At 41.8% G+C, this 72,089-nt stretch overlaps 1 protein-coding gene, 1 long non-coding RNA gene, 1 other non-coding gene and 1 pseudogene across 3 annotated transcripts; 1 reads left to right on the forward strand and 3 right to left on the reverse strand.

Annotated features, from left to right (window-relative positions):
* Positions 1 to 7,991: 7,991 nt before the first annotated feature.
* Positions 7,992 to 9,008, reverse strand: LOC101417704 (olfactory receptor 2C1-like; annotated as a pseudogene).
* A 22,751-nt stretch (positions 9,009 to 31,759) lies between these two features.
* Positions 31,760 to 31,832, reverse strand: LOC111759800 (small nucleolar RNA SNORD113/SNORD114 family). The gene has a single exon (XR_002793687.1). It is a non-coding gene; the product is annotated as a small nucleolar RNA SNORD113/SNORD114 family (small nucleolar RNA).
* Positions 31,833 to 42,705: 10,873 nt separating this feature from the next.
* LOC101446799 (olfactory receptor 2C1-like) lies at positions 42,706 to 43,638 on the forward strand. Its single transcript, XM_004475846.1, has one exon. The coding sequence runs from the start codon at positions 42,706 to 42,708 to the stop codon at positions 43,636 to 43,638; it is 933 nt and encodes a 310-aa protein (XP_004475903.1).
* A 729-nt stretch (positions 43,639 to 44,367) lies between these two features.
* On the reverse strand, positions 44,368 to 45,906 carry LOC131275637 (uncharacterized). Its single transcript, XR_011647234.1, has 2 exons — positions 45,857 to 45,906; positions 44,368 to 45,002 (listed from the first exon to the last, which is right to left on the reverse strand). It is a non-coding gene; the product is annotated as an uncharacterized lncRNA (long non-coding RNA).
* Between the last annotated feature and the right edge of the window lie 26,183 nt (positions 45,907 to 72,089).

Below are 72,089 nucleotides of genomic sequence, written 5' to 3' on the forward strand. Positions count from 1 at the left end.
CTGAACAAATATATTCAAATTCTAATCAACAATACCTGTAACTATGACCTCATTTTGGAAGTAGGGTGTTCACAGAGGTAACTGAGTTAAAATGAGAACATATGTGGGTTATGGCAGGATATATAATGTCCTGCATCTGTCCCTGCAATATCATTTAGGACAACTCCAAGTCCCAGAAATGCCCCCACATCTCATCTCTTCTTCCCTCTCTCTGCCCACAGCAACTACTGTGGCCACTTTCTCCAGATCAATGCTAGTTTCTTCCATTACTAGTCACAATAGTTCTATTGTAGAGTGCCAGTAAGTTCACTCTAATCCATATTTTATTCATCCACCCTGTGGACCTGGGATGGTGATGTCCACTCCATGCTATGTCAAGAGGAGGCTTAAATCTCACATGGCTGATGGATGCGATTCTCCAGATTGGAGGTGTAGGCATGCTCAGATCTCTGGTGTTGTGGTTGACCATCTTCACCTCCCTCTTAGCTGACCTGGGTAAGTCCAACAAACCGGAGAGTAGGAGTTGTAATTCTGCTGAGGCTCAGAGTCCAGCTCGCACATGGCCAGTCCAGAGATTCAAGTCTCCTGGGTATACAACAACCCCAGCTCCAACCACAGGTTCAGTAAAAGTGACAGAAGAGGCTTGTGTAGAAAGGTCACATCTGAGTCCAAGCCCATCACACTCAGGAATGCAAATTCCAATGTAGGGCCCACTGACAGGGCACTGAACTCCAGATGCAACTGCCATGACCATAGAACCTGTGTGTCTCTGGAGCCCTCAGGAGCACCAGGACCTGGGGTTGTGCCTACTTTGGCTGTCTCTGGGTCCTAAATGATATTGCAGGGACAGATGCTGGACATTATATATCCTGCCATAACCCACTGAATGGACTAGGGGAGAGTGTAAACCACAAGGTAAACTATAATCCATGCAGGGTAGCAGTGCTCCAAAATGTATTCACCAAATGCAATGAATGTGCCACACTGATGAAAGAGGTTGTTGATGTGGGAGGAGTGGGGGTGATGGGGCGTGGGGTATGTGGGAACCTCTTATATTTTTTCATGTAACATATTTTGTGATCTATGTATCTTAAAAAAAAATAAAGACAATTTAGTTAAAAAAAAGAGACCATACGGAGTTAGGGTGTACCCTAATCCAAAACCTGGAATCCTTATAGAAAGAGGAAAAGTTTGGACACAGAGACAAGGGTCAGGCCATGTGATGATGGAGGCAGAGACTGGGGTGATTATCCTACAAGCCAAGGAAAGCCAAGGATTGCTGGCCACCACCGGGAGCTAGGAGAGAGGCATGGGGCAGATTCTCCCTCAAAACCTCCAGAGGAGCCAACCTGATGGCACCTTGATTTAGGATTTCTTCCTCCAGAACTTTGAGATGATCAATTTCTGCTCTTTTGAGTTATCCCGTCTGGTAATGTCTTTCAGCAGCCCTAGGAAGCACACCCAGCTCGTCAGTCGACAGAGCCGCAGGGCTGCCTGCCTGCGGAGCAATTCCTACTCCACCCGCCCCCCTGCGCATTCCTGACTGGATTAGGGACCATGAGAACAGGACTGGGGGCTGCAGGTCATTCTCAGCATGGCTTTCCCTGTAAGATGTAGATCCAGAAGCTGGCAACCTTCTCATGGCTGCATCACGCACAGAGTAAAGGTCTTTTTTTTTTTTTTTTTAAGATTTTTAATTTATTTTTCTCCCCTTCTCCCCCTCCCTCCAGTTGTCTGCTCTCTGTGTCCATTCACTGTGTATTCTACTGTGTCCACTTGTACTTCTGTGAGCACACTGGGAATATGCAGTTCTTTTTGTTGTGTCATCTTGCTGCATCAGCTCTCCATGTGTGTGGCACCACTCCTGGGCAGGCTGCACAGGGCACAGGGCAGCTCTCCTTTCGGGGCTCACTCCTTGCACATGGGGCTCCCCTGTGCAGGCACGGCACTCCTAGTGCACATCAGCACTGTGTATGGATCAGCTCACCACACGGGTCAGGAGGCCCTGGGTTTGAACCCTGGACCCCCTTATGATAGGCAGACGCTCTATCAGTTGATCCAAATCTGCTTCCCCAAAGGTCTTTAGAGAGAGAAAAAAATGCAAACACAGTGACAGAAGTAGAGAGAAACTGGAGAAAGTCCTGATGGCTGTCAAGTTCAGGGTTCAAGCCCTTTTTTGATAAGTGGTTGCATTCTGGCCTCACTCACAGTTCTTAGTGACCAGAATCTACCTTATCAATCTAAGAAAAAAAAAGGCTCTTATGAAAATGATAATGAATGCCTTTCAGAATCACTGGGCAGCGAGAGAACTAAGCTACTAGTGCTGCAGCAAAGCCAGGAGTTGTGAACCGCAGAAAGACCCAAAACCACCACCCCAGAGAGATGGAGGAATAGATTTATTACGCGTGGGCCCAGAGGAGAGTACATCTCCAGATTCTGAGCCCCGTTTTTCAGTTTTCATAGGTTTATATAGGATTTCAGGTGGGATCGGCATAACTTTTGCTCGTTGGCTAATGCGTTGCTAGGCGAAATTTTGCAAGCAGGCGGGTTTCAGAGGCAGAATGCAGCTGCAAGGTTGCGGGCTGATTTACGGAAGCGGGGAGAGGGGGAAGTCACTCGTTTGATATCTTCTTACTAGGTCAAGATTTCACAGGCTGATTTACAGAAACAGGGGGCAGGAGTTATTTATTTGATATTCTCCTGCAAGGTCATGCCCTCACAGGTCGATCCACAGAAGTGGGGGCAGGAGTGACTCGTTAGATATTTTTGCAAAGTTATGCTTTTTATTCCTCAACACTAGGTTCAAAAGGCCACACAACCAACTACAATGTCCCCAAATCATGCTACAGAACTGCTCTGTTAGGACGTCAATGTTGCTGCTGCCACTAAACATAGATGTTGCAGTTCGTAGCTTTGCTACAGATCTCCCTGGACATGGGATACCGTCTCTAGCACTACTTCTATTTCTTCCCCAGGAATCCATTTTGCTGCAACTGCTGCCACTGCCAAAATACTTTCTTCTGGTCTCCCCTTTGTTGTGTCAAAGGCAGGGGTATGGAAATCTGATAAGCAGTCACATGACCACAACCAAGCTTCAAGGGAGGCGGGGCACGTAGATATCCTCTTCTATAGGGAGAGGTAGGTTCTTATCCCAACATGAATTATAAGGTAGGAAATTACCTAAACCTTGGAAGAGGTTACAGAAATTGGAAAGCCAAAGCGCATAAGGAAGTCAAATTGGATGTGGAGACACTAAAAGTTATGAGTGAAGGATTCTCAGAATTCTGTATGAATGGCCAAAGGACTGCTCTTCTAAGTACAAGATCTTGTGCTGCCCCACAGGGAATTTCCAGGGACTCTGTTTTTCCCCTTTACTAATATTATTCAGATTAGACATCAGGGTCCTCTTCATGATGAGCAATCAGAAAGGATATTCACAGCAGCGTGACTGCAGCACAGAATGTGCAGCAGAACCCCCCACCCTCACCCTGCTCAACCCTGGGCAACGTAAAGGAGGAAAAGTACCAACGACCGGATCCCACCTCAGAGACTCCCATTTAATTGTTGACTTTTCACCTAGCAGCAGTCTATTTTCAAAGTTCCCCAGGTGGTACTAACATAGAGCCGGGACTGAAAACCACTGCTTTAAATTCTGAGAGGATTTCCAAAAGCAAAGTGCAAATGTATTTGTTACATGTAGCTTTTGAAAGTGACCGTTTTTAAAGGAAAACCTCAGCCTTAATGGAAAATAATTTGAGGAATTTGAAGAATTAAAGCAAATATTACTCTCTACTTAAGAGGGCAGTGTTGTAGTTAAGTCAGAGTTAATTGATAAGTATCTATAGGGAGTATTTATTCTGTTTCTCACAGATACTTGTTTATCAATAAAAGGATTGCTTTTTATAGTGACTTGGCAAATATTTCTATGACTGGGAATGAGAGGTCCATGATACTTTCATCAGTAAGAACATGTCCTGCCCATCACTTTTCTCAGAGCCCCTTTCAGGTCCCTGTTCCTCAGGCTGTAGATGAAGGGGTTCAGCATGGGCGTGACCACTGTGTACGGCACAGTAGCTGCAGGGTCTTTCTCAGCTGAGTGCGAGGATGAAGGGTTGAAGTACACAGCAATGATGGTGCCATAGAAGACAGAAACCACTGTGAGGTGGGAGCCACAGGTGGAGGGACTCTTTGTGGATGGGACTCTCAGCACAGCACGGGTAATAGTGATTTGCGAAGCCAGGATATAAACAAACGGGTGATCGTTATCAGGGCAGCCTCAGTGAGCATCATCATCTCATTGGATAGAATACACCCAAGTGTCTACCAACAGTGTAATATATAAAGATGATGTGGTATATCTAGACAATGGAATGCTATTCAGTCATAAAAAGGAATGAAGTTATGATACAGTCTACACATGGATGAATCTTGAAATCTGTGTTGTATGAAAAAAGCCAGGCACAAAAGGGCAGCTGTTATATGATTCCACTTACTTGAGTTATCTAAAACAGTTAAATTCATAGAGCCAGAAAGTTAGAATAGAGATTACCAGGGGATGAAGTAAAGGGGGAGTTGGGAGTTATTGCTTGATCAGTACAGAATATCTATTTGGGGTTATGAAAATTTTGGAAATCATGATGATGGTGGCACAGTGTAATTAGTGCTGCTGAATTGTATACTTAAGATGGTTGAAAAGGAAAATTGTATGTTACATGTGTTTTACCACAATAAAAATATTCAAATACATATATCAATCATTCTGTGCCAGGTACACCCTTATCACATGCACTGCAGTGATACTGAGGCACAGCTCTGTCTTTTGTTTTTTTTCCTCATTAAATTTTGTTTTATTGGGTCTCAAAATTCTGTGACAGATTTTTGGTCAAGTTGTTTCCATTTAAAAAGTACTGATTTGCAGCTCTGTCTTTGAGGCACTCTCTAATTGGGATGTGGATGATGGTGAGAGATTAAGTAACAAATTAGTCAAAAATCAGTGTATTATGTAGAATTACTATTAGAGGAAATAATTTCTTATTTCTTCAGGACCATATGCCAAGGACTGTATATATCTAATCTTGTTTGATTCACACAATAGCCCTTCAAGGTACAAGACTTATTTTACTGCTGGACAGCATTTAGCAGACAGCAGAGCTAAGATTTGAACCCATCTCATCACTCCAAGCCCAGATTCTGCCCACTATACAGGGTTACTGGGGAAACAGCCCAGAGAACCAGAGAATGAACCTTTATCACATTAAGGTAAAAAACAACTTTGTAGAGTAGATGATGATGATTACCATAAGATTTAGTTTCCTGGGCTGCTCAAACAAGTACCATGCAAAAGGGTAACTTAAGCAATAGAAATTTTATGTCATTTTTCAATTTATATGAACCAGCTGGAGGATGTGACCATTCAGTTTCCTTGTAGTTACAATTCTCATAAATTACTAACTGGAATTCTGGTTTACACCTCAACTTTTAGGAGCTTGGCTAATGTGAGTCTACCTCCTAAGAATTATGTGATCTGAGTGCATTTATCAACCAAATTTTTGAGCCCGCGAGACTCTGGATTAGGACAAATTCACCAAGAGAATGGCACCAGTCGTCTGGTCCTGGAGACATACCTCAGTATTTTTGTGTAAGGAATTGAGAAAATAGAACATGGCATAGATGTGAAACTGAAAAAAGCAACCTATGGACAGGACAGTAAAATGTAATGTAATTAGGTGTCTTTAGAGAGCATTATGGAAATGTGGAGATGGGAAATTTGTCATTGCTTTTCATTGTTGTCCAAGGGACAGAATTAACCCAGACTGCCAATATGAAAACTGTCCATTTGACAAATTTAGTTGCAAGTGTGAAACAGCAGAGCCCATGAGACTGGTTTACTCAATTCGTTAAGCATTTATTGACTGTCTACTATGGATGAGGCATATGTTTATAGGTGTGGTGGGGAACACAAAGCTGAAGACCTTTTTGAAACTAGTCCTAAAACCTATTGATTTACTTTTCTCTGATAATGTAGTTGACAAGCAACTTTCTTATACTAACCTGGCTTCTCTGCCTGGGGAAATAGTAAATGAACTATGGCAGGTAGGGATTCCTTTGGGAATTCTAGTAATGCACAGAATCACAAGTTGGCATTCTGATTCTAATACCAGAGTTCCTTGAAGTGAGTCAGTGCATGCTGGACTGATCGCCGAGTTCCAGGAACTGTAAGATTGAGAGTCAAGATCTTGGAGTAGAGGATATACTTTATGGATGGATGATCCCTCTTGGGCTCTTAAACTTGCTTGATGAACCTCAGATCATTCCATAATCCACTGACCAAACTAGCATATTCCAATGCTTGTATCAAACATGAGGGCTGGGAATTTTAGGTGAGATAATTTAAACAAAACAATTCTCTTTGGCTAGAATTGAAAAGCAGATCGACTTTCCTGCCTTTTCTCATTAAATATTAGATGAGGCAGAAGGAAGAATGGGATGTGGACATAAGGGAGAGGATAAGCAAGATGATGGAGAGATGAATGGATGTTTGTATTCATAGACAGATTTATTGGAAAGAGGAGAAAAGAAAGGTGGAAGAAGATGTTGGATAGTGTATTAGTCAGCCAAAAGCGGCGTTGCTGCAAAGTACCAGGAATCTGTTGGTTTTAATAAAGGGTATTTATTTGGGGTAGAAGTTACAAGGCTCTAAAGAGTCTAACGCAAGGTACCATAAAGGTACTTCCTCACCCAAAGTCTGTTGCCACATATTGACATCTGTGAGGGTTCAGCCGTCCTCTTCCCTCTTAAGGCTCCATGGGTCCAGCTTCTTCCCATCTGAGCTGCAGGCTGGCATCAGGCTCGCCTCTCTTTCTGGGACTTGTTTCTTTCCAGGTCCAGCAGTTCTGGTCTCTTCACAAGATTAGCTGTAAACTGTTAAGCTCATCTCTTCCTGGGACTGCAGGATACCCTGTGTATCTCCTACTCTTTGTTGAGTGTCTGTTTTATCAGTCCACCAAGGGAACCAGGACTCCATGCTGAGTCGCACTGTAATGATATGGTTGAATCAAAGCCCTAATCTTAATTTAATCAAGTAAATGTAGCCTTTGAATTTAATACCATCACAGGGTATTCTGCCCAGAGGGACTGACCAATTTCAGATGAGCTGTGAGGGTCTTCATATGGGGTTAAGAATACCTGGCTTGATTTTGCGAAATTAGACTAATATTATAGAAGATACTGCAAGTGAAGGTGATTTCTTTAGAGAGTATAGAATTCTATAGAAATAAAGTATAATACCACATGGACACTGGAGACAGACACATGATGATAGGTCTCAGCTCTGTCAATAACCTCTGGGCATTGAACCACACATGCCAACCCTGTTGTCTGTGGTACACAATAGGTGTTTTGGTAAATATGTGTAAAACATTTTATTTTATTTAAAAATTTTTTTTTTTAATTTTAAGATTTATTTTATTTATTCTCTCCCCTTCCCTCCATTGTCTGCTTTCTTTCTTTCTTTTTTTATTTCTCTCCCCTTCCCTGCCCCCAGTTGTCTGTTCTCTGTCCATTCTCTGCGTGTTCTTCTTTGACCGCTTCTGTTGTCAGCGGCACGGGAATCTGTATTTCCCGCCGCTGTGCCATCTTGGGTCAGCTCTCCGTGTGTGAGTCACCATTCCTGGGCAGGCTACACATTCCCTCACGCTGGGTGGCTTTCCTTACGGGGTGCACTCCTTGCGGTGCGCACTCCTTGCACGTGGGGCTCCCCTACGCGGGGAAACCCCTGCGTGGCAGGGCACTCCCTGCGCGTATCAGCGCCGCGCGTGGGCCAGCTCCACATGGGTCAAGGAGGCCCAGGGCTTGAACCACGGACCTCCCATGTGGCAGACGGATGCCCCAACCACTGGGCCAAGTCCGCTTCCCGCGTGTAAAACATTTTAAATAAGACTAAGCATGTCCTGACACCTTAGGGTTCATGTCAGGGTCAGTTGGCCACATGTTCACCTGACCAGAGATATAATGAGAAAAAGTGTGTAGAGATGAAGATGCAATATATGATGGAGCAGTTCTTGCTTCTCTCAGTCTACTTCCCTTCCTTTCCTCAGAAGCCTTAGCACTGCCCCCTTCACCTCCTTGTTTCTCAGAGTGTAGATGAGGGGATTCACCATGGGCGACACCACGGAGTAGAAGAGGGAAATGAATTTGCCCTGGTCCTGATTGCTGGTCTTAGCTGGAAGCATATACCCATAGATTGCTGCTCCATAGAAGAGGAGAACCACCACCAGATGGGAGAGACAAGTGTTAAAGGCCTTCTGGCGTCCCTCTGCTGAGCGGATCTTCAGCACTGCCTGAGCAATGTTGCAATAGGAGATCAGGATGACGCTCAAGGGGACAGCCGTGAAGAAGGTGCAGACTCCATTGAGCACAGCCTCATTGAGACTCGTGTCTCCACAGGCCAGTTTGATCATGGCGGGCACCTCACACAGGAAATTGTCCACCTTCCGGTGCCCGCACAATGGGAGCTGCAGAGTGAATGTTGACTGAATCAAAGAGTTGCCCAAGCCACCCAACCAGGCAATGGCAGCCAGCAGCCAGCAAAGCCAGGGGTTCATGATGATGGTGTAGTGCAGAGGTCGGCAAACTGCCAAGTAGCGGTCAAATGCCATCATCACGAGCAGGATCCCCTCAGTAGCCTCTAGCCAAAGGAAGACATAGAGTTGGGTGACACAGCCACCATAGCTGATGGTCTTGTCTAGGCCCCATAAATTGATCAGCATTTGGGGTATGCAGCTAGTCGTGACGGCAAGGTCCATGGATGAGAGGTTGCTTAAGAAAAAGTACATGGGTGTGTGGAGTCGGGCATCTAGGTGGGAAAGCAGGATGATGCTGGAGTTCCCAAGTAGGGTCAGCAAGTAAGAAATGAGGAGAGCTACAAAAAAAATCATTTCCAGCTGGGGATGGTCAGATATACCCATCAGAATGAAAGCGTCTAAGGAACTGCTGTTGGCACCCTCCATCACTGGTTGCTTTCAGTGCCTTGAAGAGTCCGTCCAGGAAAAACTGCTGGGAGAAAAGGAAATGAAGAAGAAACTATGGATAAGGAGATTCTGCATCAGGGAATGTCTAATAGATCTCCAAGCTTCCTAGTTAAGCACCAGTTAAAATTTTATGATTGACAATGTTGGTTGCAATGCTTAATTGCTATCTGTTCCACAATAGATGGAAACTGTATTCCACCAGAATGACAAATATGAACTATCATGAAAATGAAGGCAGAGCTCAATGAAGATAGCACAGAAAGATCAGGGCTCTTCATATCAGAACAATGGTTTACAACATGGTGGAGGGATTTGACCATCAGGAATAGATACAGAAATTCTCAAAATATGCCTTTTTTCATATTTGAAATGTTTAGAGAAGGGGTAGAGAACATATTGTATTTTGGAAAGTTCCCCAGGAGTTTCTGGTACAGTTCAATCTCTCCCTTCTGTATCTTTCCCCTTCCAGTTGAAAACTGCTGATGAAGAGTGATGAAGTTTGAGGAAAACATGCAAGTATAAAATCATGTAAATAATGGAAAGAGTGAACATAGATGTAGGTCACCAAATACAGAATAGGAGAATATATGAGCTAAGAGGACATAAATGTATAAGAAGCAAAACTTCAGACAAGCCCAAATATACTTAGTTGGGAAAGGTGAAAGATATAAAAAGGTTTTATACAAAAAGGGGTAACATTAATGGGCATCCATAATTATTAAAAGAAACTAGAGAATTCCAGAGAGATCCCTGATTTTTGATGTGGGTGACTATGATGCCCACCTCTAAACCATGGGATAATTCTTAACATCTTGTGAGCACAAATAGTGTATATTAATATTGGGCCACTTACCTCTCCTCTTCTTGGCCAGGAGCTCAGCTCCTTTGAAGATCATCAACCAAGGCCTTGCCCAAGTATTTTACAACTCTTGACTAATAAATGAATCTGAGAACAAAACAGAAATAGTTCTTGGGTCACTTGGCCTTGACTGAACACTGAGGATTGGGAGGGAATGCTCTGCCTCTTTCTCTGGACCTTGATGTGCCCCACAGGATCCCTGGCAGCTGTACCCAAGGAGGAGGCTTGATGGGACGTGCTCCTCATGGAGAGTGAGCAGGTGTGCTCAGCTGGTTTTGTGCATGAGGCTGGGACATCATGGTCATATCACTTGGCCAAAGCTCCCAAGAACTGTTCTTTTCATCAGTAAGTAGCAGCAATATTAGAAGCCCTGACACTAGACCCCCCGGAATCAAGGAAGGAAATCTCTTCTAATTGTATGTTTCTATAGGTCAGCAACAGAGTCCTTCTATTGAGTCAGGGATGACAGGAATCTTAGAGGACTTTTCAACCTTCCTTCTTGCCTCTATCTCATACCTTAAGAAGAGGTGATGACTTATTATTTTCATGTAGACTTAAGGGAGCTGAGGAACTGAGCTACCACACTGATAACCAGCTCATCTTTCTGTTCAAAAGTTCTTCCTGATACCTGCCTTACTACCTCCTGCCATTTGAAGTGCACATCCTTTTGCATCCTCTTAGGGGGAAGAAACAGAGAGACAGACACTGTCTTCTTCCATGAATTGTTTGGTCTCTGGGTGGTGGCTGCTTTGCTGCTGCTCAGTGATGCTAAGAAGTCCAGAATTCTGTCCAGTCCCTGCTCTGGCCTTACTCAGCAATGTTTAGCCCAGGTAAGAATCAGCCAAGATGGGAAAGGAAAGGATATTCCTGGGGGAAACTGTTGACCCAAGGCATTCAGAAGGTCAGGAGGAAATACCAGACAAGCTAGATTCTTATCCTGAGCTTGACAAATGCCCCAAGCCAACACAACTTCAACTGCAAGTTGGTATTCAGCAGCCTGCCTCCTCTTCAGGGTTCTTTTCCTCTTTTGTAGGGTTTCCCTTTCTTCTCTCACAATCCGGGGATGTTAAATTAATTCAGGAGTACTTGAATTTTAGGAGGAACCTAGAGGGGACAATATTGATCTCAAAGGATGCACCAATTATAATGCAAATTAGACATGAGAGCATCTGAATGGAGAATTGTTTGGGGACATAAGGATTTACTAGGAATCATCCGTGTGTGATACATTGATGGTTCCCACCTCTGCCTGCCTGTAGGTTTGGTTTGGAAGTTTCGGATGATGAGAGAAGCAGCCAAGACTTGCTTCTTAAAGGAATTCTAGGTATTCTAATTGTCCACCTTTGCCCAGTTTCCTGCCCATTTCTCCCCTGAACTTCACAACTTTCAATTGGCCACCCATGGAAGAACCACAGCAGATCTGAAATCCTGGCTTTCTCCAATGCCAGAGATTGTTCTGAACAGCTGATGCTCTCCGTGTGGGATGCATGTTCTCAGAATTTAAGCCTTTCTTTAAATATTAGCACAAGCAAAACATCATTTGGAAATGGAATCACAAAAGCAAAAGAAAACAATGAACTAATCCTTCATTCTTGTACCCAGCAGAGAAGTTCTGTAGATATACTTTGTTTCATAATATTTTCTTTTTATTTTGGAGATGTTTGACAGCGATATTCCTGATGGTTCTCTTTGTGCCAGACTTTCTTGCACCTAAGTCCTAAGTGACCATTTTCCTTATGATTAGATCAGAGTTAGGGATGTGGTTTTCAAAGTAGGATGATACTGTGGTAGTATGGCAGGTATGAATGGAAAAAGAAGAAACAAAACAAAATGTAAATAAATAAATTTTGCCTAGGAGGGTAAAGGCAGAGGCAGAATGCAATCAAAATCTCTCAAATCATGAAGATTTAGGGTATTAGCTAAAGTGCACAGGGAGTCCCCCCTCCCAAACACTGGAATCCAAGAATTAGAGATAGAGTAGTTTGCATCAAAGTGTTAAGTTTAGGACTAATGAAAGAAAAAAATGCATAGCTGAAATAAACTTTTAAAATTATTCCTCCCAAGAGTCACCAAAGTCTAAAAATATTAAAATTTAAGTAACAAAGTTACAATGCCTCATTCAGGGAAGCCACGCTGTTAGGAGGGGAGCCTACACTTGACGTTAGCCTCAGGGAACCCACCCAGGCTCCTTGAGAACGTGTTCTCTGACTGGAGAAAGAATTCTGGCTGACTGGGCAGAGGGCTGAGCCAGGTGGCAATTCTGACGAGAAAAGGACTTACAAAATAAAAAAAAGGACTGAATGCATAGGGGTACATTTTAAACGTCCAAAAATTCAACACCACAAACTGCATGGTGAAAAGGCACAGACTTCAAGGTCGTGTCTCCCCACAAGCCCGGCAGCGGGGACCCGGGGCGCAAACCCTGGAGGAGTGGCTGGGGCAGGGCCTGAGCCGCTCCCTGCTTGGGGCTGCTGCTTCAGGCGAGGACTGCCTGCTCTGCCTGGCGCTTAGGGAAGGATCAGGGACGCGCTGATGTTTAGAGAAGAGGGACAGCAGGAAACAGACCTTGTGAATGCAGGGGAAGGCGTTAGTCGTCCTCAGAAAGCGAGGGCACGAGGAGGTGTGCTGCGTCGCCCCCTCCAGTTAATGTCCTCACTATAGGATGGGATTTTAAAGTCGAGAGGGAGCTGGTCAGGTGCCCTCCTTGTCTCTGAGAAACAAACATGGGCATAAGCAGGGGCAGGTGGGAGGAGGCCTCCAGGTTGGTAAAATACAGCTAAACTCTTCGGCAAGGGGAAAGGAAGGGGGTGGCTTCGAGACCTGCCTGGCGGGCTGGCTGTACCTCGGCCTTGGGGCTCCTTTCCTTTGGGCTTGGGGGTCTGTCCCCAGGACAGGGCTCCGGGCACAGGAGGTTCCTGCAGGTGAAGAATCCCAGGGCCCCTCCGGGACCATCCTAAGGGGATCTTTGTTAAAGGTGCTGCCCTCCTTGCTGGGGACCACCCCTGCCCTTGCAGTGGCTGTGCTGCCTCCTCTGCTCCCGCTGCAGGAAAGGCCTCTGGTCCCGCGGCTGGAGGACCGCCCACCTCCCCTGAAGGCAGCACCTGAAATCAGAGCCTTTCCAAGGCCCTGGCCACTGTCCCCATCTCTGCTGTTTCCTTCCCATCTTCCTCTCCTCTCTGCCCCTCTCTCCTCCACCCTGGATTCTCCAGAATAAAAGCCCATGAATTGCTGGTGGAAACGTACCTTTAGCTTCAGGATCCAACCCAAGGCGCCTTCCCTGTGCTGGGAGGTCAAGCTGGCAATCGGGAAAGGAGCTGGGCGGCCGCCTGCTCCAGGGCTGGGCCCGCAGGCTTTTATCCCCAGGGCGGGTCCTGGCCCCCTAAGGCCACCTGAAGCCGGGCTGGGCCTGGCTGAGCCTGAGGACCCAAAGGGGCCCCCGCCCCCCCAGGCAATTAGCACCAGTGGAGTGGCTGGAGCCCAGGAAGGCGGTCCCTGAAGGCTGCCTCTTTGTCTCCTGCACTCCTTCCCCAACGCAGATCCCTAATCAAGCAACGGTAATAACTGTGCTGCTGAAATAATTAGGACTTATTTAATTTTTTCTAACTTGCTTCTTCAACACGCAGAAGGGGAAGTGGTGCAGGTGGCTGGGTGCTCAGAGCTGTGACTTCAGCCACTGCTGCTCTCCCTGGACCAAGGCAGGGCTCCCTTAGTACCCTAGGGGGCTGGGCAGGGGGCCGCACCCCCACAGGCCCCACCCCCTCTTCATAACCTGTGAAGCGTAATTGTAGTGAATGAAAACCAAACAGGGTCCCTAATGCATAGGATGGCAGTATTGACCTCTTTTATGAAATGTCTTCTTTGAGGGTTTTTTTGGGGGGTGCAGGTGGGGGGCCCCCACTATTTCCGACTCTAACGTAAACCATAAAGTGGGGCTTGAACATTCGTGCCAGGCTGTGTGAAAAGCAGTAACTTACGGATGATCCTGAAGAAGCTCAGGAAGGGAGATTGGCACCCAGAGCCGGGTGCTGGCTGGGGGCCTCAGGGGCGGGCGAGGTCTGTCCCGCAGCCTCTCCTGCTCTCAGGTCGTGCAGCATCAGGACCCTCGTGCTCCCAGGTCACAAGCAGCATCGCGACTAGCGCACCAGGTCCATGTTATTATTCCCCTTTACAAGAGAGGACCTGAGGCCCAGAGGTGTCAAGTGGCTGCTGGAACCAGGCCTATTGCCTCCAAGGTCCATACATGGAAAACTGGAGAACTCAAATGTCATCAGTAGGGGAATTACGGAAATCGTGGCATCACTACAGAACATTAGGCAGCAGCTTGAATGAGCAGATCTGCTTGTCCAACAAGGAGGAATTTAGTCTTAGGAAGACGAAGTGAAAAGTTGCTGGACAATTTGTATAATATGTTCTCATTTTCGCAAAAAACCTCTACTTGTACACACATATACACACTTATTGACATACGTACATTAGCGTGCATTGAAGAATGTCTAGGAGAAACAGACAAATAAGCAGCTCATAGTGGAGTGGGAAAGTGGGCTGCGGAGGGGAGACCTTTCATTTTTTTTAAGTTTATATATGTGTGTTGTTTGAATATCTTAGAGTAACCTGCATTACCTTTAGAATTTAAAAAATGTAAAAGATGAATGGATATTTTAATTCAAAATTTTAAGCTACAAAGATTTTAAATTAAATTTTCTAAAAATACAGGCCATGAAGGACCTTGCCGGCCCCTGAGTGGTCCTGCTGTTTTTCCTGGGTGTGGGACTGTCAGAGGCCAAGGAGTGAGCGCTGATGGGGGCTTGGTCCACTAGAGCAGAGCAGAACTAGTGGTTGTATTTTGGATCAACTTTTCACATAGAGCTGATGGCTTGGTCATGGGGGTAAGAGAAAGCGGGGTTTGAAGTTGACTTGAGGGTTACTGAGCTAACGAGGGGAATGATGGAGCTAATTGTGGGAGCCCCACAATTTGGAGGACTGGGAATAGAGAGTTTTGACGTGTTACATTTGAGACGGTTGAATCAACTTGGGCCTGGGAGGCACAGGCTTTGGATGTGCATGACGGTAGCTCTGGCAGGACGTCTGCTTCGTGCCCATGATGCTCTGATCTTGAATCCGTCTGTTTTCTTACCTCGAATTCATACCTCTACCCTGGTGCAGTCCTAGACCAGAGGAAGATGTTCCACTCATGAAAAACAGAATTTTATTTAAAATTTCAAGTGAGCAGTAATTCTACTCAGTTCATTCCAAAGTGTTATCCTTAATCTGTGGAAGGCTTCTCTTATTCAATTAAACATTGTTTTATTTTATTTACTCTTCTCACTTTATTCCCAACCTCAACTTTCATTTCCCTACACTTTCCCACAGGTACTTATTCAATCTAATGTGTGTTTTATAGAAGTGTTTGGATATATGTGTATCCTTGTAAAACATAGTTTTGTGTATTTAAATGTTTTTAATTTTCATCGACTTGGTGTATATTGGGACAGCTATAGCTCTTTTTCTTACCTTTTAACTCCTTTTTCAGAATGTTTTTGTTATGTTTTTAAAGATAAATTCATGTTGTTATATATGCATTTAGTTTAAAGTTTCTAATGCTAAGTATGCATCGATCAAATTTTATTTATCCATTCCACTATGAATGAATTTATAGCTTGCCTTTAATTTCCCACTTTCACAAGCAATGCTACAATGAACCTGGAGAGAGTCTATGATATATATAGATACACAAACCCTATTTTAGGTTATAAGGATGCACATAGTAAGTACCAGCAGATTGCCCCAAAATGGCAGTAGCCATCTATACTCCCACTAGCTAAGAATGTCCTCCCTACCACCTTGGTATCATCAGATTTTCTAATTTTTGTCAAGCTGATAGGAATAAGAGAGTGTCTCATTTTATTTGGCCTTCATGGATTTCTAGCAAGGTTGAACTCTTTTTTATAACTGTATTAGCCAACTTTATTTTTCTTTCTGTGAATTGTCTATTTGTATCCTTTAAAAAAGTTTATTTTCATGTGCTTTCTTATTATATATTTTTTGTCTTTATTTTTTTAATGTTACATTAAAAAAATATGAGGTCCCCATATACCCCCCACCCCCCTCACCCCACTCCTCTCCCCATAACAACAACCTCCTCCATCATCATGAGACATTCATTGCATTTGGTGAATACACCTCTGAGCACCGCTGCACCTCATGGTCAATGGTCCACATCATAGACCTCAGTCCACCGAGTGGGCCATGGGAGGACCTACAATATCTGGTAACTGTCCCTGCAGCACCACCCAGGACAACTCCAAGTCCCGAAAATGCCCCCACATCACATCTCTTCCTCCCACTCCCTACCCCCAGCAGCCACCATGGCCACTTTATCCACACCAATGCCACATTTTCTTCGATTACTAATTACAATATCATGAATAGATATCATGAATAGAATATCAGTAAGTCCACTCTAATTCATACTCTGTTCCTCCATCCTGTGGACCACATCCTGATTGTGTCCACTTCACATCTATATCAAGAGGGGGCTTAGATTCCACATGGGTGCTGGATGCAATTCTCCTGCTTTCAGTTGTAGGCACTCTTGGCTCCCTGGTGTGGTGGTTGACCTTCTTTACCTCCATGTTAGCTGAGTGGGATAAGTCCAATAAACCAGAGTGTAGGAGTTGCAAGTCTGTTGAAGCTCAGGGCCTGGCTATCACATGGTCAGTCCAGAGATTCAGGTCCCTGGGTATACATTAAACCCCAGCAACAACTACAGTTCTCATAAAAGCAACAGGAGAGACTTGTGGACAAAGATCACATCTAAGATCACACAGAAACACAAACTCCAAAGTAGCACCAAGTGAGATGCACTGAACTCCATCTGCCGTGACCATAGAACCTGTGGGTCTCTGTAGCCCTCAGAAGAACCAATATCTGGGGTTGTATCTACTTTATCTGTCTCTGAGACTCCGCTCAGGAGTGCATAAGGGCAACCCCTCTGATAACCTACTGGCTCTTTTTGGAGATCATAGCCATATAAACTCATTTGTCCTTTCCATTTCTACCTTTTCTTCAGGTCGAAAAGCATTTTAACTCCTGATATTATATGTAGATTGAGATATTCTGCTGGTCCGAGTTGACCCTTTTACTCAAGGTCATTTTCTAGTTACATCATCAGCTGGTACTTGGTAGCAATCCCTCGGTGCCAGGGAGGCTCATCCCTGGGAGTCATGTCCCACACTGGGGGGAAGGCAACATATTTACATGCTGAGTTAGGCTTTGAGACTGGCCACATTTGAGCAACATGGAGGCTCTCAGGAGGTAACTCTTAGGCATCCTGTAGCTCTAGGCCTTTTTCTTATTTCAGGTGCACAGGCTCACAAGCATAGTCATTAGTATCGAGGGCTCATTGTTGGATCTTCCTTCTTTTTTGGTCTTTGCTGTTGCACTTGGGGGATTGTTGCTGTTCCTTTAGGGACTGTAATAGAGCTCCCCTGGCTAGGAACTCAGCACTCCATCAGTTGTTGTTTTTCATTGTAACCACTATGAAAATATCCAAACATTTTTATGTACCCTGTATATATGCCCTGGAGAACTCTCTGCCAACCATGTGTCCCCTGTCAATAACATCCCACACCAGTATTCCTCCCCTGCCATTGTTGAACCTCTCTGTGATCCCAAACTTCTTCAAAAGTGAAGCCCAATATATTGCCAGGTTCCATTAATAGTAAAATGGAATATAGTGATGAGTTTAAAGTTTAGATATAGAATACATATTAATTTAGAAAAATTAAGGTAAAAATAAATTGGGGTATCAAAAAATTTAAAAATGCAAAAGCTTTGTTTTTGATATTTTGCCTTCCATCACTGTAATAAGTGTTGCCTTGTATACAAATAGGCAAAGCAACTACTTCTGTCTTTTCCTCAGGGTCTATGTCCTATCTTTTCCTTTTTCTTTTTCCTAATTATTAAACTTATCTTCACAAAAGTTTTAGATCACAGTAATTCATATATACAATATACAGTACTCCCACATATCCAACATAAAACCTTTTTCCCTTCCACAGCAATAATCTTTTTACATATTCATACTAGATTTACTGAAACTGATGTACAGATATAGAGACAATAGCTTTCAAAGAAGGTAACATTTGGGTTTACATTGTGGTTTATATTTTAGACTTTAAAATTTTCTAAATTTTTAGTTATCATGTGTTTTACATTATGATTTACATTTTAGCCTATCAGCCCCTATATATTTTTGCTGTAATTTTACATGTCTTATATCCATCCTTGTGTAATCTTGTGGAACACTTCTATTGCCCACACAGTTACACTGGTTCCATCTATTCAATACCTCTTTCCACCTCCCCTAAGGGCCCACAGTGACAGTCAATCTTCATTGCTTGAAGGGCCATGTTCAGAGATACTTGCAACAGTGTTGAGGGCTTGACATGCTCAACTGCCCTAATGCACTGGGAGCCACCATCTCTTCAGAGATACAATTTCCTCTATTTGAGAACATCAGTCCTCCCCAGGATGTGGGTATACCTTCACTCTCATTATATGGGTCTCTATTCAATGATATAACCCACTATGGCAAAATGAGTATTCACATACTCCCTAGGAGCCTGTCCTGCATTGGAGTATCCCCTTTAAGCATTTTAAACAGGTAACCTTCCTTACTATATTTTTGAAAAAGTTTTCTCAGCATTATACTCTCAACCAAATACCTGACAATCTCCTATGTTTGTATGTTGCCCCACCCTCCCCCCAATTTCTTGGGCAATCCTCCCATCCCTAGCCCCCCTCAAGCCCACAAAGCCCCACCCAAAGGTAACCCTCTTCCCCCATTGTATTCCTTCCTTGTACAAACACTTACCTCCAGCTTATTATAGATTTCACCCATGTAGGTGTCAGCTTACCTCCTTCCTCTACTCCCCATTTTCCTTTAAGCCTGTCATCCAGTCTCTAGCTCTCTGAGGCAGCTTGGTTTACTTATTTCATATCATTGAGGTCATGTAGTATTTGTCCTTCAATGCCTGGGTTGCTTCACTCAACATGAGGTCCTCAAGATTTATCCATGTTATCATGTGTGTTTGTAGTGTATTCGTTCTTAAAGCTGAGTAGTATTCCATTGTATGTATATACCACATTTTATTTATCCATTCATCTTTTGATGGGCATTTGGGTTGATTCCAACTTTTGGCAATAGTGAACAATGCTGCTATGAACATTGGTGTGCATATATCGGATTGTGTCCTTGTTTTCAGTTCTACTGGGTATATACCCAGCAGTGGAATTGCTGGGTCATATGGCAAATCTATGGCTGGTTTTTTGAGAAACTGCCAAACTGTCCTCCAGAATAGCTGGATCCTTCTGCATTCCCACCAGCAGTGGATGAGTGTTCCCATTCCTCCACATCCTCTCCAGCATTTGTAGTCTTCTGTTTTTTGTCATAGCTGCCAACCTTATGGGAGTAGGATGGTATCTCATTGTAGTTTTGGTTTGCATTTCCCTGATAGCTAGAGATTTGGAGCATTTTTTCATGTGCTTTTTAGCCATTTGTATTTCTTCTTTGGGGAAGTGTCTGTTTAAATCTTTTTCCCATTTTTAAAATGGGTTGTTTGTCTGTTTATTTTTGAAATATAGGAGTTCTTTATATATGCAGGTTATAAGTCTCCTATCTGATATAGGGTTACCAAATATTTTCTCCCATAGTGTAGGCTCTCTTTTCACTTTCTTCACAAACTCCTTTGAGGTGCAGAAGGCTTTAATTTTGAGGAAGTCTCATTTATCTATTGTTCTTTTGCTGCTCGTGCTTTTGGTGTGAAGTTCATGAAGCCATTTCCTATTACAAGGTCTTGTATATGCTTCCCTGCAGTACTTTCCAAAGTCTTTATGGTCTTGGCTCTTATATTTAGGTCTTTGATCCATCTTGAGATGATTTTTGCATAAGGTATGAGAAGTTAATCCTCTTTCATTCTTTTACATATGGATATCCAGTTCTCCAGGCACCATTTGTTGAATAGGCCATTCTCTCCCAGTTGAGAGGGTTTGGTGGCTTTATTGAATATTATATAACTATATATGTGAGGATCTATATCAGAACTCTCAATTTGGTTCCATTCGTCTGTGTGCCTCTCCTTGTGCCAATACCATGCTGTTTTCACTACTGTAGCTTTGTAGTATGTTTTGAAGTCAGGTAGTGTGATTCCTCCAATTTCGTTTTTCTTTTTCAATATGTCTTTGGCTATTCGGGGCCTCTTTCCTTTCCAGATAAATTTCATAGCTAGTTTTTCTAGTTACTTAAAGAAGGCTGTGTTGATTTTTATTGGGATTGCATTGAATGTGTAGATCAGTTTTGGTAGGATAGACATCTTAATAATATTTAGTCTTCCTATCCATGAACAGGGAATATTCTTCCATTATTTAGGTCTTCTTTGATTTCCTTGAACAGTGTTGTGTAGTTCTCTGTGTATAAGTTTTTTACATCATTAGTTAAATTTATTCCTAGGTATTTGATTTTTTTATTGACTATTGTCAATGGTATTTGTTTCTTGATTTCCTCCTGAGCTTGATCATTATTGGTATACAGAAGTGCTACTGATTTTTGCGCATTGATATTATAACCTGTGACTTTACTAAACTCATTTATGAGTTCTAGAAGCTTTGTTGACATGTATAGGATCATGTCATCTGCAAATAATGAAATTTTGACTTCTTCCTTTCCAATTTGTATCCCTTTTATATCTGGTTCTCGCCTCAGTGCTCGAGCAAGTTCTTCTAAGACAATGTTAAATAGAAGAGGCGATAGTGAGCATCCCTGTCTTGTTCCTGATCTTAAAGGGAAAGATTTTAGGATTTCACCATTGTAAACGATGTTGGCTGTGGGTTTTTCATATATACTCTTTATCATGTTCAGAAAATTTCCTTGTATTCCAATCTTTTGCAGTATTTTTATCAAGAAAGGGTGCTGTATTTTGTCAAATGTTTTTTCTGCATCTATAATCATGTGATTTTTTTTCCCTTCAATCTGTTTATATGGTGTATTACATTGATTGATTTTCTTATGTTGAACCATCCTTGCATACCCGGAATGAATCCCACTTGGTCATGGTGTATAATTCATTTAATGTGTTGTTGAATATGGTTAGCAAGTATTTTGTTGAGGATTTTTGCATCTAGGTTCATTAGAGAAATTGGTCTGTAATTTTCCTTTCTTGTGGTATCTTTGTTTGGCTTTGGTACTAGGGTAATGTTGGCATCATAGAATGAGTTCAGTTATGTTCCTTCTGTTTCGATTTTTTGGAAGAGTTTCAGCAAGACTGGTGTTAGTTCTTTCCAGAATGTTTTGTAGAATTCACCTGTGAAGCCGTCTGTCCCAGGGCTCTTCTTAGTTGGGAGGTTTTAAATGACTGATTCTATCTCTTTACTTGCAATTGGTTTGTTGAGATCATCAATTTCTTCTTTCATCAATAGAGGCTGCTTATGTGTTTCTAGGAGTTTGTCTATTTCCTCTGAATTGTCATTTTTGTTGGAATGTAGTTTTCAAAGTATCCTCTTATGATAGTCTTTATGTCTGTGGGGTCAGTGTGATATCTCTTTTCTCATTTCTTATTTTGTGTATTTGCATCTTCTCTCTTTTTTTCTTTGTTAGTCTCACTAAGGGTTTGTCAATTTTATTGATCTTCTCAAAGAACCAGCTCTTGGTTTTGTTCATCTTTTCAAGTGCTTTCTTATTTTCTGTTTCATTTAATTCTGCTCTTATCTTTGTTCTTTCTTTCTTTCTTCTTCCTGTGGGGTTACTTTGTTGTTTTTTTTTACTAATTCCTCCAAATGTGTAGTTAGTTCTTCAATTTTTGCTCTTTCTTCTTTTTTGATATATCAATTTATGGCTATAAATTTCCCTCTCAGTACTGCTTTTGCTGCATCCCATAAATTTTGGTATGTTTTGTTATCATTTTCATTAGTTTCAAGGTAGTTAATTTCTTTTGAGATTTCCTCTTTGACCCAGTGTTTTTCTTAGAGTGTGCTGTTTAATTTCCATATCTTGGTGTGAAATCTGGGTCTCTGGCCCTTGCAGATTTCCAGCTTCACTCCACTGTGGTCAGAGATATTTTGTATGATTTTGATCTTTCTGAATTCACTGAGCCTTTCTTTGTGGCCTAGAATATGGTCTATCTTGGAGAATGGTCCATGTGCACTTGAGAAAAATGTATATCCTGCTGTATTTGGGTGTAATGATCTGTATATGTCTATTAGATCCAGCTCCTCCAATATACTGTTCAACGTTTTTGTTTCTTTATTGATTCTCTTTTGAGATGTTCTGTCCAAAGTTGATAGTGATGTGTTAAAGTCTCCCACTATAATTGCAGAGGCATCTATTCTTTCACTTAGTTTTTCCAGTGTTTGCCTCACGTATTTGGAGGCGCCCTTGTTAGGAGAATAAATATTTATGATTGTTCATTCTTCTTGAAAGATTATCCCTTTCACTAATATGTAGGATCCATCTTTGACTCTCACAATTGTTTTGCATTTAAAGTCTATTTTGTCTGATATTAATATAGCTACTCCTGCCTTTTTTTGGTTATTGTTTGCTTGTAAGATTGTTTTCCAGCCATTTCCTTTCAACCTCCATGAATCCCTGGGTCTAATTTGTGTTTCTTGTAGACAGCATATAGATGGGTCATATTTCCTTATCCAATCTTCCAGTTTGCATCTTTTGACAGGTGAGTTTAATTCATTGACATTCAGTGTTAATACTTTCAAGGAATTATTGATGTTAGCCATATTTTCTTTGGACTTGTGTTTGTCATATTTTGTTTCTTTGTTTTTTTTCCTTCTCTTTTTGTCTTTTTTGTTACTCTTACACTCTCTTCCAACTCTGCCTCTCATGTTTTTTTTTCATTCTTCCTGTAGAACTCCCTTTATTATTTCTTGAAGGGGAGGGTTCTTGTTGGCATACTCTTTCAATTTCTGTTTATCTGTGAATATGTTGAACTCGCCATCTTTTTGGAATGCTAGTTTAGCTGGGTAGAGTATTCTTCGTTGGAAATTTTTTTCTTTTAGTACCTTGACTATGTCATACCACTGCCTTCTTGCCTCCATGGTTTCAGATGAGAAATCAGCACTTAATCTCATGGAGCCTCCCTTGTATGTGATGGTTTTCTTTTCTCTTGCTGCTTTTAGAATTTTCTCTTTGTCTTGAGCATTGGGTAATTTGACAAGTATTTGTCTTGGGGTGGGTCTGTTGGAATTTATGGTGTTTGGGGTGCATTGTGCTCCTGGACATGTACATCCATCTCTCTCAGTAGATTTGGGAAGTTTCAGCCATTATTTCCTCCACCACCCCTTCTGTCCCCTTTCCCTTCTCTTCTCCTTCTGGGATGCCTATAATACGTATGTTTGTGCGTTTTGCATGGTCATTCAGGTCCCTAATTCCTAGCTGAATTTTTTCTATCTTTTTATCGATCAGTTCTACTATCTGTTTGATTTCAGATGTACTGTCTTCCACGTTGCTAATTCTCTCCTCTGCCTCTTCTAATCTGCTGCTATTTGCTGAGAGAGTATTTTTGATTTCTTGAACTGTGGTGTTCATCCCCATCATATCTGTTATCTTTTTGCTTATGCCTGCAATTTCCTCTCCAAGTGTTTTCTCCATATTGTTAATCTCTTTCTTTACTTCATTAAGTTGGTCTCTAATATATGTATTGAGATCTTTAATTACTTTTCCAATGTTCTGCTCCTCTTCCTGGTTTTTAGTTTGTTCATTGGATTCGGCCATGTTTTCCTGATTATTGGTTTGGTTTGTAGTTTTTTGTTGCTGTCTGGTCATCATTTTATCTTGACAGGTATAATCAATTCCTTAGCTTCTTTGTCTAGTCTCGGGGATTAATTAGTTGTTGTTTGTGTGTAAGTGTTATGTCTTCTCTTTGTCGTTTTGTTCTTCTTACTCTATTTTCTTGTTGCTGGCTAAGTTCACTTTGAAGGAAAATATTAGGGCCATGGAAAGCAAAATGAGTAAGAAAAGAAAATGTATAAAGTAGTATTGGTAATAAATGTTAACAGAGCAATAATGTGAGATCTAGGAGAATCTATATTAGAGTCATGTAAGTTGTGTAGAGTTATAGCAGTAAGTAGAGTACCTATAATGAGACAGTCAACTGCATATGGTGTGGAATATAGTATGAATTAAAAGGCCAGTGTTTTCATGAGAGAGGGAAAGAGAAAAGAAAGACAATAATTTCAAGAGTGGATAAAAGACAGAAAACAGAACAAAGGTATTAGAAATACAAAGTTAGACAATTTGGGGGCCAAAGAAAGGGAGGTAGAATGTAAGAGAAACAGCAGATGATGGAGGATAGAAAGATATGGGGGAAAGGGGATAGTTTAGGTGGCCCAAATCTATACACACAGAAAAGAGGAAATGGAGGAAGAGGAAACATAGCAAGTGTGAAGTGCTCCCTGTAGCACCTATTATATAAAGAAAAGAAAAGAAAATAAGAAGAAAAAGAGGGAAAAGAAAAAAAAAGAGAAGAGACAAAGTGGAGGGGGTAAAGAAAATGGAAAACGGGGGGGGGGGGGGACGGGGAACAGGCAAGAAAAAGAAAAAGAGAAAAAAACTAAATAAATGAAAAAGGACCTTGGGAGATAAAACAGAAGAAAAGACCAAGAGACAATGCAATATTAGCAACCACACCAAAAAAAAAAAAAAAAAAAGAACCAATGTTTCAAGCTAGGAATCCTCTTTGCAGTTAAATAATACACTCAGGGATCTGACCTTCCCTCTTTCTCCTTTCCTCACTTCTCTCTGTCCCAGGGCAGCAGAAAAGCTGCCTGAGAGTTTCGGTAGGAGATTCAAGTAGGTCATTGTTGAACCAACTCAACACAGAAGACTATGACTCTTTATTTCCTGTGTGAGAGCACCTACACCTCACCAGAAACCCCAAATATAATATTGGAAGCTTGGATAGCACCTCCTACAGTTCCTCCCCCTTAGGTGTGCTAGGAGAGGTCTAATTGATTTTCTGACTCCACCTTCTCCCAGACCAAGTTTCCTATCCCAGGACGTTTAGGTAAATTGGGCTTCTCAGCAGATTCACCTCTCCTTTCTTACCAGACTCTCCCCAAATCAGCTGGTACACTCCTCCAAGTTCAAGGAGGGGGAGAGAGAGAGAGAGAGAGAGAGAGAGAGAGAGAGAGAGAGAGAGAGAGAGAGAGAGAGAGAGAGAGAGAGAGAGAGAGAGAGAGAGAGAGAGAAACACAACACAAATGCCGAGGGCTAGGGTAATCAAGGTCCTCAGACGGACCTCAGGGCGCGGTGGATTTGGGAATGGAAAATCCGTGATATTGCAGACTCAGGGTATGTGAGTCTCTGGAGCGTGGGCCACCAGGGTTTAGGGGACACAGACCTGGGAATCACTCATCCGGTTAATACGGGGCCTGGGAACACCGCAGGACAGCAAAGCCTTCAGGGATCTCAGTGGCCGGGGTCCCGCCCACAACTTCTGATCTCCATGTCAGAAACCCAAAATTCCACCTTTCACAAGAATCTCTTCTGTCACTGTCTCACCAAATTGACATCCAGACACCTCCTGCCCTGCAAGCCCCAGAAACAGCCTGCTCAGGGTTTGGGAACACCCCACACAACAAAGATCCCAGGGATCCCCGTGGCCCAGCCGCCAGCCCTAGGGGGAGGGGCTCCACCCAGAACCTCTGACCTCTGTGTCAGAAACCCAAAATTCCACCTCTTGCAAGAATCTCCTCCATCACTGTCCCACCAAATCGACATCCAGACACCTCCTGCCCTGCAAACATCTGAAACAGCCCAGTCCAGCAGGACTCCAACCCTACTCAGCCACTTCTTTGCAGGAGAGATTATGAGGTACACTCACTCAGATGCCATCTTGACCACTCTATTTGTATCCTTTATCCAGTTTGGTTTTAGTTTTTGTGTATTTGTTTGCAACACTGTATATTAGTATAGTCTAGATAAACTTTTCCAGTTGTAGACAATACAAATCTTTTTGTCTAATTTAGTATATTCTGAACTTCATTAAACAGAAATCCTTAATTTTGAGGTAATCATATTAATACCTTTTCTGATTTAAAGTTTTTCTTGTTAAGAAATCCTTTCCTATGTCAAAGACACAAATACATTCCACTTCATTTTTATCTGATAATTTCATATTTCATAATAGGCTTTTAAAAACCAATCCATTTTATTGACATCTATTAACTAAGCATCCACTCATCCAACATTCATAGTCACATAGTGGTGCGTTCATCACTTCAATCATTATTAGAGCATTTTTATTATTTCAATAATAATATTAATAATTTTAAAAGCAGACAAAATTACAAAAAAAATTCACCCCATAATAGGCTTTTTCAAAAATTTATTTATTCATTTAAAGAAGTTTTTTTAAGATTTATTTTATTTCTTTCCTTTCCCCCTCCAATCTGCCGCCCCCCCTCCCCCCGTTGTCTGCTCTCTGTGTCCATTCTCTGCGTGTTCTTCTGCTACCGCTTGTGTTATCTGGCGGCACTGGGAAATTGCGTCTCCTTTTCATTGCGTCATCTTGCTGTGTCAACTCTCCGTGTGTGCTGCCACTCCTGGGCGTGCTGCGCTTTTTTCACATGGGGTGGCTCTCATTGCGGGATGCACTCTTACACATGGGGCACCCCTACGTGGGGGCACCCCTTTGTGGCATGAAACTTCTTGCACGTGGCAGCACTGCACGTGGGCCAGCTCACCACATGGGTCAGGAGGCCCTGGGGATCGAACCCTGGGCCCTCCATATTGTAGGTGGACACTCTTGTCAGTTGAGTCACGTCCACTTCCCCATAATAGGCTTTTAATTGTTCTGGAATTTATTGTACATAGTGTGAGGCACTGATCTAACTTAATTTTTTAAAAGGCAGATTGAAGGTTTATTTTTCCCTCACAAAAAAGTACAGAGATACTGTCCAGATCTAATGTGGCAGCAGCTCAACAGTCATCAACCCAGATTCCTTCTGTCTTTCGGCTCTGCCATCGTTAAGAAGACGTCTATCCTCAAGGCCATCTGTGGTCTAGGATGGTGGCTGGCACTCTAGCTGTCATGTCCATATTCCAAGCAGGAAGGCGGAAGCTCTTTGTGCTTCTCATAAGGAGCTGCCCAGAAGTCCCACCAAACAACCTCCCCTTATGTCTCATCTCGAGGATTTATTCATATGATCACACCTAATTGCAAAGGAGGCTGGGAAATGTACTTATTTAACTGTTCACAGTAATGATATTATCTCATATATCATATTTGTATCATTTCATATGTCATCTTTTGTCATATCATGTATCATATCATATATTATGCAGCCCATTAATATAAGTGTTGTATAGTAAGAAAGAAATGGGGAATGAAAATTGGGTAGCCAATTAATAGCTCCTGCCACAAGAAGATTATTAACTTATTTCGAAAAGGACTTCTGTAATGTTTGGCTAAATTTGAGAATGCATTCATTTTTAAAATCCAGTTAGGAAAATCTTTTGAAAATTATTTTTCATTTTAAAAAATATTTTATCGAGATAAATTTCATGTAAGAAAATTCACCATTTTAACTGTTTCAAAGTGTATGGTTCAGCTGCTTTTAGTACATTCACAATGTTGTGCAACTGTTGCTACTCTCTATTTCCAAGACCTTTTCATCATCCCCAAAGGAAAGCCCATACCTGTTAAGAAGTCTCTACCCTTTCCCCCTCCTGCCATCCCTTGTCCATCACCAATCTACTTTATGTCTCTATGAATTTTCCTATTCTGGATATTTTATATAAATGGAAACATGTATTGCATGGCCTTTTGCATATGGCTTTGTTCACTTGGCATGTTTTTACAGCTCATCCATTTTGTAGCATGTATTAGTACTTCATTCCTTTTATGGTTGAGTACTATTCCATTGTATGGACTTACCACATTCTGTTTATCCAGTCATCCGCTTTTGGGTTGATTTGGGTTGATTCCACTTTTTGACTATTGTGAATAGTACTGCTGTGAACATTCATTATAAGTTTTTGTTTGAACATCTGTTTTCAGTTCTTTGGGGTATATATCTAGGAGGGGAATTGCTGGGTCATATGGTAATTCTATGGTTAACTTTTTCAGGAACAGCCAAACTGTTTTCCACAGAAGCAGCACCCATTTTACATTCCCACAGTAATGTACTGGGGTTCCAATTTCTCCACATTCTACCAACACTTGCTATTTTTAAAAATTATTATTATATCCAACCTAGTAGGTACAAAGTGGTATCTCATTGTGTTCTTGACTTGCAATTTTACTAATGGTATTGGACATCCTTTCATGTACTTACTGATTATTTGTATATCCTCTTTTGAGAAATATCTATTCAAGTCCTTTGCTTATTTTTAAATTGGATTTTGTTGTTGTTGTTGTTGTTGTTCAATTGTAAGAGTTCTTTATCAGGAACATTATCAGATACTTTATTTGCAAATGTTTTCTTCCATTCTATTGGCTGTTTTTTTCATTTTCTTGATATTTCCATTTGTAGCAAAATTTTAAAAAATTTTTTGATGAGGTCCAATTTATCCATTTTTTTGTTGGTGTTTTTGTGTCACATATCACAAACCATTGTCAAGTCCGAGGTCATGAATATTACCCTAATGTTTTTCTGAGAATTTTATGCTTTTAGCTCTTACATTAGGTCTTTCATCCATTTTGAGTTAATTTTTGTATATGGTATGAGGTCAGAGTCCAACTTCACTCTTTCACATATACATACCAAGTTGTCCAGAAACATTTGTTGAAAAGACTGTTCTCTCCCCCACAAAGAGTCTTGGCACCCTTGCCAAAAACCTCTTCAACATATATGTGAGAGTTTGTTTTAGATTTCAATTATATTTCTTCTTTTGTTTGTTGTAGATCACAATTATATTTCATTGGTCTGTATGTCTGCCTTTATGCCAGTACCACATACTTTTGATTACTGTAGCTTTGGAGTAAGTTTTGAAATCAGAAATTGTGACTCCTCCAACTTTGTCCTTCTTTCTCAAAATCATTTTGTCCATTCAGTGTCCCTTGCAATTATCTATGAATTTTAGGATTGTTTTTTCCATTCCTTCAAAAAATGCCTTGGGACTTTGATAGAGATTTCATTGAATTGGTAGATTACTTGGAGAGTACTACCATTTTCACAGCATCAAATGGTCCAGTCCATGACCTAGTGACATCCTTCCATTCTTTTAGGTCTTCTTTAGTTTCTTACAGCAATTTTTTGTAGCTTTCAGTGTGCAAGTCTTGCACTTCCTTGGTTAAATTTATTCCTATGCATTTTATTATGTTTGATGCTGTTGTAAATGTAATTGTTTTTTAAATTTCATTTTTAATTGATCCTTGCTAGTGTATAGAAACACAACAGGTTTTTGTATGTTGATATTGCATTCTGTTCCTTTGATGAATTTATTTATTAGATCTAACAGATTTTTTTTGTGGATTCTTTAGCATTGTCTCTATATAAGATATGTCATCTGAAAATACAGTTTTACTTCCTTCTTTCCAATTTGGATTCCTTTTATTTCATTTTGTGCCCAATTGCTCTGGCTAGAACTTCCAGTACGTCAAACTTCCAGTGCAAGCAGGTTTCCTTATCTTGTTCCTGATACCAGAGCTAAAGCTTTTAATTTTCACCACTGAGAAGATGTCAACAGTGGGTTTTTCATAAATACCTTTATATTAGTCAGCCAAAGGGGTGCTGATGCAAAATACCAGAAATCTGTTGGCTTTTATAAAGGGTATTTATTAGGGGTAGATGTTTACAGTTACCAGGCCATAAAGTCTAAGTTACTCCCCTCACCAAAGTCTTTTCCCACCTGTTGGAGCTAAATGACTGCTGACATCTGCAGGGGTTCAGGATTCCACTTCCTATTAAGGCTCCGTGGTCCCTGCTTCAAGTCTCATCTCTCTCCTGGGGCTCATTTCTCTCCAGGTTCAGCTGCTCTGCTCTCTCCACAAGGGCAGCTGTAGACTATCAGGTGAACGGCTCGTCTTTCTTTCCCGGAGCACCTGCCATGTCTAGTGGAGCCTTCTCTCTTTCATCAGGTGTTTGCTTCTCTGTGTATTTACTTCCTGGGGCTCCACATCAAAGCTCCACTGCCTGCTCTGCCATGTGGCTTTCTCTGTGACCAGAGAAATGACCAGAGGAGCTTTCTCTGTGACCAGGTCCAAATGACCAGAGGAGCTTATAGTTTCCAGCAGGCAGGTCTGCATGGCACACTCTCCATCTGAGTCACTCATTTTGGTCCTTCCGTCTCCTGCCAGCTGCTGCCAGCAGCTGCCTCAGTCTAAGCAGAAGCTTACCTCTCCTCCCTGTTCCCACCTGCATGTCTGTGCTGAACTGCGATGATTTCCCTAAAATGCCATGTTCATCACTGAGTCCTCCGCTCAAGGGGCTGAGATGGATTCTCTACCTCCAAATGCATCCTCCACACCAACAAGGGGAACAGGCCAACCTGCTGGTTTCAGTCAATCAGGTCAGCTCGCCATTCATTCAACAACTCTGCACGGCTGAAGATTAGCAGTGGTGGTGGCCAGCCTTGATTTTAAAGAGGGACTGCTGATACATGTCCATTCATATTAGCTTTTGCTTTCTCTTGATTTTACAAGGAAGTTATTCATAAAGTTCTACTGTAATATTTTCAAAAGCAAACATAGATATTGAAATTTATTTTAAGAAAATTACTTTTTATTCATGTAAAATTAGTACATGCCTATTATGTAACAATAATAACTTTAAAAAATGAGATAGGGTTATATGTGTTGATGTTAATCAGTCATGAGTATGTATTGTTGAGTGAAAGTCAATGAAAAGCCTTTGTTCAGTATGAGCTGATTTTTACAGGTCAAAATTATATACCTAGGGGAATAAACGGTAAATTTTTTTTCCTACGATCTCTTTATTTTGTTTTTAAAAAATGTTAGATTCAAAAAATGTAAGAGGTTCCCATATACACCCCATCCAACTCTTCCCACATCAACAACCTCTTTCATCATTGTGGCACATTCATTGCATTTGGTGAATATATATTGGAGCACTGCTATACCACATGGATAATAGTTTACATTGTAGTTTACACTCTTCCCCAGTCCATTCAGTGGATTTTGGCAGGATATATAATGTTCAGCATCTGTCCCTGCAATATCATTTAGGACAACTCCAAGTCCCGAAAATGCCCCCACATCACGTCTCTTCTTCCCTCTCCCTGCCCTCAGCAACTACCATGGCCACTTTCTCTGCATCAATGTTACAATTTCTTCCATTACTAGTCACAACAGTTCCATAGTAGAATACCAGTAAGTTCGCTCTAATCTATATTTTATTCCTCCATCCTGTGGACCCTGGGATGGTGATGTCCATTCCCCCTCTATATCGAGAGTGGGCTTAGATTCCACATGGATGATGGATGCAATTCTCTTGCTTGCAGTTGTAGGCCCTCTCAGTTTCCTGGTGTGGTGGTTGATCATCTTCACCTCCCTATTACCTGGCCTGGGTAAGTCCAATGAACCAGAGGGTAGGAACTGCAAGTCTGCTGAGGCTCAGGGCCCAGCTGGCACATGGACTGTCCAGAGATTCAAGTCTCCTGAGGATACACCATCCCTAGCACCAACCACACATTCAGTAAAAGTGACAGAAGAGGCATGTGTAGAATACGTGTCTGGATGGCTCTGGAGTTCAGTGCCATGTCAGTTGGCTCTACTTTGGAATTTGTGTTCCTGAGTGTAATGGGGTTGGATTCAGATGTGACCTTTCTACACATGCCTCTGAATCCAACCCCATCACACTCAGGAACACAAATTCCAAAGTAGGGCCAACTGACATGGCACTGAACTCCAGAGCCATCCAGACACGTATTCATCATCCATGACTCATACGTCACAGTGGTCCTCATCTATCTAAATGTTTTTTATGGACGAATTTGTTCATAATTTTCTTCCATCATATTATTAAGAAAACATTCAAACATAGTATACCCACCATCCAGATTCTACCTTTAACATTTTTCTCTTGTTTTATCACGTCTATTAGGTCATCCATCCATTGTTCTATCCTATTTTCTGATGCATTTCATGTTAAATTGAAAACATCAGTACACTTCTCCCTAAAAACATCAGCATGCATTTCATCAACTAGAGTTCAATAGTTGTTTAATTTCTTTTCCTCTGAGGTAAAATTTGCATACACTCAAGTGCACAAATTTAAGGATACATTTGCTGAGTTTTGACAAATGCAATCACCTGTTAATCCTGACCTCTATCTGGAGGTGGAATTGCTCTACAGCCACCCTTGTAAAGTTCCACATTTTGATGGTGAATTATTGTTGGGCAGAAGGGGATTGCAGGTGATGGTGGTAAAGAGATATTTTAATTTCTTAAGTTAAAAAAAAAACACTAGATATTGCTTGATTTTTGTAATGAGAAAGTACTAATATATTCTGTATGTTAAAAAAAACAAAACTATATGACAAGAAAACTAAAGAAGAAAAAATGCGGTTCGTGTCCATGATAGAAAATTTGTTTTACAAGAGGAAAGTGCATTCATCACTTCAATCATTATTAGAGCGTTTTCATTATTCCAATAATAATAATAAACAAAAAGGCACACACACAAAAAACTCATTACCCTTCAGTCTCTCTATGGTTCCTTTTCCATACACAGCTGCTTACCAATGATTACCTCCGAGGTATTCTTTCCAATGTTTCCAAGTCCTGAAGCAGGACTTACATAACCTGCACGGTGGGTTCTTATTATCAGCATCAGATCCAAGAACCCGAGGAGAAGGGACAGTTGCTCTCTGCTTGTCCCTAATGAGGCTACCAGGGAATAGGGCCCTAGAGACCAAGGAGGCTCCCGTAAAGGGCTTGCCCTGTGGTTCCCTCAAGCATCCTTCCCGCACGTAGGGCGGGATCCTCCAGCTCCTCATTCCTGCAGACTTAACTGAAAAGCCCAAGGACCTTCCCTCTCATTGAGACCAAGAACCTCTGGCCAGGTCTGAAGACGTCAAGGGAGCCTGACACTGCTGCTGCCATCGAGGACAGCAGTTCTTCCTGCTGAGAGTCAGACCAGGGGGCTTCATGAATAAATGCTTGTTAGGAGGCGAAGCCTTGAGGGGGCTCCTCACCACGTCTTTCTTTCAGGTGGAGCTGCAGGAACAATTCTGAACTCATCATCTGTGCCCTGAAATCACCCTGCGCTGACCAGGGAAGGTCCTGCCTGTGTGCTGATGAGTCCCTTAACTCTGGGTAACACCAACGGGCGTTTATCAATTGGTGCAACCAGCTGAGAGCCTCTCATACCTTTGGGTCATTTCCATTTTACTTCTCCCTGTTTGACCAGGGAGCTCAGGAGACACAGCCCAGAAGGCCTGACCCAGACCTCCTGAGAGTGCCTGCAAGCGGCAGCCGAGGGCGGCATCAGCAGCAGTGGCCTTATCATCATCACCTGGGGGCAGCTGTGGAGTGATTGCGGAGATAATGCTCAGAGCACACGAGTGAAGAATGTGACCATTTTAATCTTCTTTCATCAGTTGTAACGAAGGTACCACAATAGGGGGTAAATGGAAACGCTGGGATTTTCACATGATTTTTCTGTAAACCTATAACTTCTCTAATTAAACAGAATAAAATAAAAAGATAATTTAAAAAGTATGTGTGACACGGCCAGATCAGAAAACAAAACTGAAACCCAGAGACGTTAACAACTTTCTTTACAGCAAGACCACTTAGCATATTGATGACATGAGCCCCCTGGATTCAATGTCAGTCTCCATGGTAACGTTTTGCATAGATGTTCTCCATATTCATTACGAATATAAAAGTCTGTATTAATATTCTTATATTTGTAGCGTTCGATAACATTTACTTTGTAAGGATACATGGATAGAAAGTTCAATCAGTACAGAAGGATCCAGAGACAAATCCGCCGTCAGCACTTTCCGGAGTGTCCTTCCCCGGGTGCTCTGTACACAAGAGTGTTTGTATTTATTCTTTTCATGAATAATGGAGACTTGAAGGAGATCTGGTTGCTGAATGAAACACATAGAAAGAAAAATTCTAGTATTTACACACATCACATGGCCTTTTCCTTTGTAACCTTTATTTTCCAGGCTATTGAATGTATCAGGCTTTGTCTGCATTTGGCCCAGACCCCCCACACATTCGTGGGTCAGCACTTCCAGTACAGTGCGGTGACGGTGATGAGAGCAGGCATCCTTGCCTTGTTCCTGGTATCAGGGGGAAAGCTTTAGACATTGAGTATTGAGTATGATGTTGGTTGTGTTTTTTCATAAATGCCCTTTATTTTGTTGAAAAGATCCCTTCTATTCCTAATTTTATGGGTGTTTTTGCCATTCAATGATACTGGATTTTGTCAAACATCCTTTCTGCAGCAACTGAGATGATCATGTAGGGTTTCTAAATTAAAAAAAAATTAAGTTGGATCACTGCCTCAAACTATATACAATGAATTTCAGAACAAAAGCCTATTATGAGGACAATTTTTTTCTATTTTTCTTGTCTGTTTTTAAAATTATTAATATTATTATTGAAGTAATGAAAATGCTCTAATAATGATTGAAGTGATTAATGCACCACTCTGTGTATACCAAAAACCATTGATTATACACTTTGGATGAATTGTATGCTTTGTTAATAGGTGTCAATAAAATTCTTTAAAAAAAATTTATTTATTTATTTATCTCTCTCCCCTTCCTCCCTGCCCCAGTTGTCTGTTCTCTGTGTCTATTTGCTGCACCTTCTTCTTTGTCCGCTTCCATTGTTGTCAGCAGCACAGGAATCTGTGTTTCCTTTTGTTGTGTCCTCTTGTTGTGTCAGCTCTCCATGTGTGCAGCACCATTCCTGGGCAGGCTGCACTTTCTTTCGCGCTGGGCGGCTCTCCTTATGGGGTGCACGCCTTGTGCATGGGGCTCCCCTACAGGGAGGACACCCCTGCGTGACAGGGCACTCCTTGCGTGCATCAGCACTGCGCGTGGGCCAGCTCCACATGGGGCAAGGAGGCCTGGGGTTTGAACCGTGGACCTCCATGTGGTAGACGGACGCCCTAACCACTGGGCCAAGTCCGCTTCCCCTGTGTGACAATAAAATTGATTTGCTTAAAAAAGACAATTATGAAATATGAAATGATCAGATAAAAATGAAGTGGGATGTGTTTGGATCTTTGACATTGGAAATGATTTTTTAATCAAGAGAAACTTTAAATCAGGAAAGGTTTTAATATGATTACTGTTAGAAGCCTGCAATCATTAACAAGCTGTAGGTCAGTTTTCCGTGATATGCACTGGGGAAGGGCTAACCCCATCTCCCATAAGCCTACATGCCTAAGGGCATGGCCCTTCCCCACAGGTTAAACAAAGAAACCACCTAGAGACGGGAATAAAGGGAAATGGAAACCAGAGAGATAAAATCCCTACAGATCAAAGAACCATCTGCTCCTGCAGCATTCCAAGAAACCATAACTTCCTAACCCACTATCTTCTAGTCATTATCAGGGAAAATTTTCACCTCTAGGGCTTCCCATTGGCCCCTGCACCTCACTTGAACCCTCAACCCCCTCCCACCAACTATCATTTCCCCGCTTAGGAGAGTTCTGTATAAATTCAAGTCCCCCCCTTCCAGGGGTGGACTGAAGTTTCTCTTCAGATCCCCCTCTGTTGGGAGAGCTTCCCAATAAATTCTTTCTCTGCCTGTGGTCATATAGGTCTCCATGTCGCAGTAAGCACTGATTTTCTGCAACAATTACCTCAAAATTAAGGATTTCTGTTCAGTGAAGTTCAGAATATATTAAATTAGACAAAAAGATTTGCATTGTCTACAACTGGAAAAGTTTATCTAGACTATACTAACATATAGTGTTGCAAACAAACAAAACAAAACAAAAAAACGAAAAGAATACTGAGTAAAAGGTATGAATAGACAATTCACAGAAAGAGAAATAAAATTAGCTAACACATTTACAAAGAAATGTTCAACCTCACTGCAAATCCATGAAATGCCAGATAAAGTGAGATACTGTCTTATACCCATCAGCTTGACAAAAATTAGGAAATCTGATGATACCAAGGTGATAACAAGGACATTCTTAGCTAGTGGGAGTATAGACGGCTACTGCCACTTTGGGGCAATCTGCTGGTACTTACTATGCGCATCCTTATAACCCACAATGGGGTTTGTGTATCTATATATATCATGGACTCTCTCCATGTTCATTGAAGCATTGTTTGTGAAAGTGAGAAATTAAAGGCAAGGTAAAAGTTCATCCATAGTGGAAAGGATAAATAAAATGTGATCGATGCATACTCAGCATTAGAAACTTTAAACTAAATGCATACATAACAACATGAATTTATCTTTAAAAACATAACAAAAACATTCTGAAAAAGGAGTTAAAAGGTAAGAAAAAAAAGCTGTAGCTCTCCCAATATACACCACAATGATGAAAATTAAGGACATTTAAATACACAAAACCATGTTTTACAGGGACATACATTTATCCAATCACTTCTATAAAACACACATTAGATTGAGTAAGTCCCTTGATAAAATGTAGGGAAATGAAAGTTGAGGTTGGGAATGAAGTAAATAAAATAAAACAATGTTTAACTGAATAAGAGAAGTCTTCCACAGACCAATGATGACAGTGTGCAAAGCACTGAGTAGAATTACTGCTCACTTGAAATTTTTAAATAAAATTCTGTTTTTCATGAGTGGAGCATCTTCCTCTGGTCTAGGACTGTACCAGGGTGGAGGTACGAATTTGTGCTGGGAAAATAAGACAGATTCAAGATCAGAGCATCGTGGGCACAAAGCAGACGCCCTGCCAGAGCTACCGTCATGCACATCCAAAGCCTGTGCCTCCCAGGTCCACGTGCATTCAAACATCTCAAATGTAACACGTGAAAACTCTCTATTCCCAGCCCTCTAAATTGTGGGGGTCCCACAATTAAGTCCATCCTTCCCCCTTTTAGGTAAATAACCCTCACGTCAACTTCAACCCTCACTTTCTTTCCATGTCCAAGCCATCAGCTCTACCTGAAAAGTAGATCCGAAATACAACCACTTGTTCTGCTCTCTCTGATGGACCAAGCCCCCATCAGTGCTCACTCCTTGGCCTCCAATAGTCCCGCACCCAGGAAAAACAGCAGGACCACTCAGGGGCTGGCAAGGTCCTTCTTGCTCAGAATTTTTAAAAATTTTAACTTAAAATCTTTGTAGTTTAAAATTTTGAATTAAAATATCCATTCATCTTTTACATTTTATAAATTCTAAAGGTAATGCAGGTCACTCTAAGATATTCAAACAACACACGTGTATAAACTTAAAAAAAAATGAAAGGCCCCCTCCCCAGCCCACTTTCCCACTCCCACTATTAGCTGATTCTTTCTCTGTTTCTCCTAGACATTCTTCAATGCATGCCAATGTATGTATGTAATAAGTGTATATATGTGTGTACATGCAGAGGTTTTTTGCTAAAATGAAAACATATTATGCAAATTGTTCAGCAACTTGTTTTTCACTTCATCCTCCTAAGACTAAATTCCTCCTTGTTGGACAAGCAGATCTGCTCATTCAAGCTGCTGCCTAATGTTCCGTAGTGATGCCACGATTTCCGTAATTCCCCTACTGATGACATTTGAGTTCTCCAGTTTTCCATGCATGGACCTTGGAGGCAATAGGCCTGGTTCCAGCAGTCACTTGACACCTCTGGGCCTCAGGTCCTCTCTTGTAAAGGGGAATAACAACATGGACCTGGTGCGCCAGTCGCGATGCTGCTTGTGACCTGGGAGCACGAGGGTCCTGATGCTGCACGATCTGAGAGGAGGAGAGGCCGCGGGACAGACCTTGCCCGCCCCTGAGGCCCCCAGCCAGCACCCGGCTCTGGGTGCCAGTCTCCCTTCCTGAGCTTCTTCAGGATCACCCATAAGTTACTGCTTTCACACAGCCTGGCACGAGTGTCCAAGCCCCACTTTATGGTTTACGTTAGAGTCGGAAATAGTTGCAGTCCACATACCCTCACCCCCAAAAAAACCCCTCCAAGGAGACTTTTCAGAAAAGAAGTAAACACTGACATCTTATGCAGTAGAGACCCTGTTTGGTTTTCATTCACTAAAATTATGCTTCACAGGTTATGAAGAGGGGGTGGGACCTGTGGGGTGCGGCCCCCTGCCCGGCCCCCTTGGGTACTAAGGGAGCCCTGCCTTGGTCCAGGGAGAGCAGCAGTGGCTGAAGTCACAGCTCTGAGCACCCAGCCACCTGTACCACTTCCCCTTCTGCGTGTTGAAGGAGCAAGTTAGAAAAATTAAATAAGTCCTAATTATTTAAGCAGCGCAGTTATTATCATTGCTCTGATTAGGGATCTGCGTTAAGAAGGAGTGCAGTAGACAAAGAGGCAGCCTTCAGGGACTGCCTTCCTGGGCCCCAGCCACTCCACTGGTGCTAATTGCCTGGAGGAGACGAGGGTCCCTTGGGGTCCTCAGGCTCAGCCAGGCCCAGCCTGGCTTCAGGTGGCCTTAGGGGACCAGGACCCGCCCTGGGGATAAAAGCCTGCGGGCCCAGCCCTGGAGCAGGTGGCCGCCCAGCTCCCTTCTGGATTGCCAGCTCCACCTCCCAGCACAGGGAAGGCGCCTTGGGTTGAATCCTGAAGCTAAAGGTACGTTTCCACCAGCAATTCATGGGCTTTTATTCTGGAGAATCCAGGGTGGAGGAGAGAGGGGCAGAGAGGAGAGGAAGATGGGAAGGAAACAGCAGAGATGGGGACAGTGGCCAGGGCCTTGGAAAGGCTCTGATTTCAGGTGCTGCCTTCAGGGGAGGTGGGCGGTCCTCCAGCCGCGGGACCAGAGGCCTTTCCTGCAGCGGGAGCAGAGGAGGCAGCACAGCCACTGCAAGGGCAGGGGTGGTCCCCAGCAAGGAGGGCAGCACCTTTAACAAAGATGCCCTTAGGATGGTCCCGGAGGGGCCCTGGGATTCTTCACCTGCAGGAACCTCCTGTGCCCGGAGCCCTGTCCTGGGGACAGACCCCCAAGCCCAAAGGACAGGAGCCCCAAGGCTGAGGTACAGCCAGCCCGGCAGGCAGGTCTCGAAGCCACCCCCTTCCTTTCCCCTTGCCGAAGAGTTTAGCTGTATTTTACCAACCTGGAGGCCTCCTCCCACCTGCCCCTGCTTATGCCCATGTTTGTTTCTCAGAGACAAGGAGGGCACCTGACCAGCTCCCTCTCGACTTTAAAATCCCATCCTATAGTGAGGACATTAACTGGAGGGGGCGACGCAGCACACCTCCTCGTGCCCTCGCTTTCTGAGGACGACTAACGCCTTCCCCTGCATTCACAAGGTCTGTTTCCTCCTGTCCCTCTTCTCTAAACATCAGCGCGTCCCTGATCCTTCCCTAAGCGCCAGGCAGAGCAGGCAGTCCTCGCCTGAAGCAGCAGCCCCAAGCAGGGAGCGGCTCAGGCCCTGCCCCAGCCACTCCTCCAGGGTTTGCGCCCCGGGTCCCCGCTGCCGGGCTTGTGGGGAGACACGACCTTGAAGTCTGTGCCTTTTCACCATGCAGAGTTTGTGGTGTTGAATTTTTGGACGTTTAAAATGTACCCCTATGCATTCGGTCCTTTTTCTAGTTTGTAAGTCCCTTTCCCGTCAGAATTGCCACCTGGCTCAGGCCTCCGGCCCGGTCAGCCAGAATTCTTTCTCCAGTCAGAGAACACGTTCTCAAGGAGCCTGGGTTGGCTTCCCTGAGGCTAACGTCAAGTATAAGGTCCCCTCCTAACAGCGTAGCTTCCCTTCAAGGCATTGTAACTTTGTTACTTCAATTTTCATATTTTTAGACTTTGGTGTCACTTGGGAGTAAAAATTTTAAGTTTATTTCAACTTTGCAATTTTTTCTTTTATAAGTCCAGAGCTTAACGCCTTGAAGATGCAAAGTACTCTATTTCTAATTCTTGGATTCCAATGTTTGAGAGGGGGGACTCCCTGTTCACTTCAGGTAATACCTTAAATCTTTCTATTTGAGAGGTTTTGATTGTATTCTGCCTCTGCCTTTACCCTTCTAGGCATAATTTATTTATATTTTTAATTTTTATTTTGTTTCGGTTCATACCTGCCGTACTGCCACAGTATCATCCTACTTTCAAAATCCCTAACTCTGACCTAATCATCAAGAAAATACTCACTAGGAACTTAAGTGCAAGAAAGTCTGACAGAAACAGAACCTTCAGGGATATCACTGTCAGCCATGTCCAAAGAGGAAATATTTTAAAACAAAATACATCTACAAAACCTGTCTATTGGGTACTGGAATGCAGGATTAGGTTTATTGTTTTCATTTGCTTTTATGATTCCCTTTCCTAATGATGTTTTGCTTAGGCTAATATTCAAAGCAAGGCTTGAATTCTGAGACATGCATCCCACACGGAGAGCATCAGCTGTTCAGAACAATCTCTGGGATTGGAGAAAGCCAGGATTTCAATTCTGTTGTGGCTCTTCCGCCGGTGGCCAATTGAAAGTTGTGAAGTTCAGCAGAGAAAGGGACAGGAAACTGGGCAAAGGTGGGCAATTAGAATACCTAGGATTCTCTTTAAGAAGCGAGTCTTGGCTGCTTCTCTCATCATCCCAAACTTCCAAGCCAAACCTACAGACAGGCAGAGATGGGAACCATCAGTGCATCCATCACACACAGATGATTCCTAGAAAATCTTTCTGTCCCCAAACAGTTCACCAATCAGAGGCTCTCATGCCCAATTTGCGTTATAACTGGTGCATCCTTTGAGGTCAATATTGTCCCCTCTAGGTTCCTCTTAAAATTCAACTGGATTAATTTAGTATCACCAGATTATGAGAGAAGTAGGAACCAGAGAGAAGACCCTTTAAAAGAGGAAAAGGGCCCTGAGGAGGAGGCAGGCTGCTGAATGCAAACTTGCAGTTGAAGTTGTGTTGGCTTGGAGAGTTTGTGTCAAACTCAGGCCAAGAATCTAGCTTGTCTGGCATTTCCTCCTGACCTTCTGAATACCTTGGTTCAAGAGTTTCCCCCAGGAATATCCTTTCCTTTTCCATGTTGACTAATTCTTACCAGGACTAAACATTGATGAGTAAGCCCAGAGCAGGGACTGGACAGAATTCTGGACTTCTTAGCATCACTGAGCAGTGGCAAAGCAGCCACCACCCAGAGACCAAAGAATTCATGGAAGAAGACAAACAATGTCTGTCTCTCTGTTTCTTCCTCTAAGAGGATGCAAAAGGATGAGCACTTCAAATGGCAGGAGGTAGTATGTCAGGTATCGGGAAGAACTTCTGAATAGAAAGATAAGCTGATTATCAGAGTGGTAGCTCAGTTCCTCAGCTCCCTTAAGTCTACATGAAAATAATAAGTCATCACCTCTTCTTAAGGTATGAGGTAGAGGTAAGAAGGGAGGATGAAAAGTCCTCTGAGATTCCTGTCATCCCTGACTCAATAGAAGGACTCCGTTGCTGACCTAAGGAAACAGACAATTAGAAGAGATTTCCTTCCTTGACTTCTGAAGGTCTAGTATTGCTGCTACTTATTGATGCAAAGAGCTACTCTTGGGAGCTTTGGCCAAGTGATATGACCACGACTTCCCAACCTCATGCACAAAACCAGCAGAGCACACCTGCACACTCTCCTTGAGGAGCATGTCCCATCAAGCCTACTCCTTGGATACAGCTGCCAGGGTTCCTGTGGGGCACATCAAGGTCCAGAGAAAGAGGCAGAGCATTCCCTCCCAATCCTCAGTGTTCAGTTGAGGTCAAGTGACCCAAGGACTATTTCTGTTTTATTCTCAGATTCATTTATTAGTTAAGAGATCTAAGATACTGGGGAAGGGCTTTGGTTTATGGTGTTCAAAGGAGCCTAGCTCCTGGCCAAGAAGAGCAGAGGTAAGTGACCCAATATTAATATAAACTATTTGTGTTCACGAGATGTTAAGAATTATTCCATGGTTTAGAGGTGAACATGATATCTGCCTACATCAAAAATCAGGGATCTCTCTGGAATTCTCTAGTTTCTTTTAATAATTATGAATGCCCATTAACTTTACCCCTTTTTGTATAAAACCTTTTTATATCTTTCGCCTTTCCCAACTAAACATATTTGGGCTTGTCTGAAGTTTTGCTTCTTATGTATTTATGTCCTCTTTGCTCATATATTCTCCTATTCTGTATTTGGTGACCTACATCTATGTTCACTCTTTCCATTATTTATGTGATTTTATACTTGTATGTTTTTCTCAAACTTCATCATTCTTGATCAGAAGTTTTCAACTGGAAGGGGCAATGTAGAGAAGGGAGAGGATGAACTGTACCAGAAACTCCTGGGGAACTTTCCCAAATACAATATGTATTCTACCCCTACTCTAACCTTATCAAATATGGGAAAAGGCACATTTTGAGAATTTCTGTTTCTAGTCCTGATGGTCGAATTCCTTTACCATGTTGGAAACCATTGCTCTGATGTGAAAAGCTCTGACCTTTCTGTGCTATTTTCATAGAGCACTTCCTTCATTTTGATGATAGTTCATAGCTGTCATTCTGGTGGAATACAGTTTCCATCCATTGTGGAACAGATAGCAATTGAGGATTGCAACCAACATTGTCAATCATAAAATTTTAACTGGTACTTAACTAGGAAGCTTGGAGATCTATTAGAGTTTCCCTGATGCAGATCCTCCTTATCCATAGCTTCTTTTTCATTTGCTTTTCTCCCAGCAGTTTTCCCTGGACAGACTCCTCAAGGCACTGAAAGCAACCAGTGATGGAGGGTGCCAACAGCAGTTCCTTAGAGGCTTTCATTCTGATGGGTATATCTGACCATCCCGAGCTAGAGATGATTTTTTTTGTAGCTCTCCTCATTTCTTACTTGCTGACCCTACTTGGGAACTCCACCATCATCCTGCTTTCCCACCTAGATGCCCGACTCCACATACCCATGTACTTTTTCTTAAGCCATCTCTCCTCCATGGACCTTGCCGTCACGACTAGCTGCATACCCCAAATGCTGATCAATTTATGGGGCCCATACAAGACCATCAGCTATGGTGGCTGTGTCACCCAACTCTATGTCTTCCTTTGGCTAGGGGCTACTGAGGGCATCCTGCTTGTGGTGATGGCATTCGACCGCTACGTGGCAGTTTGCCGACCCCTACACTACACCATCATCATGAACCCCCAGCTTTGCTGGCTGCTGGCTGTCATTGCCTGGTTGTGTGGCCTGTGCAACTCTGTGATCCAGTCAACATTCACTCTCCAGCTCCCGTTGTGTGGGCACCAGAAGGTGGACAATTTTCTGTGTGAGGTGCCTGCCATGATCAAAATGGCCTGTGGAGACACAAGTCTCAATGAGGCCATGCTCAATGGAGTCTGTACCTTTTTCACTGTCGTCCCCTTGAGCATCATCCTGATCTCCTACTGCAACATTGCTCAGGCGGTGCTGAAGATCCGCTCAGCAGAGGGACAAAGGAAGGCCTTTAATACATGTCTCTCCCATCTCGTCATGGTGTTTCTCTTCTATGGCTCAGCTATGTATGGGTATCTGCTTCCAGCTAAGACCAGCAATCAGGACCAGGGCAAATTCATTTCCCTCTTCTACACCGTGGTGATGCCCGTGGTGAATCCCCTCATCTACACTCTGAGGAACAAGGAGGTGAAGGGGGCACTGCGACGGCTGCTGAGGAAAGAAGGGAAGTAGGCTGAGAGAAGCAGGAACTTGTCGGAGTCTTGGTCGGTGACCCGCGGTATCGGGAATGAAAGACAAAGAAAGATTGGGTTCACGGGATCTGAGAGCATGGATTTCTCAAGCTCATTAGACAACTTTATTGAGTCGAAGGGCTAGTATATATACCCCTAAAATACGTGACATTCAGCATAAAATCAAGTTACCTATTACCCTTACCTCATTCTATATTAACTAATGACTGATGAACATCAACAAACTTTACTGGAACTATTATTATAAAAATCAATAACTATACTCACAAATCTTGTTACTCAGGTCGTTCTGTTCTATATGTTATTGTTCTGCCTGCAGGTGTGTTTTCCCAGCCAAGATTGTGATCCGCACCGATAATCACAAGGGACAGTTTGACTCAGTGGTCAAGGAAGTAACTTGCTTCCATGGAAACAACATGCCTTTGTTTCCCACATTTCCCCCTTTTTGTTTTAGTCAGGGTGACTGTGCCTGTCTTAGGTTGCCCCCCAGGGGGTCTTACCCGTCATTGACTACCAGCCAAGCTCACTGACTTCGGGGTACTATTATAGTGTTTTAGCAAGTACTAAGTTATTAGCCTGTCCAATTGTGTCCAAACGGTGCAATCTCTGGCAAACACCTTTACCCAGGCAAGCGACAACCATGAGCAACAGGATTAATACACATATCCCTATTCCTAAGGCAGATAAGGAATGCTGAGACTTCCACCAATCAACAGGATTAAACTTATTTAAATGTGAAATCAAATCATTAAAGATGTCCTTATCATTATCTACGTATATCTGATTATGAGACATTTCTAAAATCTTTTTCTGCAATTCCTCAATTTTTAATGACATATTTCCTTTGTGTCCTAACAAATGATTTCTGATCTTATTCCACTGAAACATAGAAATGTTATAATACAAAGGAGTAATAAAAAAATTACTTTCATTCCAATCACATTTCAATTCTCTTAACAAATTCAAATTATAAACTTGATCTCCTAAGTATAAAACAGCAGATTCCAAATCACTAACTCTGTTATTAAGTCCTTCATCAATGTGCTCCTGACTATGCCATATGTCACTTGCATTCTTGTGCCAATCATGCACGTATTGCTGTGTTTGCACCGTCTCATGCAATGCAACAGCAGCAGTGGCAGCAGCAGTGATGACACCAATAAGGCCAAGAATGCCAGCTATGAGAAGTCCCAAAAATCTCTTAGATTGTTTCAACAGTCCTTGAGCCAGGTGGAAAAGAAGATGACTTTCAGATGACTGCCACATCCGATTCATTTTCACCGGGATCCACACTCCTCGTCTTCGGCGAGCCATGGTGATAATATCTCCATTCTGTAAAATATTCTCAGACAAGCAAGATACAAAGCCACATCCTTATAAAATAAAGCATTTTCAGTAATGGTAGCCTTCCCTACCACAAACACATATGGATCTCTGACACATGATTGAAAATGATGAATTTGATCTAATTGTAAATATTGTCCATCCATACTTTTATTACCTTTCCATTTAGAAGTAGATGCCACTCCTAAGAAGACTTTCCATATTTGTTTTTGATCATGGACTCCAGTGCTATTACACCATGGAAGAGGAACCCATTTCCCTATATTATTCCAATCACTATTATTTTTGGTAAAAATTATTTTTTCATCCAAATTAAGGGATTCATGAAAGGGATACTGCATATTATTAATTTGTTGTCCCAAGCTATTTATACCATATCAAATAAATCTGCCCTTATATTTGTTGGGATTCCCCATAGGGGCACTTTCCCAAACTATTCCATAGGAATCATTAAAAACGACAGATCCTCTTCCCATATGGCATTCATGCACCTTTGCATATCACCAGCATTCCTCTTAGGACAACTATAACTTGGATACTTATATTCTTGGTATTGATAGGATGGGAATAAAGTTACCAAAGATTTAGTATTATTATGGCTAAAATTGATCATAGTTCTATTTTTCACAGCCATACATAGTAGGCGATTGCCAATGCAAAGAGGTCAGAAATCAAGTGGAAGAAGGAGATATAAATCCTTTGTCCTTCTTCTCGTGGCTTAAGTGGTAGTCTATCATCCATGGGTCCAGGAAATATATGAGTTCTATTTAAATAGACAGGAAAAGAAGGATCTTTCCAGGTTAACTCTCAAAGTAATGGGGGATTAGGGATATAAGCCCAATATGTGTAATTACCATTGCCGGTTTCACTCACTATCAGTAGGATCCACATGTGTAGAAGACTCCACTTCTTTAGTACTAGGTTTAATCTTTTTTGCCGGAAGCCAGATTTCTTCTCCATTTTCTGAAATGATAAGAGCATAACCTCCCTCCCCCCTACTTTAACCCTGCCTTTTTTTTTTTTTTTTTCCATTCATTACTTAAAACATCTTTCCAAAATACTGGTTGAGTCTCAGATTCTGCAATTTCTGTGGATGTTTGAGAATGTCCAAAATGACATTCAGCTGGTGTCATAGAATCATAAGCATTAAGAAAATTTAAGGTAAATAAAGCTTTAGCCAATTGATCTTTAGGTGATATCATACCATCATCTCCCCCTTTTTGTTTTAAAAGCATAGTTTTGAGAGTATGATGGTATCTTTTAACAATAGCTTGACCTGTAGGATTATGGGGAATGCTGGTAACATGTTCAAAAGCATATTTCCTACAAAAGGAAGCAAAGGATTTACTAATGTAAGAAGGTCCATTATCAGTTTTAATTTTTAGAGGGCATCCCATCACAGCAAAAGCAGACCAGAGATGTGAGCGAACATGATGAAACCGTTCCCCACTTTGAGCAGTAGCCCACATGAAATGAGAATAAGTGTCAATACAAACATGAACATATTGTAGTTTACCAAAGGATGGAATGTGGGTAACATCCATCTGCCATAACTGATTAGGAGTCAGGCCTCTGGGATTAGTTCCAGCCTGAAAAGGCACTGCTGTCAGTGGTCCACAGGCAGGACAAGTATGAATAATTTCCTGTGCTTGTAGTCTTGTTAACTTTTGATATTTATTTCGCAGGCCTTTAGCATTAATGTGAGTTAAAGCATGGTAATCACGAGCACTTTGTAAACATCCCACTAATAAATCAGCTCGAGCATTACTTGCTGTTATAGGACCAGGCAAAGATGTATGAGAACGTATATGTGTAATGTAAATAGGATGCTGTCTTAATCTAATGAGATGTTGCAAATCAGCAAAAAGTTGAGATAATTTATCAGTAACAAAGATATGAGCCGTTTCAATATGCTTAATAGTAAGGCATACATATTCAGAATCAGAGACAATATTCAAAGGTTCCTTAAATATTGTTAACACCTTAAATATGGCAGCACGTTCAGTACGCTGAGCAGACGTGAATGGAGTCTGCCAAGCCTATTCTTTTTGAGAAGTAACATATGCTGCTTTTTTATTACAATTACTATAGTAAATACTGTACAAGATAGTTGGGCTATGCACATAGCCCTGAAAAGCACTGCAAAAGTTTATTGTTGCATTTTTTACAGATAGAGGAATGCAGCTGGCTTGATTTGTCTAAGAAGACACTAAAGAAAGTCTTAGCAAGTTTTAAAACAAAGTGATAGCGACACAGCTGGACATTAACTTTTGCAGCTAGCAGTGTTTGGGATTGCTGCATACTACCGTGTTGTTACTTTAATCTATGATAAGAGGTTGTTTCTGTGACACACACTCTTTTATAATAATTAAAACCACAATTAACCACATTGTACTTTTCTTTTTAATATTATGCTGAAATACTGGTAACTTTATACACTTTTAAGCATTTATAGAAATCTTTTACTCATACAACTTTAATTAACAGAGGGTTATAACACTTTAAAACACCTTTTATTCAGCTTATAATTTTTCTTTCAAGGTAAAAGAACAAATCTTTTAAAATTAGTTTGGAATAAAAGGCTACTTTTCAGGATTTGATTTTGAGAAAGCAGTTTTGAACATTATGTTCCTTTAAAAGAGATAAAACTTTTCCTTCTTGGAAGACCGAGGAAATGATGAGGTTAAAGCTCAAGAAGCTGTTTTGATGAAACAGACTTTCTTTGTATACTGATTATTGAGGATAAAAACTTTTACCAAAACAGATTAATGATTTGAGAGGCTTTGAGAAAGAACAAAATTTTAACTTTGCATTCGTATACTACTTGATATTAAAGCTTTTAAAATTTTATAGATAGACCCATCAAATTTTAATTAACTTTAATTATAAAAATTTCTTTTCTACGAACCTTCTGCACTTTTAGTATTCACTCAGGTTTCATTCCATATTTTACTCTTTCTTAATAACCAATCATTTTATCTTAGGACAAAATCATTTTCTGTTTCCTTCATAATAAAAACACATTTCATATAGCCCATATACGAAGCCCTGGATTTGAACCGTGGACCTCCCATGTGGTAGGCAGATGCTCTAACAGTTGATCCAAGTCTGCTTCCCTACATTGTCTTTATATATTACTCTGTTTGTGGACACTTGGGTGTATTCTATTCAATGAGATGATGTTTCTCACAGGCTGCCCTGATAATGGTCACCCCGTTTGTTTGCATCCTGGCTTCATGTATCCCTATCACCTGTGCTGTGCTGAGAGGCCCATCAACAAAGGGAAAATGGAAAGCCTTCTCCTCCTATGGCTCCCACCTCACTGCTGTTTCCCTCTTCTATGGCACCATCATTGCTGTGTACTTCAACCCTTCATCCTCACACTCAGCTGAGAAAGACCCTGCAGCTACTGTGCTGTACACAGTGGTCACGCCCATGCTGAACCCCTTCATCTACAGCCTGAGGAACAGGGACTTGAAAGGGGCTCTGAGAAAAGTGATGGGCAGGAGAACATGTTCTTACTGCTGAAAGTATCATGGACCTCTCATTCCCAGTCATAGAAATATTTGCCAAGTCATTATAATGTAACAATCTTTATTGATAAATAAATGTATGGGAGAAGCAGAATAAATCCTCCCTATAGATACTTATTAATTGTTAGAGGTTTGCAATAATTAACAAGTTATACTCAGTTTCCCCTGATATGCACTGGGAAAAGGCTAATGCCATTCCCCATAAGCCTGCACGGCACTTCCCCACAGATTAGGGACCACATAGAGACGGGAGATTGAAATGGAAACCTTCCCTACCTACATATGAGAGGGAGAGAAAATTCCTACAGAACAAAGAAACATCTGCTCCTGCAGCATTCCAAGAAACCATAACTCCCTAACCCACTCTCTTCTAGTCACTGTCAGGAAAAGTTCCACCTCTAAGGGCTTCCCATTGGCGCCTGCACTTTACTTGGACCCTCGCGCCCCTCCCACCAACTGTCATTTCCCTGCCTAGGACAGTTCTGTATAAATGCAAGCCCCCCCTTCCAGGAGTGGGCTGAAGCCTCTCTTCAGATTCCCACCATGCTGGTGGGGGGGCTGAAGTCTGTTCTTCAGACCCCCTCTGTTGGGAGAGCTTCTCAATAAATCTTTCTTTGTCTATAGTCAATCAGTCTCTGTGTCCCAGTAAGTGCCGTAATTTCTCCAACATCTGGTGCCAAAACCCGAGACTGGGGTCATGTTGAGACTTTTTTTTTAAAGATTTATTTATTTATTTATTTCCCTCCCCTCCCCCCCCCCACCAGTTGTCTGTTCTCTGTATCCATTTTGCTGCGTTGTCTTTGTCCCCTTCTGTTGTCGTCAGCAGCATGGGAATCTGTGTCTCCACTTGCCGTGTCATCCTGCTACGCCAGCTCTCTGTGTGTGTGGCGCCATTCCTGGGCAGGCTGCACTTTCTTTTGTGCTGGGCGGCTCTCCTCATGGGGCGCACTCCTTGCACATGGGGCTCCCCTATGCAGGGACACCCCTGCATGTCAGGGCACTCCTTGCACACATCAGCACTGCACATGGGCCAGCTCCACACGGGTCAAGGAGGCCCGGGGTTTGAACCGCGGACCTCCCATGTGGCAGACGGATGCCCTAACCACTGGGCCAAGTCCACCACCTTCGAGACTTACTGACTAGTGAGGAATCTCCCCTCTGCCGCGGCTGAACACCCATCCAACACCAGACATCAAATCACGGCTGGGTGAGTTAAGGATTTCTCCGCCGGAGGATCCTGCTGTCTCTCTCTCTTTCCGTTTCCGTTGTCCAGGACAACACACTGGGAAAACCTATTGCTAGGTCAGGATCCTCACTGCTCGCCGAGGGCCACGGTGGGCATTAGGCCTGTGTCCTCGTGGGAAGAAACCCCTTGGCTCCAGAGACGTCTGGCTCCAAGAGCCGTTTCCTGTTTCCTTGGAGATATCTGACTGATTTGGGGATACCTGTCTTACTCAGAATCTCCCCCATTCTAGAGGTCCCAAAATGGGGAATTCAATTTCGGCCCCTTCCCCCACCCCAAAATCCACTCCTCTTGGCTGTATCCTTCATAACCTTAAACTCTGTACCCGGAAGGAGACATCAGACCTAAAAAACTCATTTTCTATTGAACCTCTGTGTGGTCGCAATACAAATTGGCAATGAAAGTCAATGGCTGGAAAATAGCACTTTTGATTTCCAAGTTCTCCAAGACTTAGAGAACTTTATCCAGCGCCATGGCCGATGGCCAGAGATCCCTTACATTCAGGCATTTTCCTATCTTTGAAATTGCCCCTCCCTCTGCCAATCCTGTTCTTCCTACCAAATTCTTCTTTTACACCAGACTCCACAGACCTTGCTCATATGGCCCATTTCTTAACCTGCATTAAAAAAAAGACATGAAAAAGCTGCTCTTAAGACAGTTAATTATGATACAGTTTTAAAAATCTCACAGAAACCTGATGAAAATCCAGCTGCCTTCATGAACAGATTAACCGAGTCTCTCCTTAAATATACTAATTTAAATCCTGACTTGGACTCTAGTCAACTATATTTACACAGTCACTTCATTACCCAATCTCTTCCCGATATTAGAAAAAAACTATAAAAGTTAGAAAATGGCCTTCAAACCCCTCAGAAAGACCTAATTAAAGCAGCCTTCAAGGTCTGTAACAGTAGAGAGGAGGAAGCCAAATTGGAAAAGCATAAGCGAGATCAGGCTAAAGCCTCCCTCCTTGCTGCTGCCCTCAAGATCAGTTCTCGAAAACCTCCTCCCTCTTCCTCCCCTCGGCCACCACCCGGACCCTGTTTCAAATGTGGAAAGGAAGGGCACTGGGCCTGTTCCTACCTTAATCCAAGGTCCCCCTCTACGCCTTGCCCAGTGTGTCAGCACAAGGCTCATTGGAAGTCAGACTGTCCTGAAAATCCTGTTTCCAGGAAAGTTCCTCCAGATACCCCACAGATCTGGAGCCAAGATCTTCCTTTCCAGACCTTCTCGGACTGACGAAAGACGATTGATGGGCCCTGGGTTCGGAACGGTCCCCCATCTCCATCAGTAAGTCTGAACTGAGGGTTACCATCACGGCTGGAGGTAAGCTGATCTCCTTTTTAATTGACATGGGGGCCACATATTCAGTCCTCCTAGAACATTCAGGACCTGTATCTATTTCCTCTATCCCTAGTGTGGGAGTTGACGGCATGCCTTCTTCTCCTTTAATTACCAAACCGCTCATCTGCTCAATAGAAAATCATACATTTTCCCACCAATTCCTCATAATCCATACCTGCCCTTCCCTACTTCTAGGTCACGATATACTGTCTAAACTTCACTCCTCCATTTCCTTTACACTCCCATCCTCCCAAACCAACTTCCTTCTCCTCCTGTCTACCCTCCCAGGTCCCTGCTGACATTCCCCCTGTACTGCAAACAGAAGTTCCTCCCCAGGTCTGGAACACCAGCTCCCCTTCAGCCACATCACACCATCCCCCTGTCAAAACAGTCTTAAAAAAACCCTCGTCTTTCACAAATATTCCTCTGTATCCCCTATCCATCAGTGCCCGACAAGGCTTGAAGCCTACCACTGACAAGCTCTGTAATGCTGGCCTTCTACGTCCAAGTAACTCACACTTCAATACTCTGATTCTAGCAGTAAAAAACCCAATGGAAGCTGTCGTCGTGTGCAAGACCTTAGAACTATTAGTGAAGCCACACGGCCTATCGTTCCCCTGGTTCTAACCCGTACAGTCTTCTGTCCCACACACCCCCTCACACTACACACTACACAAAACTTCCCAAAACGTTTTTCCCTTTACATGGACAGAGCCAGAAAACCCTCTAAATCCCCCAAAATTAACATGGACAGTTCTTCCCCAGGGCTTTAGAGATAGTCCCCATATCTTCGGACAGGCGCTACACCGAGATCTCTCTGACCTTCAGCTCCCCTCCATTACCTTCTCCAATATGTCGATGACCTCCTCCTTTGTAGCCCCTCCTTACAAACCTCTATAAGCCACACTGTCACTCTGCTTAACTTTCTCGGTAATGAGGGATATCGGGTTTCCCCAAGCAAAGGACAATTTTTAAAATCGGAAGTGACCTATCTAGGGCTCCACCTTTCTTCCTCACATAAACATCTAACTGCAGACCGAATCCAGCTCATCAAAAGCTATCCTCTTCCACAGACTAAAGCACACCTCCTCTCTTTCCTAGGGCTTGTCAACTTTTTCTGTCTCTGGATTCCAAACTTTGCATCTATATCTAAACCCCTTTACCAAGCTGCTTCTGGCAACTTACACGAGTCACTTGATCGCTCCCTATCATTCAAACTTCTCTTTAATCAGCTTGAAAAAGCCCTATTAACTGCTCCTGCTCTAGCTCTCCCCAACCCCTCCAAACCTTTCTCTCTCTACATAGATGACAGACAAGGATATGCCCTAGGAATCTTAACGCAGCCACACGGCCCTGATAGCCAAATCATTGCCTGCTTCTCCAGAGAGCTAGATCCCATAACTCTAGGCTGGCCCACCTGCCTCAAAGTCCTTGCTGTGGCTTCTCTCCTAGTTCAAGAAAGTTTTAAACTATCCCCAATAAATCATCTTGATGTTTTTCCTTCACATTCCCTATCTCCTCTTTTAACTCACCAAGCTACTGCATCTATCTCCTCTACCTGTCTTCAATCCCTTCATGCAAGTCTTCTATAAAATCCTGGCATCTTCTTACACCATTGTCCTCCTCTCAATCCTGCCACCCTCCTCCCCATTGATCCAAACCCATCCCTGGAAACACTGAACACAGATTATACTCATAATTATGGTGATGTGCCTGATCTCCTTGCAAAACCTCTCCCCAATATTTCAGATACGCCTTTTTCTAATCCTATTCTCACATGGTTTATTGATGGCAGCTCCACTAAACTTAACAGTTTCACCCAGGCTGGTGCTATTGTTACCTTGACTGACACTGTTGAATCGGGTCCCCTCCCACCCAGCACAACCTCACAACAAGCTGAACTTACAGCTCTCACCAGAGCACTAGTCAGAAGCAAAGGGCAAGCCCTAAACATCTACACTGACTCCAGATATTCATACCACATTCTACACTCACATGTCCCCATCTGTCGGGAGAGAGGGTTCCTAACCTCTAACGGATGCTCCATTGTAAATAAAGAGCTCATATCTACAATTACTCAGCGCGACATCACTTCCAACCCAAGCTGCTATAATTCACTGCAAAGGGCACCAAAAATCAAATTCCCCCATGTCTGTTAGCAATAATCGAGCCGATGCTAAAGCCAAAGCACAGGCTACCAAACCCTCCCTAAGTGCACACACCAGTATTTCACCCATTCTCCTAACACTGCCATATCCTGCTCCCCCTTATACATCTGAAAAAACCTCAAAGCTTCCCCTTATTGGAGCAAAACAAACTGAAGGATGGTTCATGAAAGACAGAAAAATCCTTCTACCTGAATTGCAAAAACATAACATTCTCCCTTCTTTACACAATCGATACCATGTAAAACACAAACCACTCTCATTACTCCTATCTAATTCTCTACATTGTCCTGAGCTCTCAAAACACTTAAAAATAATTACAAAAAACTGCTCTCTTTGCCAAAAAACTAATATCCCCAGAAATTCTACTTCTCTCTCTTTTAAAACACACCAGTATAGAAGCTCCAAACCAGAACCGGATTGGCAATTAAACTTCACTCACATGCCACCAAAAAAAAAAAAAAAATTTTAAATATCTCTCAGTCCTCATGAACACCTTTTCTGGGTGGGTTAAAGCCTTCCCAGTAACCTCAGAAGGGGCAGACCTTGTTGTTAAAATCCTATTAACAGAAATCATTCCCAGCTTTGGCCTCCCCTCTTCCCTGCAGTCAGGCAATGGAACGGCTTTTACTTCACAAATCACGCCAAGTATCTATAGTGCCCTAGAAATAACTATGGAAATCAGTCATAGCTAGCCTCATTCCTGTCTTATTTTCCTTCACCCTTAAAATCAATCCTTTTACCCATTTAACACCATTATTAATAGTATTGCTGCTGCTTCTTTTTGGTCCTTGTCCTTACAGCTTCTTGTCCGATTCATACACCGAATCGTACGGTCAATAACCCAGGAAGACGTGAACGGCGTCTCTCTGCTGCGTGAACAACAATATCAACCCCTGCGGGGCCTGAAAGCACAGCCCACTGCACAGGATGGGAGGGAACTTCTTTTCTCCGCCCCTTGACAGCAGGAAGTAGCCAGACCAAACCAACGCCTCAAATCCCCTCACCCTCCCATCCTGCCCAGTACTGTATACCCCAAAACCCAGGTCCCCCTGTATATATACATAAACAAAAAGTTAGGAATTTAGAGGTTTGCAATAATTAACAAGTTGAAGCTCAGTTTCCCCTGATATGCACTGGGGAAAGGCTAACCCCATCCCCCATAAGCCTACATGCCTAATGGCACGGCCCTTCCCCACAGGTTAAATAAAGAAACCACCTAGAGACGGGAGTAAAGGGAAATGGAAACCTTCCCTACCTACATATCAGAGGGAGCTAAAATTCCTACAGAACAAAGAAGCATCTGCTCTTGCACCATTCCAAGAAACCATAACTCCCTAACCCAGTTTCCTGTAGTCATTATCAAGGAAAATTTTCACCTCTAGGGCTTCCCATTGGCCCCTGCCCCTCACTCGGACCCTCGCGCTCCTCCCACCAGCTATCATTTCCCCGCCTAGGAGAGTTCTGTAGTCCCCCCCTTCCAGGAGTGGGCTGAAGTCTCTCTTAAGCCCCCCACCATGCTGGTGGGGGGGCTGAAGTCTGTTTTTCAGACCCCCTCCATTGGGAGAGCTTCTCAATAAATCTTTCTTTGTCTAGAGTCAATCAGTCTCCGTGTCCCAGTAAGTGCCATATTTTCTCCAACATTAATAAACTGACTTAATTACAACCCTGCTCTCTTAAGTAGAGAGTGATGTTTGTATCTAATCACCATCATTCAAGTTATTTTCCATTAAGGTTGAATTCTTATTTTCTATTGCAAGCATGTTTCCACTTCCCTTTTGGAAATCTCTCAGAATCTATAGCTGTGGTTCTCAACCCCGGCTGGACAGCAGTGTCACCTGGGGAACTTGGAAAATACACTGAACCTGAGCCCAACTTCCAATAATTAAATCAGAACCTCTAGGGTGGGACCCAGGCTTTGCTGTTTTTCCTCCTATAAGTTGCCCGGGGTTGAAGAGGGTCAGGGTGGGCGATTTTAATGTGCTCTGAGTTGGAAGTCCTGCTGCTTTGATGTCTTTTCTGTTGCTCGTTATGGAGAGTGAGCCTAGAAACCTCAGAGGAACTCTGAGGCCTAAGGTGCATGATATTAGTAAAGGTGGAAGCAGAGTACCTGCAAGTTCTCTGTGGCCAGCACAAGTTCTCGTGCTGAGATCAGACTTTTGGCCATTCATACAGAATCCTAAGGATACTTCATTCATAATTTTTAGTGTCTCCCCATCCAATTTGACTTCCTTATTTTATGGAGTTATGTTTAGCATGAGAAATGCCCTTGATTTCTAAGAAATTGATTCGACATTTGCTATCCTGTCTATCGGGATACCTTGTCTGTCCCCTCTCACCTGAGGGCTAGCTGGAAAAAAAAAGGCACTTTGATATTAAAATGTCCAGATTCAAGTCACATGTCACCTCCTCTGTGATTCCTCTTGGCTGACACCACCATTCTTTCTTCTGGGTTCTCATAGTAAACTCCTGCTTGTGTTATTGTATTAATACATGTGACACTGCCTGGTCTGCTCATCGCGGCTTCATCTCCCCTACACCCTTCCCCTCAAGGCCTTTAGAAATGGTGAGATGCTTGGGACTCACACACACACTGCTCACCTTGGATGCTTGTGCAGGGCTTGACTCCTGAATGAATTACACACTCAACCCACTTTATTGAGTAAGTGAATGAATTAACATCATCTTCACTTTCAATTTGACATCCTAGTTGGTCAAGAGGCTTAACAATTACATCTTGGGAATTTTTACATTTGGGAATACTTATATACTGAAAAATATTTCAAAAAATATAAGGAAAAAATTAAAGTAACCTATAACATCACTGCTAAGATTATTTGACAGTCATTTAGGCAAAATTAGTCTAAATCTATGTATACAATTTTGTATTCTAATTTTTTCCACATTCTATTTGATTTTATTTTTTGTAATACAAGGACATTTATGGCCTTTATTTATTTTTTCTTCTTTATTTTCTTTTAAGTGTTACATTAAAAAAATATGAGGTCCTCATATACCCCCCACCCCACCCATTTTTCCACCTTTTAATAACAACTTTATTTCAAATTCACAAAAATAAAATAAGAGAAAAAGGCAGCACAACAAGTTATGGAAACATTACTCCTAAAAATTTCTTTTTCAGGCACGTTTATCTCATCAGATTCCAACTGCTAACTCAGTTGTTGCTCTGGTATTCAGAAAGATACACAGATGAGCATATTAATTAAATGACAAAGCCCAGGTCTCTTTATTAATGAAAAAAATGAAGAAGAGAAAAAATTTCTAAATCATATTCATAATTCACAAAAACAAACCCCATAGTCTTTTTTTTAAAAAGATTTATTTATTTATTTCTCTCCCCTCCTCCCACCCCAGTTGTCTGTTCTCTGTGTCTATTTGCTGTGTCTTCTTTGCCCACTTTTGTTGTTGTTAGCAGTACGGGAATCTGTGTTTCTTTTTGTTGCATCATCTTGTTGTGTCAGCTCTCCATGTGTGCAGCGCCATTCTTGGGCAGGCTGCACTTTCTTTCGCGCTGGGTGGCTCTCCTTGCGGGGCGCACTTCTTGCGCATGGGGCTCCCCTACGCGGGGACACCCCTGCGTGGCACGGCACTCCTTGCGCGCATCAGCACTGCACATGGGCCAGCTCCACACGGGTCAAGGAGGCCTGGAGTATGAACCGTGGACCTCCCATGTGGTAGACAGACGCCTAACCACTGGGCCAAGTCCATTTCCCCCATATTCTTTTTTTACCTTCAGAATTAATATAGTACCAACTTTGCTTTTACTACAAAATCATTACAATGTTGTTGTTAACTATAGTCCATAAATTACATTAGTTATATTTTCTCCATGTATCACCACATTCTTAACACCTGGTGGTAAGACAAAGTCCTGTATTTATATTATTAACCACAATTCCTCACCTCCTTCCAAAATAATTTTTATACATTCCTCCAGTTGTCCTCCAACAAGCATTAATCTTCCATGACTACTCATTTCAGTCACTAACATCCATAAATCAACAGTTAGTTACATTCATTATATTGTTCTTCAGAAATATAATCATAGGCCTATGACCAATTGATTTTCAACAATGGTGCCAAATCCATTCAATGGTCATTTTGAAGTATCATATTTAGTTTCAATGCATTATCGATACATTATTATTATCTTATAAAAATATATTATTAAACCATTAAAAAAGGTGTGTGGTCCTTGCTTAAGGATAGATATATAGACCCATGAAATAGAATTGTGTCCAGAAAGATACCCATACATCTATGGCCAATTCATTTTCAACAACGGCGTGAAATACATTCCAAGAGGAAAGAAGAGTCAAAATATTCAGCACAAAATAAGAACTTACAGATCAGTTACTAAAAAATGTCTAGTTGTTTAAAAATGTCAAGAACTTACAACAATAAATTTTCCCAACCAAAGAATAAAAAAATTTATATAAATCACATTGTGCCACAGGACACCATGAATGTGTATGTAGCACAGCAGGCAGATTTTTGTGCTAGAAACAGTATGGAGAAGAATCTAAACTAAATCGAAAATTCAGTGTGTGGATATTCATAAATTTCTGATTAAATGATATGCAACTTTGTAAGGACCAGGAAACCCTGAGCATCACATTGTTCATAAAATAAAAACTTCTCCAGATATCAGGAGTTTACTTTTCTCCCTCAGGAAAGACATTGTTCCCCTTTGATAACTCAGAATCCTGCTGTTTATCTGTCACAGTTGTGAACAATAACTAGGTAACTTCTTAAAGTTAACTACCATGCCACTCTTCAGGGCTGATTCTGCTGAATTTTCTTATAAAACTTTTCCCAATAAAGCTAGGGTCTATGGTAGGGAAGACGCACAAAGATAAAACTGGTTGTAGAGATACCTGATTCATGATCTCAGCAAATATTTATGGAAAGCCTGCTATATTCCCAGCTCTAGACAGAGAGAGACAGGTGCAGCCCCTGCTGTCAGCATGCTAATGCTCTGGAAATCCAGGCTGTGTCCTGCTTCTCAGTCACCGGGAGCCGTCATTTCACCTTTCAGGATCTGCAGGTACCAATTTCCTCTATAAGAGGAAACAGAACTTTTCTTCTGTATGTCCTTCTCTGGATTCCCTTGAGCATATTCTGAAGTCTGCATGTGGATTTATCTACTTGCTCTTTGCTACTTTTGACAACACCAAGTGTTCTGCTTCCCCCCTCAGTCCTCCCCAGCAAGCCCTCTGCGGTTGTCTGCCCAGTTGGCTTTTCCTGTGATATTTGGCTACAGCTTTCCATCCCATTCACTGTGTCATCTGTTGCTTTCTTCCTTTCCAGCCTGGTGGCTGAGCTTCCCCATCTGCCCCTTTTTGGTTTCTTATTCACTTGGGAGACCTGTCTTAACTCTTCCTTAATTGCTGGGTCTTAAATAATTAGTACACATTGGCATTTCCAATTAGCATTTCCTTGAGCTTTGCTGTGAACTTCAGGTCTTTGCAAATAATAATCTCTTCCTGAATGCTATTTAGAATTATTATCCTCGAAGAAGACTATGGCTTCTTGAGAATTCAGTAGGTCATACTAAAAGAGACTGGTAAAGAAATACAGGGAGCAAATATTGCTCAATTGGTTGAGCATTTGCTTCCCACATAAGAGGTCCTGGGTTCAATCCCTGGTACCCCCTTAAAAAGTGCATAATTCAGCAAAGGTTTCTTCTACTGTGTCTCAGTCCTCATCACCAAGGAAACTGGACTCTGTTAACTGTTAAAACCACTTGGTGTGGGACCTTGGTTTATTCAACTGAGGGCTAGCTGAGAAAAAAAAAAGCACTTTGATATTAAATAGAAATTTATGTGTGCATGTTAAGTTTGAAACATAAAAAACTAAGCCATAAATATTTAAAATAGTTGTATATTCACTGTTTTATCTATTACCTTGTGGCAGTTTGCTATGTTTATGAATTCCAAAAATAGATACTGGATTATGTTTGTAAACTGGTCAGTCCCTCTGGGTATATTAGATTATATTGGATTCAGAGTTTTCAGTTTTACTTGATTAAATAATGATTAAAGCTTTGATTGGACCATATCAATAGGACGTTGCATCCATGCCCCCTTAGTGGGTGGGGATTCACAGAGAAAAAGACAAGGCACAGGACTTAGTTGGAGTTTTGATCCTGAAGCTCGGGAAGTTAACACACAGAGAAGCAGATATGTAAGTAAGGAGAGAAGTCTCCATTAAAAACAGGCAAAGTCTTCTGGGGAAGAGACAAAGCCATTCACCTGCTATTCTACAGCTGACCTTGAGGAGAAAGCAGAGCAGCTGAGCCCGAAGACAAATGATTGCCAGGAAGAGAGGAACCCAGGAAGCCTAAACCTTGTGGCAGACGTTGGCAGCCATCTTGCTCCAACACGGGGCAATAGACTTTGGTGAGGGAAGTAACTTACACTTTATGGCCTGGTAACCGTAAGCTTCTACCCCAAATAAAAACCCTTTACAAATACCAACAGACTTCTGGTATTTTGCAACAGCACCCCTTTGGTTAACTAATACATACCCTTATCACAAACCATATTTAATTAAGAATTCAACTATTTATGAGCCTTGCAAGTCAAACACTGTCCAGCAAACTGCTATCAACGAGCTACATTTTTAAAAAACTTAACTCACAGACAAATAATTAAGATTTAGTAAACTTTAATTTTCCAAATGTTGTCAGAAAGAATCATCAGAAGCATCCTCCAGATATAAAACAGTCGGACAATCCATTTACCCCAAAGGATCTAGCAGCCCCCCTTCACTTGCCATGACAGGATATTCACCTCTCATCACTTCACTGACCACTGGCAGTTTCAGAACATTTTATTTTTTTAAAGTTTTAAATTTTTTTTTTATTTTTTACTTTTGTCTTTATTTTTTTAATATTACATAAAAAAAAAATGAGGTCCCCATATGACCCCCACCCCCTCACCCCACTCCTCCCCCCATAGCAACAATCTCCTCCACCATAATGAGACATTCATTGCATTTGGTGAATACATCTCTGAGCACCACTGCACCTCATGGATAATGGTCCACATCAGAGCCCACACTCTTCCACGTTCCACCCAGTGGGCCATGGGAGGATATACAATGTCCAGTAACTGTCCCTGCAGCATCACCCAGGACAACTCCAAGTCCCGAAAACGCCTCCACATCTCATCTCTTCCTCCCATTCCCCACACCTAGCAGCCACCATAGCCACTTTCTCCACACCAATGCCATATTTTCTTCGATTACTAATCACAGTAGTTCATGAATAGAATATCAGTAAGTCCACTCTAATCCATATTCTATTCCTCCATCCTGTGGACCTTGGATTGGTTGTGTTCACTCCACATCTATATCGAGAGGGGGCTTAGATTCCACGTGGATGCTGGATGCAATCATCTTGCTTTCAGTTGTAGCCACTCTGGCTCCATGGTGTGGTGGTTGATGTTCTTCAACTCCATGTTAGCTGAGTGGGGTAAATCCAACAAACCAGAGTGTAGGAGCTGAAGTCTGTTGAGGCTCAGGGCCTGGCTATCATATGGTCAGTCCAGAGATTCAGATCCCCTGGGTATATATTAAACCCCGGCACCAACTACAGTTCTGGTAAAAGTAACAGGAGAGGTTGGTGAAAAAAAGATCACATCTGAGTCCAGCTCCATCACACAGAAACACAAATTCCAAAGAAGGGCCAACTGACATGGCACTGAACTCCATCTGTCATGATCATAGAACCTGTGAGTCTCTGTAGCCCTCAGAAAAACCAGTACCCAAGGTTGTATCTATTTTATCTGTCTCTGGGACTCTCCTGAGGTGTGCATAAGGGCAACCCCTCTGATAACCTCCTGGCTATTTTTGGAGACTCATAGCCACATAAACTCATTTGTCCTTTCCATTTCCCCCTTGATTCAGGTCAAAAAGCATTTTTAACTCCTGGTATTACATGTAGACTGAGATATTCTGCTGATCCAATTTGACCCTTGTATTCAAGGTCATTTTCTAGTTACATCATCAGCTGGTCCTTGGTAGTAATCCCTCCGCGCCAGGGAGGCTCATCCCTGGAGTCATGTCCCATGCTGGGGGGAAGGCAACGCATTTACATACTGAGTTTGGCTTCGAGACGGGCCACATTTGAGCAACATGGAGGCTCTCAGGAGGTAACTCTTAGGCACCCTGCAGCTCTAGACCTTGTTTTTACTTCAGGTGCACAGGCTCACAAGCATAGTCATTAGTATCAAGGGCTCATTGTTGGACCTTCAGAACATTTTAAATAACCTGACTTCAATTTTACAAAACAACATATATTGAGATAGATACTCCTGTGTTCCAAGTAGCAGACATTAACCTCCAATGTGATATCTGGGGATAATTTGCAGCTTTAAACCCTACTTTAGGAACAACATTTCCAGCAGTCTGTGCGGGGTTTATTCCTGTTCCATCGTTGGTAGCAATTGCACTGGTTGCTGCAGGAACTTTAAATTTTCTGCTGCAAACTAAGGCTGCTGTGAAAGGGGTGCTTTCAGGAACACTGAGCACTTTGTAGGACAGCACAGGTCTGGCGTCTACATGATCTTCAAGGAAACCTTCCAAATGGCAGGGCAGAGTGAGCTGGGGTACCACACACTTTTGATCACTGTAGTTTTGTAATACATTTTTAAATCAGGAAATGTGAGTCCTCCAATATTCTTTTTTTTAAAAGGACTCTTTTGGCTATTTTGAACCCCTGAGATCTGTATGAATTTGAGGATCAGCTTTTTCATTTCTACATTAATGGCTGTGAAGTCTGTGGGAAGCTGCCTCTGGCACAGGTGTTGTATTGGCCATCTTGTTGCTAAGCGCTATTTTTAGATACTAACCGGGTTAAGTTTCTGTTTCCCCAACCTCCATGAAGCAATTAGGTTTCTATTCTTAGCCACTCCCAGGGGCTCCAATTAGGCATTCCCTAAAGAGCACAAAAGTCTTTCCATGGACACTGCCAAATAACCATCTGCACGTGGGTGTGGCACGAGAATCAAAATCTAGTTAACCAATCATTTACTGACACATGTGTTGTCAGTATGTACCACCTCATTCATCCCTGGCTATAAGAACCCCTGACTGACCCTCAATAAATGAGGCTTGATCAGAATACTGTCTTGCCTCCATTCTTTGTGTCTCTTGTCCCTTTTTCATTCCCACTCCCTCCCTCTGGTTTCGGTTCGACTGATCCGTGGGTCGGGTCAGAAGTCTTTGATAAGAATTTCATTGAAATTTGTAGTTTTCTTTGGATAGTATTGACACCTGTTAAAACTTGTCATGCAATTTATGATCCCACAGATTTATTGAGTGATTCATGAATCAGGAAGCAACCTATTTGGAAAAATAGAGTAGAACGGAGCTCTACTCCTGGAAAGGGGGAGCTTATATAAGGCATAAGCAAGTGAAAAAATGTTCTGATAAGGTGACATTAAATTTCTATTCACATAGAGGGTTCTTAAAAAGTGTGAGCAGGCATATATTGATTAGTGTGGTATTTTTGTCCATTTTGATAAACTATCTTTACTGGATCAACACTGGTTTATCCCCAGGTGTTGTTTATGTGCAACTCTCTAAGATGCAACCCATTGTTCCAGTTTCTTGGAAAGACCCTGCAGGTCAATTGTTGTTGTTTTCTGGAAAATGCTTCCTCAGAAAGGGCTTCCTCCCAGTAATGGCCAATGAAAGCAGCCTTTTTATATTATTATACTTAAAACATCATCACAATTTTGTCTTCTAATCCAGGGCTCTATTTCTATTTATTTAGGTCATCTTTAATTTCAGCAATTTTTTTCTCAGTGTATGGTTTTCACCTCCTTAATTAAATTTGTTCCTGGGTATTTTGTTCTTTTAGAGGTTATTGTAAATGGAGTTGTTTTATTAATTTCCTTTTAGATTGTTCATTCATGGTGTACAGAAACACAACTGATTTTTGAGTGTTGATCTTATACCTGCCACTTTAAAAAAATTCATTTATTAGCTCTAGTAGCTTCTTGTGGAATTCTTTAGGATTTTTCTATATAGTGAGCCATGTCATCTGTTGTGGGAAAAAGAGTTTAAATTGCATTTGAATGACCTATTCCTTGTTGTAGGTGTTGCAGATGTTCTCTATTACTGTAGACGATGTTGCAGTTCTGATAGGGAACAGCAGCTCAGTAGTTTCCAATAAATACAATGTGGAAACTGGGGTCAAGGATCTCAGTTCCAGAAGCTGTGAGTCCTCTGGTCCTATCTTTATTTCTTTTCTTGGGTCTCTCTCTCTCTCCTTTTATTTTGTAAAGTTCTGCATCACCTTCCCTTCAAGCCAACCTATCACTGAGCTGATCTCAGCAACTGGCGCCCAACGTGGGGCCCCAAGGGAAGCTCAGCAACTGGTGCCTGAACAGGGACCTGAAGGGTAGAAGGATCACCTTGAGTGAAAGTAAAGTTGGTGTAATGGCGCAGAGCCCCGAGTGTTTTGGAAAGACTTTGAAGTCCTTGAGGATTTGTTTGTATTTCTCCAGGAGATGGAGAACATCCTGTGTGAGTACCAGATCATCAGATAAAGCCATATCATGAACCAAAGAGATGAAAGTTCCTGTGGAAACCAGAGCCTCCGGTCCTGTAGATGGAGAGGTGGATGCTGGAAACTGCACTGCTGGGTCTCATTCCATAGACTAGAATGGCTTTACATCAAAGTATTTAAACTACAGAGCTTGTTCAAGCATGACATCATAAAGCAAGTATGACTTGGGGACAGAAAGTGATGAAGAAGGAACCTGAGAGGAGGAAATGTGGAAAAGTAATGTTGAATTATAAAAGGAAGCAATGAAGACATTCTAGATTAATAGATTTGGAACTGCATTTGTGTTTGTTCAGTGTCAGTGTGTGTTGTAATTGTTTCAGTGTGTGTGATTGTTCAAAAAAGAAAGAAAAAGAAAGAGAAAGGAAGGGAAAAAGAAAAAGAGAGAAAGAAGAAAGAAAGAAAGGAGATAGAGAAAGGAAGAAAAAAAGAAAGAGAAAGAGAAAAAGGAAGGAAAAAGAAAAAAGTAGTGTCTGTATATTTTCATACCTCTGGATGATGATATAATTTGATAAATAAGATGTTCTGAAAGAGCTCTATTTAAATAGCCAAAAAATTAAATAAGCACTTATATTATTACCTAAGTTTAAAATGTTAGTGAGATTTCTATAGTTGTAAGTCTTGATTAATAGAATTACTGTAAATTTCTTCATAAAAAATAATTTTTGCTTAAATTGAAATAAATAGTTTATTTTTCTTCATAAGTTAAAATGAAAGATGTAAAAGTTAGGCAAATATTGAAAAAGGTAAAATGTTTGTGGGAATATGAACTGAAATTTAAGAAGCTGTATTTTGTCCAAAATAAAATGTTAGTTTTATAAATCAGATATGCAGATATGAGAGACAGAACTAGTATGCATATAGCAAGTTGTAAAAGTATTGTGGTAGCATTCAGTGAGATGATATGCTTTGTAAAAGTAAAACAAGCTGATTGAATACAAAAAGTGCAAAAATGGTGTGAAAAGGTCAACAATGGACTTTGTAGTTCTTCAAGACTTTCTGCCCTGGCATGACAGCAATGAATCTCGCTGTGTAGAAGAAACCTGTGGCAGTGACCCTACTGATGATATTATGTTAAGGAGTAACTTTTTTGTTTCAAAACTAAAAGAAACATCAGAGACAATGGTATCTTAAGAGCCTGGAATAGGCAAACAATTGGACAAGCTGTTAGGTCCCTACTACTCTATCAAATTATTGAATGTTGTTTGGTTGGATAAAACAGAACTATATCATCCACTGTATTTGATAAAGTACACTGTTTTCTCATGTTAATAGAATTTGTAATGTTGTTGGAATACTAAATGTCTTTTATCCCTCACTGAGATGTGTTAATTAGGAAAGGTCCTTCATGGGAGTAGGAGGACCTCCAGCAGGCTGCTGTAAAAAATAAAAAAGAGGAAGAAGGTGGATATTGACTTAGCCTGTGAATTGGATGTGGCCCCAGGTCCAGTGCAGATGCTAAGCACACTACACAAACTGGGGAAAATGAGATTGTTTTTGATCAAGTACTGGCCTATACAGCTTTGTTGGTTGGGAATATTAAGCCCATGAGAAATACAAGTCTATTTATTAAATGTCTGCCAGTTGGAAGTCTTATTGTTTCTTGTTGTATAAACTGCAGTTATGGATTAGGTATAAAATGTGTGACTACTAATCAACTTTAATAATGTAACATTGTGTACTTAAGTGATTTGATGAACTGTAAGTGATGTATAAATGTACCTTGTTGAATGTATATGTAAATCTCTTGTTTTAAGTTTGAACAATCCTGGGAGTGAATGTATTGAGGAAAAAGTTTAATGAGTATTGTTCAAACCTAAAAGTGAAAATATCATGCAGGAAGCTTTGTTAATCAGTGAAACGTCATTTGCATAGACTTAGCAAAAACAAAAAGGGGGAAATGTGGGAAAAAGAGTTTAAACTGCATTTGAACTTTGTATGACCCATTCCTTATTGTAGATGTTGCAATTCTGATAGCAAACAGCTGCTCAGTAGTTTCCAATAAATACGATGTGGAAACTAGGGTCAAGGCTCTCAGTTCCAGAAGCTGAGAATCCCCTGGTCCCATCTTTATCTCCTCTCTTGTGTCTCTCTTCTGTCCTTTTATTTCCTATAGTTCTGCATTGCTTTCCCTTCAAGCCAACCTATCACTAGGCTGATTGCAGCAACTGGCGCCCAATGTGGGGCCAAAGGGAAGCTCAACCATCTGTGAATAGTTTTATTTCTTCTTTTCCGATACTGATGCCCTTTATTTCTTTTTCTTATCTAAATGCTTGGTTAGAATTTCCAGTACAGTGTGAATAACAGTGATGAGAGTGGGCACTCTTGTCTTGACCCTGATATTAGGGGCAAAGCTTTAGACATCGAGTATGGAGTATTATCATCGAGTATAACATTTATTGTGTTTTTTTCATAAATGCCCTTTATTTTGTTGAAAAAGATCCCATTTATTTCTACTTTTGAGTGTTTTTGTCATTCAATGATATTGGATTTTGTCAAACATCCTTTCTGCAGCAATTGAGATGATCATGTGGGGTTTTTCCTTCATTCTAGCCATGTGGTGTATTACTTGATTTTTGTACATTGAAGCACCCTTGCATTCCTGGAATAAAACCCTCTTGATCCTGGTGTATAATCTTTTAAAATACGCCAGTGGATTTGGTTTGGCAGCAATGTGTTGAGGGTTTTTGCATCTATATTCATAAAGGATGCTAGTCTGTAATTTTCTTTTCTTGAGCTGTCTTTATTCAACTTTAGTAAGGGTAATATTGGCCTCACAGAATGAGTTAAGAAATGTTCCTTCTATTTTTGAAAGAGTTTGACATGTATTGGTATTAGTTCTTCTTTGAATCTTTGGAAAATACAAAATTCGGCTGTAAAGCCACCTTTTCTTCGTTGGGAAGTTTTGTTATGTTTTAAATTAACTTTATTTCAACTTCAAAATAACATACAAAAAGCAGCTTGACAAGTTATGGAAGCATTACTTTACAAAATTCTGTCTAGGCACATTTATCTTATTTAATCCTGAAAACAAACTCAATTGTTTCTCCAGTGTTCAGAAGAATAAATAAATAAGTACATTTTGGTTAAATGACATGACAAGGTCTCACTGTTAATGAGGAAAATTAAGGAAAGAATCCTTGATCATACTCCTAGCTCATAAAATGAAGTCCCATATTCTTATTTACCTTTTGCATTGATACAATTCCTTCTTTGCTGTTGCTATAAAAATATTACAGTATTACTAACAACTTTCTCCTATTTTAATATCGATACTTACAGCTATAAATGTCCCCTTATACTCTGCATTTGCTGCCTTCGGTTAGTTTTTGCATGTTGTATTTTCGTTTTCATCCATCTCTAAGTATTTTCTAATTTCTCTTCCAATTTCTTCTTTGATTCATTAAGAGTGTGTTGTTTAATTTCCATATATTTGTGAATTTTCCAGTTCTCCTTCTGTTATTGACTTCTAGTTTCATTCTACTGTAGCCAAAGAAGATACTTTATATGATTCCAATCTTTTAAATTTACTTAGACTTCATTTGAGGCACTCACTATGCATTTTTATCTTAAGAAAATGGTTCCAGTTCTGTTCACTGAAAGAGCCTGGAAAAAACGGTCAATTTAGTAAAAATGAGCATCATTTCCCACTAAAAGGAAACAGGGCACTATCAAGAAATGGCCAATTCTAGCTCTAGAGCATAAAATATTCAAAACTAGTCTAGAACACCCTGTCATACCAGATAGCAAGGGCGCTATAAAAAATTTACTAGGATTCTGTCAAAAAAATTCAGAAGCCAACTTGAAGTACCTTCCATTGACCAATCTGAGCACCAATAAGGTTAATCACTGCAACTATTGAAAAAATATCAAATAGGTTTAAGTTCTTCAGTTCATAATTATGCTTAAATAACAAACCTATTTGGTTATCATTATAGGATGAGGTGGAATCAGTTCATTATTTTGAACACTGGTAAATAAAGGGAAATAATCAGCATTTATCTTGTCTTTACTATAGAAACCATTTGGGGAACGAGAGGAAGTTCTCTTTATACAAATAGTCTAGTCAGTAAATGAAAAAAGAATCACTGAATTTGACAATATCTAATGAATTCATGCATGCTTCATTCATTAAGCATCAATACTGGGCTGAATGGTGGCATCCAAAAATATATAAGAACAAAAGAAAAACCAAAAACCAAAAAGTATATACAGTAATGTCCTAATCTCCAGAACCTGGGACTACTGTATTACATGGAAAAGATGGATTAAGGTAAGGATCTTGAGAGGAGGAGCTTATTCTGGATTATGGAGGTGGTCCCCCCTAACTGCAGCTATATGTATCTTTTTAAAAGTGAAACAAAGAGGACAGACAGAAGAGAAGACACTCACACACAGAGAGGAAAGCCATGTGAAGATGAAGGCAGAGAAAGGAGCGATGCAGCTACAAGCCAAGGCATGCCAATTAGCCATGAGCAGCTGGAAGAGGCAAAGAACAGTGTTTCCCCTAGAGCCTCTGGAGGGGCGTGGCCCTGCTGACATGGTGGCTTTGGACTTCCACGTAAGATAAAATTTCTCTTGTTTTAAACCACCCTATTTGTGGTGGCCATTTGTTATAGCAGTGCTAATTAACTAATGTGAGTGCTAATAAAACACACCAGAATCTATTATGTAGTGTTGCCAAAATATTGCACTAGAATTCTAATCACACCTCTAGATCCAAAATCCATTTTACTGGAAAGAGAGGACAAGGGAACATTTTAAATGGCATCATTGGGATATAATAATCAAAATCTAGATTGAGAAACAGTGTACAGGAAAAATAGCCAAGCTTTTCCAACAAATATATTACAAGAATAAAAGCTATGGAAGGGAAACGTATAGTTTAAATGAGAGTTGAGATATAACAACTAATTTTTTGTTTTAAAGATTTATTTATTTAATTCTCTCCCCTTCCCCCTCACCCTGGTTGTCTGTTCTCTGTGTCTATTTGCTGTGTCTTCTTTGTCTGTTTCTGTTGTTGTCAGCGGCACGGGAATCTGTGTTTCGTTTTGTTGCGTCATCTTGTTCTGTCATCTCTCCGTGTGTGTGACGCCATTCCTGGGCAGGCTGCACTTTCTTTCACGCTGGGTGGCTCTCCTTACGGGGCGCACTCCTTGTGCGTGGGGCTCCCCTACGAGGGGGGCACCCCTGCGTGGCAGGGCACTCCTTGCACGCATCAGCACTGCGCGTGGGCCAGCTCCACATGGGTCAAGGAGGCCCGGGGTTTGAACCACGGACCTCCCATGGGTAGACGGATGCCCTAACCACTAGGCCAAGTCCGCCACCAACAACAACTAATTTTAGTATGCAGATTTTGAGTCCTGATTCAAAAATCTGAAAAGAGAAAAATACACTTTCCTGTGACAATTGGAAATATTTCAAAAAATTAAGGAATTACCTGTAATTTTCTAAAGTGCAATAATGTATGTAGTTATTTTTAAAGAGAGAACATCTTTTTCTTTTAATGATACAGAGAAATATTTCTGGGTGAAAAGATGCCTGGGATTTAAAATAGGAGGGGAAAGAGATTAAGGGTATAGGTGAAGCAATATTGGCCATGAGCTGATAATTAGTACAGCTGGAGAATGGGCACATGGGAATTCACTGGGCAGTGCTGTCTAGTTTGGTAGATGTTCGAAAATTTCCATAACAAAGATTTTTCTTAAAATTTTAATTAAAAAGTATCAGTTATCTGCTCCACTTCCCCCTTCTAGGAACATCTGGACCTTGAGGATGAGAGCAAAGATGCTATCCACATGCAGAATCAAAAAGAGAAAGAGGTCAGAAAGCTAGAACCTGAGCATTTAGATATGACAAGTCAGGCTCCAGCCACGCCATGTCAACACACCACGTATAAAGTTATTCAGTCTGGATCTGCCCCCAACTTCTGACTCCCAGGCCTAGATGATGCTGGCCCAATGGATTGATTCTGTAAACTCTATAATGTACAGCATAGAAACAACACACGGGCACATCCGCAGTCCTTCTCTGCAATTTCATATGTCTCCTTAATAATTCCCAGGCTCTTACCTACTCCTTAGAGTGCGGAGGGGGAGGCAAACAAACATCTGATGATCCTAAGGAGACAAGAAAAACAGCTGATTATGACTGGGTTTATCTCAGGCTCCAGCTGCTCGATTCAGGACTCCTGCTCCATTGCTCCCTGGATCTGGAAGATTTAGCAAAGTGAGGTCCTTAAAGAACTTTCCTCGTTAACCAACAAATATTGACGTCTCTGCTGTTATAATCTTACCTGGCAGGGACTGGTGCAGCTGCCGTCAAGTGTTTTTCACCTTTACGGAACTGGCCGGTGCTCCCCCTTAGTCTAAGGACTGGAAAGTCTGGGAATAGGCAGGTCCTGAGTGAGTGGGTGGCAGAGGTTCATGGCCTCAGCCCTCAGCGCAGGAAGGAGGTTTGGAGGAATCAGAGAGCAGCACTGGCAGGAGCCTCCATGGCCACTGAGACCAGATTGCCTGAGAGCCCCGTTACAGACAAGTAGAAAATACCTATCCACCTCTTTCCTGGTCCCTTTGGCCCTAACAATGATAGCCAAGAATAGAATCTAAGTCCTGGGTCAGAACTTGGAGATGAAGCAGTAGGGGTGGAAACAGGTCCCACACAAAATTCCCTGGAATTTCACATCTCATCTCCTTGCTGAACTGGAGTTATGTTTATAGACTTGGAAATTGAGTTATTAAAACACATTTTTCTTTTGTAGCTCAGAAACTGGAGTTAGTGCAGTGTTATATGAGTAAACCTTTTTTTCTCAAGTCTGGTCAACTATTGCATAGACTAGTGACATGTTAGCAGATGGGAATCCTGGTGGGGACCTTACAGAGTCGCACTTAATTCTTTAAAAGCAGAAAAGATAATGTGATTGTATGTTATTGAGAGGAGGGGCTCTAAAAGCATGCTGTGATTGGGGAACTCCAGGTTCCCAGAGCAGACTACTTTGTGGATATCTTCCCAACTCACAGCAGGTCACCCATTTCGAAAAAGTGGGTTGAATTGTGTCTCTGAACAAATATATTCAAATTCTAATCCCCAGTACCTATGACTATGACCTTATTTTGGAAGTAGGGTGTTCACAGAGGTAACTGAGTTAAAATGAGAACATATGTGGGTTATGGCAGGATATATAATGTCCTGCATCTGTCCCTGCAATATCATTTAGGACAACTCCAAGTCCCAGAAATGCCCCCAATCTCATCTCTTCTTCCCTCTCCCTGCCCACAGCAACTACTGTGGCCACTTTCTCCAGATTGATGCTAGTTTCTTCCATTACTAGTCACAATAGTTCTATTGTAGAGTGCCAGTAAGTTCACTCTAATCCATATTTTATTTGTCCACCCTGTGGACCTGGGATGGTGATGTCCACTCCACACTATGTCAAGAGGGGGCTTAAATCTCACATGGCTGATGGATGCGATTCTACAGCTTGAAAGTGTAGGCACTCTCAGATCTCTGGTGTTGTGGTTGACCATCTTCACCTCCCTGTTAGCTGACCTGGGTAAGTCCAACAAACTGGAGAGTAGGAGATACAACTCTGCTGAGGCTCAGGATCCAGCTGACACATAGCCAATCCAGAGATTCAAATCTCCCGGGTATACAACAACCCCAGCTCCAAGCACAGGTTCTGTAAAAGTGACAGAAGAGGCTTGTGTAGAAAGGTCACATCTGAGTCCAAGTCCATCACACTCAGGAACACAAATTCCAATGTAGGGCTCACTGGCAGGGCACTGAACTCCAGATGCAACTGCCATGACCATAGAACCTGTGTGTCTCTGGAGCCCTCAGGAGCACCAGGACCTGGGGTTGTGCCTACTTTGGCTGTCTCTGGGTCCTAAATGATATTGCAGGGACAGACGCTGGACATTATATATCCTGCCATAACCCACTGAATGGACTGGGGGAGAGTGTAAACCACAAGGTAAACTATAATCCATGCAGGGTAGCAGTGCTCCAAAATGTATTCACCAAATGCAATGAATGTGCCACACTGATGAAAGAGGCTGTTGATGTGGGAGGAGTGGGGGTGATGGGGTGTGGGGTATGTGGGAACCTCTTATGTTTTTTCATGTAACATTTTTTGTGATCTATGTATCTTAAAAAAAAAAAAAAAAAGAGAGACCATACTGAGTTAGGGTGCACCCTAGTCCAAAA

This window comes from Dasypus novemcinctus, chromosome 23 (assembly GCF_030445035.2).
Source record: "Dasypus novemcinctus isolate mDasNov1 chromosome 23, mDasNov1.1.hap2, whole genome shotgun sequence".
Lineage (NCBI taxonomy): Eukaryota > Metazoa > Chordata > Mammalia > Cingulata > Dasypodidae > Dasypus > Dasypus novemcinctus.

Coding starts and splice junctions, on each gene's coding strand:
- LOC101446799 (XM_004475846.1), top strand. CDS start 42,706: ATGGAGGGTGCCAACAGCAGTTCCTTAGAGGCTTTCATTCTGATGGGT.